The sequence below is a fragment of the Nuphar pumila genome, chromosome 7 (genome assembly GCF_984573655.1).
Source record: "Nuphar pumila chromosome 7, dmNupPumi1.hap1.1, whole genome shotgun sequence".
Taxonomy (NCBI): domain Eukaryota; kingdom Viridiplantae; phylum Streptophyta; class Magnoliopsida; order Nymphaeales; family Nymphaeaceae; genus Nuphar; species Nuphar pumila.
The window spans coordinates 84,313,584-84,385,672 of NC_143255.1; positions in this window are offsets into that span (position 1 = coordinate 84,313,584).

Sequence of the window (72,089 nt, forward strand, 5' to 3'; positions counted from 1 at the left end):
GCAGATTCGTGTCAACACTTGCTTCCCGGTGGGCCACATGCCAGAATTCGATCTGCAGTCGGATCAGTGGTCTGGGGCATACCATGTAACCAACTACACTTGGGACTCTTTCATTCCTTTGTCTGTATTTCCTGAACCTAATATATCTTCTGAATATCGAGAATGGTGGCAAACTGTCTGCCCACCTTTTCTTTGTATTTGAATTTGTCATCAATAAAATGCAACTTTTGTTTTGTTAAAAAGCTCTTTTTGGCCAAAATTTTATTCTTTTATTTTTTTATGGTCATAATTCCCGTGACGACCTCATCCCTGGTGATGAGATTTTTCCTTATATTCTTCTTCAATTATCTCTTATCATGATGGACGACCTCGCCTAGGTAACAAGGCACATTTTCCGTTATCACAAAATGGTAACACAATTATCACAAAATTTGTGATGACCCGATCCCTGGTAATGGGATAACCTGTTTAATTGTCTATCAATTCCTCCATTCTCGTTTTTTTTCAAAAAGTTGTTGTTTTTCAAAAAAGTTCTTCTGTGCTCTAACCATTCCCTTATTCTGCAAAAATCATTGACATTGTCAAAATGGTTCAGACGAGAGCTGGAAAAGAAACGGCACCTCAGCATAGCGACAGCGAGATTGAAGCAATAGACTCTCCCAAGTCAGTCAGAGGGCAGGGTTAGAGCAAAGGCGATGACATTGATCCTACTATGTACAGTCTATTTCAGAAGATGATGGCCAGAATGATGTCAGAACAAGCTGAGTCGAGTCTGAAGAAGGTCGCTCCAAAGAGCAAACCAATGAAGAAAGCTGTGAAAAAGCCAGTCAGAATTATCAGAAAAAAGGTCCAGTCTGACACCACTTCTGAAGAAACAGAATCAGCCGAGGAAGAGTCAGAGGAAGAAGAGCAGTTTGTGTATGGTCAGAATCCTTCGCGGCAGTTTGTGAAGATCGCTGCAGAACCCGAATCAATAAACAAACCCATTCTGGTCGAGGATCCAATGCACGAGCAGATGAGAGAAATGAATCAGGCAATTAAGGACAACCAGGCCAAAAGCAATGGCAAGCAGACCTACTCTGGTGAAGATTTCTATAATGGCCTAGACGAGGATGACAATATGGAGAATCTCCCTCGAAAGTTCCTCAAGTTTGACGGAACAGGTAATCCCAAGGCTCATTGGCCACATTCTACGCAGAGTGTGGTCATTTAAGAAAGAACAACAAAGCTCTGTTCATTTGCTTTCCTCGCAGCCTAGAGGGTACAGCGGCCAGGTGGTATGCAGACCACATCAACCCTATCGAACTACGAGAGTTTGATAAAGTCGTAAATCTTTTTATCGAGTGCTTCATGTTCAACATTGAGGCCTCACCAACTCTCAATCATCTATACAATTTAAAGCAGAATGAGAACGAGAGAGCTGGCGAATTCATCCACAGGTGGAGAAGCACCTGTAACAGAATGAAGGTTCCCATCCCAGAGGAGCACGCCCTGCAAATCATTTTGAAGAACTTTGCTCAGCCTCTGAGGAATCTCATTTCCACATCTCCGGCCAAGTCGTTTATCAAGCTTATTGAGAGAGCCGAGTGGCTCAAGACGGGACTGGATAATGGCCTATATGAGGGTTACCCTTTCGGCAACAGCAGTAGTTCTGACAACAAGAAGAGCAAGAAAAATCGCAGCAAGAATGTCGGACACTTCAAGGCCGAAATAACAAACTCTATAGCCCAGAAAGGAAAGTTTGTTAAGTCACAGCCCGTCCAGTCAGCGCCACGACCAGAGGCAAAACAGCAAGAAAAGCCAAAGCATGAGGGATGAAGTTATGATCGGGAATTCACCGCTCTAGAGCAGTCCCGTAAAGACATCTTGGAATATATGATGTGGAAAGGATTGATCAAACTCCCCAAGGTGGCAGATCTTCCAATTGCTATGGGTAAGTGGACTGATAAGTTCTGCAAGTTTCACCGGACTGTTGGACATGACACGAAACACTGTTTTGTCCTCAAAAACATTATCCAAGACTGAATCGACAAGAATTTGTTGATCGAGGATAAGGATGAGCAACAGCCCAAAATTTTGTCCAAGCCTTTTTCTAAGCATTCAGCTTCAGTGATTTCAGAGCAGGAAGTTCTTTTCCAGAGCAGTATCCATCCATGTTCCAGTCAGGACATCCAGGATCAACATCAGGTCCTAGTCCTTCGTCAAGCGCAGTCTTCTGCCAAGAGGGTGGATATTACTGCATTTTCTAGCAGCAAGAAACCAACTAAGGAGCCAACAACGGTGATGACAGAGATTGCTAAGCCAATTCCCAGGATTCTGAAGCGCTTTATCAAGGCAGCTTCAAAGAAAGATGAGACTATAGGGTCAGTATAGAAGTCAATCACTGCTCTATCGAACATTTCTATCCTGGACTTGACCCACGCTTCGCCTGAACACCAGCAAGTGCTAGAAGATCTGCTAAGAAAGATCAAGGTCAAGCCTAGCACAACATCGTAATATATGGCTCAAATTGTCAATCAGGCTTTGACGAATGCACCAATCACATTTTCTGATGAGGATTTGCCGAAGCCTCACTCATTCCACAATAATGCTTTATACATAGTGGTGCAAACCAAGGACATGACAGTCCCTCATGTGCTTGTTGATGGAGGCAACAACCTCAACATCTGTCCCGAGATGACAGCCAGGGCCTTGGGCCTGAAGGAAGAAGAATACACCCCAGATCCAATCACGATCTATGGTTTTGACAACCACAGATAGACAGCCAAGAGAAATATTTTTCTCGAGATTTTCATTAATTATTTAGTGCATACCGTGCTTTTCCACGTAGTGAATGTGCCGCCTACGTACAACCTTCTGCTGAGACATACTTGGATCAACAATGCCAATGTCGTTCCTTCAACCCTGCATCAGTGCATCAAGTGGTCGAAAGGGGGCATGATTACCACGATCCTAGGAGAGGATTCAGAAGAAAGACTCCCACAGCCGATGATCCCCCGTCCTACTTTCATTGTCGACATCCCAAGCATTCGGGAGGTCGACGAGATTAAGTTGAGTGAAAGCCTGGACATGCTGAAACTGAAGGAAGTCCAGCCAACCGAGAATGTCACGGCGATAGTCCAATGGCAGGGACCTTATTTTTACAAGATTGGAGGACGCCTCAATTGCGCTTCTTTCAAGGACCATCCTCTTTTCCCTCAGTTCTCAAAAACAAAGAAGGGATTTGATCTACTGATGAAGCACGACTATCAGCCCTTCAAAGGCCTTGGTAAAAATGAGGACGGTGTGATGGAGCCGATTATCCCCGCTAGGCATGTCACGGGTACAGGTCTGGGTTTCACCGGTCAGTCGTCAGGTAGAAACACCATCTTCGTCAAAGGGGCAGAATGAAGACAATGCCTTTGTTTTCTATTTTCTTTCCCTGTTTTCCTTATGTCGTCTTGTAGGGGGAAGTCCACCCCAGTTTTTCCTTTCTTCATCAACAACTATTTATAAATATCAAAATTACTCTATCAATAAAATTTTGATTTCCTACTCACATCTTGGCATATGCAAATTGCTTATATCTTTGTTTATGTTGTCATTCTTTGTTTCTGTACAAAAGGCTATTTTCGAACATTTTACCTTTTTCTCAAACCTTCGTTGCACTTTCCAGATTGCCGGAATCATGGCTCCTAAATCGCTCAAAAGGCTCATTATCAATACCAATTTTTCTCAAAATAAATCCAAACCGGCCAGAATCTGTAAGGCAAAGGCAGGGGCAGAGGTCAGAAAAGTGGCAGGGCAGATCAAAGAATTAGCAGAGTTCGATTCAATGATTCAAGAATTGCCAGTATTCAGAAGCAGGATGAATCATCACCGTTGGTTCAGGATCCGACAGAGGATGTCAACATCGGCTCAGAAGATGATCCGAAAGTCCTCAAAATTGGTTCCAGCTTAAGCTCAGATGAGAAAGAGAGGCTCATCCATTTCCTCAAACAACACCAAGAAGTCTTTGCTTGGACTTATGAGGATATGCCAGGCTTAGACCCCAAGTTAGTCGAGCATCGTCTCGTACTAAAGCCGGACTGTAAACCAGTCAAGCAAAAATTGAGAAAAATGGATTCCCGCATGGTGCCACAAGTTAAATAAAGACTTGAGGAGTTGTTAAAGGCAGGATTCATCCGGACTATTGACTATCCTGACTGGTTGGTGAACGTCGTAGCAGTTCCCAAAAAGAATGGCAAAGTCCGCATCTGTATCGATTTCAGGGATCTGAACAAAGCCACCCCAAAGGATGATTATCCACTTCCTAACATTGATCTTTTGATCGATAGCACGGTGGGCCACACCATGTTTTCTTTTATGGATGGATACTCATGCTACAACCAGATCAAATTGGCCGCTTGTGACCAAGCAAAAACCTCTTTTACGATGCCTTGGGGCACATTTTGCTACACAGTCATGTCATTCGGACTCAAGAAAGCTGGGGCAACCTATCAGAGAGCGATGGCAGTTATTTTCCATGACCAGATGCACAAGAACATGAATGCCTATGTGGATGACATCCTAGTCAAATCGAAAGAAGGAGAGGATCATCTCGATGCTCTTGGGCAAGTCTTGGGCAAATCGAAAGAAGGAGATTGAGACTCAATCCGCAGAAGTGTGTCTTCGGGGTAGAGTCAGGCAAGCTGCTCGGATATATGATCAACAAGAAGGGCATAGAGGTGGATCCCGCCAAGGCAAAGGCGATTATTGATATGCCGCCTCCCACCAATCTTAAAGAACTGAGAAGCCTTCAAGGTCGCGTTCAGTCGATTCGGCATTTTATCTCCAATCTGGCCATGAGATGCGAGCCCTTCAATCAATTGTTGAGGAAAGAAGTAAAATTTGAGTGGGTACCAGAATGCCAACTCTCATTTGAGCGCATCAAGTAGTATCTCCTCAATCCACCTGTTCTGAAGCCACCAGAACTTGGAAAGCCACTTCTCTTATACATTTCTGTCAACTAGAATGCTTGTGGTGGATTTCTTGCCCAGTATGAGGAAGGCAGCCGGATAGAGCATGCCATCTACTACATAAGCAAGACTATCATCGACTATGAAAAAAGATATTCTTAGATGGAAAAGACATGTCTAGCCTAAGTGTGGATGTGTCAGAAGCTGAGACATTATCTTTTGGTGTTAGAAATCAAAATTTTGTCGAGACTCAATCCTCTCAAGTACATCCTTCAGCAGCCTTTCTGTGAACACCCCAAATTTTTCAAAATCTTTTAAATATTCCCTTCTTGCCCCTAAATTCATTTTTTTGAGCAAATGTGTCATTTTTAAATATAAATTCCAGTTCATTTCTCAAGTTTTATTGAAATTAAATTCATTTCATATGTTTAAATTGATTTCGGATCTGGATCCAATGTCCAGATCCAAATCTGAGTTTCCTTGTTCAAATTTTAAATTAAAAATTATAGAAAATACCAAAAATAGCCTTTAAATAGCTCGGACAGTCCATCTAACATCCGTTTGGATCCGTTACGTTGTATTCCTTGATTCGAGTTCCAAAACTCGAACATTTTCTCAAAACCTGGGTCCAAACCCACTTTCTGAAGAAATTTCTCTAAAATGGTATGAAATTCTCAGAGAAAAACTTTGTAAATATTTCTCAGAAAAATACAAAAATTTAGTGTTTAAACTTTGTTTTGTTTAAAATTTTAGTTTTTCTACTACAAAAATACAAAAAAAAATAGTTTAAATCCTTGTTTTTTCTGTAAATTTTAGGATTTTATAAATAGTTTTTATAAGGAAACACCTTTTTCAGAAAAACTCGTAAAGGAGCCCCCTTTGTAAAATCTCAAAAAACAGGGGGGGTTCTCTACGAAACTTTTTTTTAGGGTTTGAAAAACCCTTCGTAAACAAGGAAAGAGGCCAGCCGGCTGGCGCCTCCTCCCCTTTTTTTTCTTCTCCACCTCTCCCAAACCCTCTCTCCAGAGCCTTCTTCCCCTCTTGCTCACAATCAGCCGCCCGATCACCATCAAGCTCCTCCATCTCCCATCCGATCCTCCATCGCCCTTCATCTTCAACCGATTTCACCTCTCAAAAACTCCTTCTTCCTCTTTAAAAAGAGACACACAGAGAACCCTAAGGTCACCGCTTCTTCACCTCCCCATTGGCATCTTCTTCTTCAATCCACCCGTTTTCACCCCCGCACCCTTCTTCATGCATCATCGTGTTTCACCCCCTTCATTTTCTTCACACTCCTTCTGTGATTCTCCTCAAGTAGCAGTGAGAGACCGATTACTGCAGCCATCGCAGGTAAGTAACTGTGCTTCTCCTTCTTTTGATCCCCTGCAAAGAACCCCCTCTCCTTTTCATTCTTGTATCCATGGATTTCTCTAAGCTTCAACTAATATCCAGACTTTGATCTCCTCTCTCACCATCTATTTATACATCATCCTCCGTTTGCTCTTTTAATTTCTAGAGTTTATTTACGTTTAAAGTTTGCAGGGGATTTTTAGATTTCATCTAATATCTTTTCCTATTGATGACCGGCGATGCCTCGCAATGACATCGCTGATTCATCTGTTTTAAAATTAAAATTCGTTTATATTTTTACCTTACCTTTTTCTCCTTTGATTTTCCTCTGATTTACTATAACTTTTTTTTTTCATGTCTTCACCCCTAGGAAAGCACTACCAGTGGCGTTGAGTTGCCTGTGCAACGTCAACCCACCCTATGCAACAACAAAAGAATTCCCCAATTCTCACAATCTTGTTCTTTTTCTTTCCTTACTATTGAGTTCCAGAAGTTTATGTACATTATCATCCTGCGTATTATAATTTCGATAAGTGTTCTTCTTTTTTTTTTTCTCTTTCTCCCCTTTCTTTTCATTTCTTGTGATATCCTATTCTATGATTCCTATCTCCAAGAGGCCATTCATGGAGTGGCCTGCATCTTAGAAGATCATTAGTCATGTAGCTTATGTTTAGAAAATGATCAATTATTCACAGGAGGTCGACTTGACTCCCAGTTTTTAACACCTTCCTTATTAATTTGGTTCTGTGTGGGGGGGGAAGAGTCATCATGAAATCAAAAGTTGATTGTCTCATACTGGAGTAAATAATCTTATCTGAGTAGAAGTGTACATACTGACTACTTGAAATATCATGGATAGTCTTTAGATTGAGACCGCATGTTAATAGATACATTTCCAGCTCCAGACATGGCATTTTCAATATACCTGAATGGATCAAACTCCATTAGTGAATATAAAGCTTCTCGATTTCAATATGGTGCTGCTAGTTCGTTGCTGATGGTATGTCTCTAAACCAAGCCACTTATTTCTTTCTCTTGCTTATACTTTATTAACAGATCGCCCATCATCTGTCTCTTTTGGGGCCTTGTTTTTGTCAAAAAAAAAATTCCATGTGTTCTGTTCTAACATGATCCATTATAATGGAGTGAATGTTTGATATTTTTTTTTTTGTATATGAAATCCTCCATCTGAGGCACTTAATGATCATTATATATGTTTGGTATTTTGTCTCCTTTCATATTCATTTACTTCATTGCATTGTCACTTACTCCCCTTTACCTCACCATAACACCGTCCATCAAATATCACCATCTGTCACTTATGTCTGTATGCACATTCACTTCTCTAAATTTCACTTGCCTGTAGTATGCCTGCAAACAGTGCTATTCAAGTCGTTGCTTATCATTTTTTTTACACACTTACACTTTAGCACTTTAGATAAATACTGTCACACAGCTAGTGTCTCAGACGAGTTCTGGAGCACCATCTGCAACTCAAAATCCGGTCTTCCAAGGATCACAATCAGCAAGTATTCTGAGCTACCAGTTCGCACCGTTCCTTGATTATGGGATTTTCAGCTACGCAGGTATCTCTATTTCACATATAAGAAAATAATTCGGGGAACTCCTCCAGGTAACATGATGAGACTATGCTTTCCAAAATTCAAATGTATTAGCTGATTATCTTGGTAATGGGACAATCAATGCATTAACATGAGTTGGTTTACAGGTGCTTAATAGGAGATGTAAAGCTTCCAGCTGTCACCAAAGACTCTAAAGCAAGACCAGGGTGGAAAATCACCGGTGGGATATGTCTTAGTTGGAGGTGTCCCAGAGATATGGTTACATGTAGACCAGACAAGTCCCCTAGGTGGTCCGGGGTTTTGAAATATTCTGAAGCTTACAACGATGGTATAAAGCAAAAGAAAATCAACACCAGACATAATGGAGGCAGCTCTGATAAATCCAGCCGCATGCCATTCATTTGTCCTCCAAACGCACCCACCTGTCATCACGCCACATACAACAGTTACATACTGCCATTGATCACTTAGTGTTCCCCTTATTTTCCTTTCTTATTTCATTAATACCATATGTCAATTAATGTCAATCTTACATGTTTTGAAATTGAGCTATGGTGTTTAAATTCTTTATCTGGTCTGATTTATGTTTGTTGTTTTACAGGTTTTCTTCCCTTCGATATCATATAATATCATTATCGTGTAATTGCTCTTGAGTGGACTATGCATATTTTGAATTTTCACTGTATTTTTTAGGTTCAACACCATTCATCTAACCAAATCTTGTTTGTACATACAGTGGAAATACAGTCTATTAAATTCAATTGGCAGAGATCATTCCTCTGCAATGGAAGGTGCTGTAAATGTCTGCTAACTCTATGTCCTATCATGTCTTTTTACGACAATCCTCTCACCCTCGGGGTCTTGAGAAGGAATTCGTTCAAGAAGGAAATAGAGTTATTGCAAAAATTAGTGTTAATCATGATCCGTTCCAGCTACTTCATCCTACGTCAAGGTTTTATACTACAATAATAAAGATGAAAGTACTCTGTCATTGTTGCTAAGTTACATGATGATTCAAAGTCGTTCAGTCTGAGCTTTGAATCCACAGCATAGCTCATTTCCTGGGGTGTTGTCATCAGACGTGTCACTGTCACTATCAGAATTGCTCGTCACTATCATCAGAGGAGTGGAGAAGCTCGGACCTTCCTGGCCCATTAAAAGCATATCTGCATTTGGCATCACTTGTTAAGAAATATATATATATTTCTTCTCTCAATGATGCCATTGTTACTACCTGCATATCAAGGTAAAATATCACGTTGGTGTACTTGTTCTGTCAGAAATTTCATAACATACCACTGAAAGTGATACATTATTCATATTTGCATCATGTGTTTTTTTTTTTTTTCTTTTCTTTTTCTCTCTTTCTATCCCATTATATATTTATCTATTTATGTTAGGTTTCATCTAGATGCCACCAAGTATGTCACATATTAGCATTCATAATCATCCACTGCCTTTTTACTTTCATCACACTTATCATAAGCATTTTGTGGAACACTATGATGCATCCACCTACACAGCATATCATCATCATCCCCTCACACTTTATCGTCTGATTTCTATGCACTTAATTCTTAACCGAACTTTGCTGCCACCACATCCCATTATCTGTTGTAGGTGTCTCAAAAAAAAAAAGAAAAAGAAAAACATCCTGTTGTTGCCAGCAAGCAACCCATATGTCATTCCCCCAACAATATCCCTGTATAATGCCTTTTTCCATTTATGCGTGGTTCACTGTTAGCACTGCTGCACAATACCTATATTTCCTGTGCATTGTCACTAGTATATATATCTATTCCCCGCAAATTGCAATATATCTCGCTAGGCGATTAGGTGTTTTGTTTCTTGTGTTTCATACACATTATATGATCGTTTACTGTTTGAACCTCCAGTCACCATAGTAGCCCTTTGGTGAAGGCAGTTTTACTATAACTGAATTGATATTATCAAGGAAAAGGTTTGGTGATTCATTGCTGTCAAGAAAGGAAGATCACTGATTTAATTTTACAAAAAGTTTGCTTTATTGTGCACAATCACCTTGATTCGCTGGATAAATTGTTAGATTTCATCAAATCAGCAAAGGAAATACAACTAGGCAGTATCACTGAATTCATTTGAGTGATATGGATGAAAAATGTTCAGTTACTATTGGAGACGGCCTGCCAGGCTGTTGTATTATGGCATATCAGTTTGAGAAGTCGAATTGCTAAGATATTTCAATTCATTGAAGTCGATATACATTCAAAACTGAGAAGTCAGTTTGTCCACATATTTCAGATATAGGTCAGTGGTCATTCATAAGTATTGCATGCTCTCATATAAGTCATCACCTTTTATATATCCATCTCATTCAAGGTTCATTTCCTTCACATTCACTACCCCACCTAATATATCTATAAATATATATTCATATATGTATATACGTATATACAGATCTACATGCATGTACATATGCACATAGATATATATATTCCTTTCATCTTTCATTGGCATCTTTGGAATCGATGCAATGTATGTAAATTCTCTTCATACTAACTAAGTATTTTTGCAGGGGAGCATGTGGAAAAGGTCATTACTCGGAAATAAAATTCAAATTCTATGTGTTGTAATAGTTAGATCTTAAATGAGAATTTACGTTTCCTGTTTTAGATAGAATGAATGAATATTGTAAATATCATAAATTACTTATTCTTCATACTTTTTTCTTAAATCCTCACAAATGGGAACACGAATGGCACGTGCACCATTTCATAAGAGGTAATTAATCCTAAGTTGATGATTTGCATCAATGGCCATAGTCAGTTCGCCCCAGTCTACTAGCACAGGATCTAGAGACCCACCCCAGATCTCCAACAGGTAGCTTGTCTTTGGACACTTTGTGCTTTGGTGCTTTGGTGAAAGGTAAACAAAACTTAGGATTTTTATCTTTTATAAAATAACACTGGATCCTCTTCAAAAATCATCATATCTTCAAATATTTCCTTCTTTTATTAGAGTTTAACTTAGAATTGACTCAAAATATATACCAATGGCCATAGTCAGGGTATATTGAGAGTTAATTCCATTTTAAACTCTATAAAAGCACAAAAATATGTTTTATTCTTCACCTGAATTTAAATATAGATTATTATATAATACATTCAATGACCATAGTCAAGGATGTATTATATTTTTCAATCTTATCTTAAATTTATTTAAAAAATGAAATAAATTTTCAAAATCCAATTTTAAAATTCTTTAAATTCATTCATCATTTAGGATAGAATTGCATCATATCTTCAAAATTCTTCTTCATAAATCCAAGTGATTCTTTCCCTCATTTCTCAGATCAAATCCTATTCATAAATTCAAATTCAACTCTATTTTCTCAAAAGGATTCAAGAATTCAATTTCAAGGTCCCATTTGACTTTGAAACTTCAGAATCATCTTGTATTTCAAATTCCAAATTCTATCTCAAATTCAAAGTCCAATTTGACTTTGAAATTCCAAGATCATTTTTGTATTTAAACTTTAAAAATTCTAATTTAAATTCAAAATTCAATTCAAAGGTCAGATTAAACTTTGAAATTTCTGATTCATCTTCTGGTTCCAAATTCAAAGTCTAAATTGACTTTGAAATTCATTTGTATATTCAAAGATTCAAGTTCTAAATTTCATTTTCCAAGTTCAATTCAAACTTGGAAGTTCTTGATTCATCTTCTGAATTTAACTCCAAATCCATTTTAGGATCCAGGATTCAACACTCATATTGGATCTTAGACTTCAGATCCAATTCCTCTTTAGGATCCAGACTCCAATTTCACTTTGGATCTTAGATCCAATTTTCTTATAGGATCCAGAATCCAATTTCACCTTGGATCTCAAAATTACGGATTCAATTCCATCTTAGGATCCAGAACTCAAGACTACATCGGATCTCAAACTTCAGATCCACAATCCATCTTAGGGTCTAGAGTCCAACTCTACATTGGATCTCAGACTTCAGATCCAATTTCACTTTGGATCTCAAACTTCAGATCCAAATCCATCTTAGGATCCAGAACCCAATTCTACATTTGGGTCTCAGACTTCAGATCTAAATCCATCTTAGGATCCAGAACCCAATTTTATCTCGGATCTCAGATCTCAGATCTTAAATCCATCTTTAGATCCAATTCCATTCTTAATTCTAGATTTCAAATCCAATTCCACTTTCAGATCTCATCCAAAACTCCCTAAATCCATTTCTATTCTTAAATACCATTTGATTATTTCAGATCCATTCCAAACTTAAATTCAATTCCATCTCAAGTATTCATTTCCTTTTCTAAAATTAAATTCAAATTCAAAGTCGATTTTGACTTTGAAACTTCATTCCCTTTCATTTTCAAAGCTTGAAGTCATTCTCTCTCATTTATTCTTCCAAATCCTGATTTACTTCAAAAACTTAGAACTTCTTTGGTCTATCTCAAACTCTAAAGTTAGATTCAATCATTTCTTCACTCCTTTATCAAGTTCATCTCGGAATACTTGGAAATTTTCAAAAAAATATCTTTTAAAAAGAGCATACATCCTTGCATTGCACAAGTATGATTCTTTGTGCATTTAGAGTTCGAATAAATTCTTAGATTATATTTAGGCAAAGCAAAAGGCATAGATTCGATCCCTGGTTCGATTACCCCTGGTAAAGGCGCCAGGAATGGTCGAACCTCATACCGACAAGCGAATCCCGTCTCTCCATTTTTCCCGCAAATTTTCAAAACGGAGGCGAGTTATTTTTTAAATATTTTTCAAATAAAGGTCAAGTGAAAACCCGCAAAATAGTTCATCTTCTCTCTCTCTTTCTTTCTTTTTTTTCTCTTCTCTTTTTCTTTTCTTTCTTTTATCCTTCTCCCTTCAAAAAGGAGGAGAATAGAGGTTAGAAAAGGAAAAGAGAAGGAAGAGAGAGGAAAAACTTTTGCGATGAACACAGATTTGGCGACCGAGATGGGACCTCGTCTTCGTCCAGTTGAATCTATGCCTTTGCTTTGCTTTCATATAATCTGAATCTTTATTCTAATATATGTCAGCTACATTTCCATGCAAACCTTAGGGGCCTAGATTTTGTCCTAAGCTGACGTCATTGCATATAGGATCTAAGTATGGTTTGGTAGGACCTTATTGAGGAGATTATATCCATGTTCACATTAGATTTAGGTTGAAATACAACTCTCCTCAATTCTAGGGATTGAATGCAAAACAATGTATGCAAGTGTATGCTTCTTCTCATTTAAATTCTATCTCTTTAGGACTTGCATTAGAGCCTTCTGGTTTTATTGCATGTTGATCATATTTTGAAAACATCCCTACCTATATTGTCCCGGTCTTCACGTTGCTGGGCTGTCTCACTGAACCATAGTTCGGGAGAGAGCCTCACAACTGAACCACTTATTTGGGTTTGCGCCCCCCTACCACATACCTAAGGGCCATAGTCCGAGGTATATCGGTAGGTGCTCAAGGATGTTGGGAAGCCTTTTACCTTAGAACCGAAGAGATATCTTATATGCCACGTACTTCGAGCTTCGGCTTGAGTATATCGGCGTACCTTGATTGGAATCAGATGATCTAAATCATAGAGTTAGGATTAAGATCCTATTTGCCATTTCAAATATTGCATATAGAGTCAGCTTTAGGGAGTGCTGTTTGTACATTCTTGTTTGTATATCTGTGATTGTATGATATTTTCCCTATATTCTTCAAAACCCTGGGTATATATATTATTCAAAATTTTCTCCTTTTAAACCCAGGAGTACTTTCCCTTTATTCTTCTGATTTCTTCAAATTCTTTGATCCTGCCTGCAATTCTTCAAATTTTTCTTTAAATATCCTCTTTCAAATTCTTTTGTGATAAAATAAATTTTTTCAGGATATGTCCCCTTTCAAAATTAAATATTTATTCATTCTTTTTCAGAAAAACAATGTGGTTGTCACGAATTTTTTTTGGTGACAACCCGATCCCTCGTAATGGGATATTTTCATCATCAGACTTTGATTTCTTCCTTTATCATAATTTTCCTCAAAAAGATTTCCTAAATATCCCATTCTTACCTTCAGAGAGGACATTGACATTTCATCATGGTTCGGGCAAGGACTGGAAAGGAAACAGTGCCCCAGCAAAGCGACAGTGAAGGAGAGGAAATGAACTCCATCAGGTCATCCAAGCAGCAGAGCCAAGAAGCAGAAAGCAATATCGATACAGCTACATACAAGTTATTTAAGAAAGTGATGGCCAAAATGATGTCTGAACAGGCTGAGGAAAACCCTGAGAAAATATATTCTAAAAGCAAAGCCAAGGGAAAAGTCAGCAAGAAGCAAGTTCAGTATGACAGCACTTCAGAATCAGCAAAGGAGGACTCAGAGGAAGAGCAGCCGACATATTTTCACAACCCCTTGTATCGACCTAAGAAAGTCAATGAGGGACACCAGTCAGCAAGCAAAGCCAAAAGTCAGATCTCAGCAGAAGATCCGATGCAGGAGAAAATGAGAGAAATGACTCGTGCGATCAAAGACTTACAAGCCCAAGACAAAGGCAAAAAGAGCTACACCGGTGCATATTTTTATGACGGCCTAAAAGGGGATGACAACTGGGAAGATCTTCCTCGTAAATTCATAAAGTTTGATGGGACCGGCAACCCCAAGGCTCATCTGGCTACATTTTTCGCCGAGTGCAACCGATTCAGAAAGAACAATAGGGCTTTATTCTTATGCTTTCCACGCAGTCTGGAGGGAATTGCAGCAAGATGGTATGCCGACCACATCAACCCGATTGAACTGCGAGAATTTGACAAAGTCATCAACTTGTTCATTGAAAGGTTTCTCTTCAATACTGAGGCTCCGCCTACCCTCAACCATCTTTTCAATCTAAAGCAAAATGACAATGAGAGGGCAAAAGATTTCATTCATAGATGGAGATCCACTTGCAACCGGATGAAAGATCCGATATCAGAGGGGCATGCACTCTCAATAATCTTGAACAATTTCTCTCAACCTCTGAAGGGTCTGATCTCTACTTCTCCGTCTAAATCCTTCATCAAGTTAATAGAGCGAGTCGAATGGCTCGAAATGGGATTAGAGAATGGAACCTATCATGGCATCACCTTGGCAGGAGGCAGTCAGGATGTGAAAAAGAAAACCAACTTTACCTTTTCTACCAGTTCCTCCAACAACAATGGCAAAAACAAAAGAGGTGGCAGAAAGAACCACACTGGCGGGTCAGGCAGAGATGATTGTTTCAATCAAAAAAGTGAGATCAGCAGGCAGAATGGCAGCCCTCCCTCGAGCATCCAGTTAGAGTCAAAGCCTCAAGGAAAACCGAAGCATGATGGTTGGGGATATGACCGCGAGTTTACCCCCTTAGAGCAAACACTTGAGGAATTTCTTGAGTATATGACAACAAAAGAGATGGTTAAACTCCCCAAGGTAGCAGATCCTCTTGTGACTATGGGAAGGTTCAAGGATCAGTTCTACAAATTCCATCGAGCGATGGGGCACGACATCGAGCACTGCTTTGTTTTCAAAAACATCGTCCAAGACTGTATTGATAAACATCTTCTGGTGGAAGATTAAGAAGAAGAGTAGCTACCTGTCCTGGCTTAGCTTCCTGAACCATGTCAATGTTTCTTTTTCTGCTTTCTCTCTTTTTCAGTCACCTAATAGGGACAACTCAGTCCTAGTCTTTTGTGGCCTTTGGTCAACAAACTTGTAAATATTTCAGTCATTGTTATCAATGTTTTCCTATCAATGAAAATGTCAAAATTTTCTTCATACCTCTTGATATCAAATACCTCTATCCTTTGCCACGATGGGGCATTTATTTTAGAAAAAATTGTATTTCTCCTATTCTTTTTAAATTAGGGGACAATCCTAAAAACATCATTATGAGAGAAATGATATTACCTAGGAGGGATTTTCAAAATCATAAAAATCTTGAGAACTTCTGCAGAAACTCCTTCATGATCACCGAAAATTCAATATTTTGATCAAATCTTTTTCAAAGTAAACTATTACATTGATTTTTCTTAAAATGGGTTTTTCAAAATCATTATCTTCAAAATTAACCCTCATGATGATCTCTCATGATGATTCCTTTTAAAAAGGATCGGATCTCACACTGATCGTTCTTCTTACAAATGAATTTTCTTCCCAAAATGATTTCTCATTTATCTTTTAAATGATAAACCTTTTTCCTTTCAAAGATCCCATATGCAGGCAGGATCAGAAAAACTCCTTTTCCTCTTAAATCTTATAAATTTTCAGTTAAATTTAATATTTATATCAGTTTCATTCATTTTATTCATATTTTTATCAAGTTTATATCAATTTTATCAAGTTTTATCAAGTTTAGCAATATTTCCTCAATTCTATTAAAAAAATTCTATTCTTTACCCTTTCAGGTTAAGGGATAAACCTGATGCCTCTTTCCCATGAGGTATTGTCTTTATTCTTGTTTCCCCCTCAGGTTAAGGGATAAACCTGACACTCGTTGTCCGAGGTTTTCCCATTCAGGATAAGGGATAATCCTGAAACCCCTCGTAGGAGCAATAACGCTACCTATGAGGATTCTTTTGTAAATACAAGTTTTATCAATCTTTATTGATTTTCTAGATTTATATTAATTTTCCTTCGTTAAATTTTCTTAAATTCTATTATTTTCCCATTCAGGATAAGGGAAAATCCTGAAACCCCTCGTAGGAGCAATAATGCTACCTACGAGAATTCTTTTGTAAATACAAGTTTTGTCAACCTTTATTGATTTTCTAAATTTATATCAATTTCTCTTCATCTTCTTAAATTCTATTTCTTGTTCCCATTCAGGATAAGGGATAAATCCTGAAACCCCTCGTAGGAGCCACAACGCTACCTATGAGGATTCTTGTGTAAATACAAGTTTTTGTTGATTTTCTAGATTTATATCAATTTTCCTTCATTAAATCTCTTTAAAATTCTATTCTTTTTTCCACTCAGGATAAAGGATAATCCTGAGACCTCTCGTAGGGGCAATGATGTTACCTATGAGAATTCTTTTTGCAAATACAAGTCTCATGAAATTGATTTTCTAAATTTCTTTTCTTAAATTCTATTATTTTCCCTTTCAGGTTAAGGGATAAACCTGAACCTCGACATTCGAGGCATTCTTTCTCAGGACAAGGGATAATTGTGAGAACACTCATAAGAGCAATAATGCTACTCGTGGGAATTCTTTTTACAAAATAAAATTTTCATAAATTTTCTCAAATTTTCTCCATTTTTGTTAATCTTTCATTAAATTCTATCTCCTTCTATCTTCTTAAATTTTATTCCTTCTTTCCCCCGCTCGGGATAAGGGTTTAATCCTGGAAATTGGACAGCATACAACCAAAAGTGTTGGTCCATCTAAATCCTAAATCCTAAATCATAAATCTTGTCATATCTCTTTTAAATTCAAGTCTCAAGTATATCCTCAAAAATCTCTTTCCCTTTCAGGTTAAGGGATAAAACCTGAATCATTGTCTATTATATCTTAAATTCTCACCAAATGTCTATCAATTTCATCAAATGTCTTTTATTATCAGGCCTTCGGGTTACAATTACATCAAATGTATATCCTTTTTCAAAGCCTTCGGGTTACAATTTCATCAAATGTATATCCTTTTCAAAGCCTTCGGGTTACAATTTCATCAATGTATATCCTTTTCAAAGCCTTCAGGTTACAATTTCATCAATGTATATCCTTTTCAAGTCTTCGGGTTACAAATTCATCAATATATATCCTACTCAAACCTTCGGGTCACAACTCTATCAATGTCAATCATTCTTCAAAAAATCCTGCTTTCGAGCTGGTCGGGCAAACAAATCCTGCTTTCGAGCTGGTACTTCCAAAAATCCTGCTTTCGAGCTGGTCGGTCAAACAAATCCTGCTTTTGAGCTGGTCGGTCAATCAAATCCTGTTTTCGAGCTGGTCGGTCAAACAAATCCTGCTTTCGAGCTGGTCGGGCAATCAAATCCTGCTTTCGAGCTGGTCGGGCAACCAAAATCCTGCTTTCGAGCTGGTACTTCCATCAAAATCCTGCTTTCGAGCTGGTCGGGCAATCAAATCCTGCTTTCGAGCTGATACTTCCAAAAAATCCTACTTTCGAGCTAGTCGGGCAATCAAATCCTGCTTTCGAGCTGGTCGGGCAACCAAAATCCTGCTTTCGAGCTGGTCTGTCAAACAAATCCTGCTTTCGAGCTGGTCGGTCAATCAAATCCTGCTTTCGAGCTGGTCGGTCAAACAAATCCTGCTTTCGAGCTGGTACTTCCATCAAAATCCTGCTTTCGAGCTGGTCGGGCAATCAAATCCTGCTTTCGAGCTGGTCGGACGACCAAAATCCTGCTTTCGAGCTGGTACTTCCAAAAAATCCTGCTTTCGAGCTGGTCGGACAATCAAATCCTGCTTTCGAGCTGGTCGGGCAACCAAAATCCTGCTTTCGAGCTGGTCGGTCATTCAAATCCTGCTTTCGAGCTGGTCGGTCAAACAAATCCTGCTTTCGAGCTGGTCGGGCAATCAAATCCTGCTTTCGAGCTAGTCGGACAACCAAAATTCTGCTTTCGAGCTGGTACTTCCATCAAAATCTTGCTTTCGAGCTGGTCGGGCAACCAAAATCCTGCTTTTGAGCTGGTCGGGCAACCAAAATCCTGCTTTTGAGCTGGTGCTTTCAAAAAATCCTGCTTTCGAGCTGGTCGGGCAAACAAATCCTGCTTTCAAGCTGGTACTTCCAAAAAATCCTGCTTTCGAGCTGGTCGGTCAAACAAATCCTGCTTTCGAGCTGGTCGGGCAAACAAATCCTGCTTTCGAGCTGGTGCTTCCAAAAAAACATCCTCTTTCGAGCTGGTCGGTCAAAATAAAAACCTAAATATTCCTTCCCAAGTTTCAACTTAAGGTCGCATCAAAATCTATATTGAGTGATTATTTCACAAAAGATGCTCGAAAACCTTGCCAATTTGATAAAAATACTTGTTGATTCCAATATTCTTACTGCACAAAAGAATTACCTCGAATTACCTCTAGTATTTTCTTCATAAAAAGTAAAACTCTTTGCGAAAAAGAGGTAAAATTCAAATCTTTTTCCTGTTGATCAACCAAAAGGATGAAAGAAATATCCTTGGTATGATTAGTGAAATAAATATTTAATGATGTTGAAAAGCCAGAAACGAATTGATATTGATCATGGCTATGACACATGTTTAAAGACGGCTATCCGACAATCAGGCAGTGGAAATATCCCGAGCGATAAAAAAGAATCCACTCAATCCATATCTCCTTATCCATTTTTTGAGCTGCAATCTAATATCGGCAAAAGGGATCTCTCAATTATCGTCAAGATGAAGGCGAATTTAGCGAGTAGACCCCCGGGGCCAAAGAAGATTTGAAACATCTCCAAGATGACGGAGTTTGTGACGGATCCTTCCAGGGAAAGTTCAGATCACCGTCGAGATGAAGGCGAGTGTGATGGACCTACCGACAAACCCTAAAAGATATTTGATTTCTGCTATCATCTAAAGACCTTTTGAGCCAACATCATCAATAGAATCCCTGAGATATAAGAAGGATCGGGAACATCTCCAAGATGAAGGAGTTTGTGACGTACCCTTCCCCTGAAAAATAGAGAAAAGTCAGGAACATCCAAACGAAGGATGATGTAAAATGCTCGAAAAGCCCAATGACTCAAAAAGAGTGCAAAAAGATCATCATGAGAAAACACTCAGATATCAAACTGCCTAAATTGCCAGAAGTCATCATTTCTTATGCAAAATATCTGTTATCAATATCTTTTCTTTACTTGCTTTTATGAAATTGAGAATATTTTTTCTCTTCTCATGTCAAGGAAATGGATAGCTTCCTTGAAGAAAATCATCAGCGCTAAAATCCTGAGTCCAATTCAGGTTTCTCCATTCAGGTTATATCTTGATATATCTTCGTCCCATCCAGGTTAAGGGCAAAACCTGAGTCATTCCAAAAAGCTGATCTCGCCTCATTTATGAGACTTGATCAAAACCATTTCATCATTTCGGGATCTTCACCCAAAGTCCCATCACGATTTCCTCATTTTCTACTCAATCATATCATTTTTGAGGATTTCGTCTCCCCAAGTCATTCAGGACAAGGCTTTACGCCTGAAAAGCCATAATTTTTCCACACCCAGTTTAGATCTGCTGACTGGGGCATTTTTTAAAAAAATTTGGAGTGTTTTCTTTGCCACTAAGCTCGGCTTTCAACCGGCTTAGTAGCAAAGAGGGGCATCTGTGAACACCCCAAATTTTTCAAAATCTTTTAAATATTCCCTTCTTGCCCCTAAATTCATTTTTTTCGAGCAAATGTGTCATTTTTAAATATAAATTCCAGTTCATTTCTCAAGTTTTATTGAAATTAAATTCATTTCATATGTTTAAATTGATTTCGGATCTGGATCCAATGTCCAGATCCAAATCTGAGTTTCCTTGTTCAAATTTTAAATTAAAAATTATAGAAAATACCAAAAATAGCCTTTAAATAGCTCGGACAGTCCATCCGACATCCGGGGGTCTACTCGCCTAATTCGCCTTCATCTTGACGACACATGAGAGATCCCTTTTGCGGATACTTAATTGCATCTTAGGTGATTTTAAGGAGACAGGGCTTGGATGAATTCTCTCTTTTTCCAGCGCTCAGGATATTTCCACTGCCTCATTTTGCAAGAATAGTCTTTAAAAATGTGCCATTGACTGCGATCAATATCAATCATCTATGGCTTTACAAAACATTGAATTTTCTTTGCTAGCCATATCGAGGACTTATCCTTCATCCTTTTGGTTGGCCAATAGAAGGAATTTGAAGTTTGAATCTCTTTTCGCAAAAGCTTCACTCTTTCGAAAGTAATGTTGTAGGTAAATAGAGATAAAGATTTATGCAATAAAATTTTGAAATCAACAGGTAATTGATTGACACATTGACAAAATGTTCTTGAAATCCTTGGTGAAAGAGAGCATTTAACATTCGGCTTAACACATCCGTGACGAAAATTGAGTCTTGAAAAGACTCAGTAAAAGATCAATTCGACAGTTGAGTTTTGTTTTGACTTTCCAGCTCGAAAGCGGGATTTTATCGAAGTACCAGCTCGAAAGCAGGATTTTATTTGTTTGACCAGCTCGAAAGCAGGATTTTTGGAAGTACCAGCTTGAAAGCAGGATTTTGATAGAAGTACCTGCTTGAAAGCGAGATTTTTGGGAATACCAGCTCGAAAGCAAGATTTTGATTGAAGTACCAGCTCGAAAGCGAGATTTTTGGGAATACCAGCTCGAAAGCAGGATTTTGATTGTTCGACCAGCTCGAAAGCAGGATTTTGATTGAAGTACCAGCTCGAAAGCAGGATTTTTGGGACTACCAGCTCGAAAGCAAGATTTGGATTGAAGGACCGGCTCGAAAGCAGGATTTGGATTGTTCGACCAGCTCGAAAGCAGGATTTGGATTGTTCGACCAGCTCGAAAGCAGGATTTGTTGACCGACCAGCTCAAAAGCAGGATTTGGGTTGACCAACAAGCTCGAAAGCAGGATTTGTTGACCGACCAGCTCGAAAGCAGGATTTGGGTTGACAGACCAGCTCGAAAGCAGGATTTGTTGACCGACCAGCTCGAAAGCAGGATTTTGATTGTTCGACCAGCTAGAAAGCAGGATTTGGGTTAACCGACCAGCTCGAAAGCAGGATTTGATGACCGACCAGCTAGAAAGCAGGATTTTGATTGTTCGACCAGCTCGAAAGCAGGATTTGGGTTGACCGACCAGCTCGAAAGCAGGATTTGATGACCGACCAGCTCGAAAGCAGGATTTGATGACCGACCAGCTCGAAAGCAGGATTTTGATTGTTCGATGAGCTCGAAAGCAGGATTTTGATTGTTCAACCAGCTCGAAAGCAGAATTTGTTTGCCCGACCAGCTCGAAAGCAGGATTTTTTTTTGTTTGACCAGCTCGAAAGCAGGATTTAATATGGCAAGAGTGATTTGACATTGATGGAGTTGTGACCCGAAGGCTTGAAAATGATGGATATTTAATGAAATTGTAACCCGAAGGCTTGGAAAGTTGGAACCTGCAGGCGGGAAAATGACTGATGTTGGCAAGATTGTAACCCGAAGGCTTGAATTGAGAATCTGATAAAGTGGGTGGTCCAGAGGTTGAAATTGGAAATTGAGTGACCCGAAGGTCGAATAGAGAATTGGGTAACCCAAAGGTCAAAATTGGAAATTTAGAATTGGAAATTATAAATTATAAATTATAAATTGAAAATTGAAAATTGGCTGTTAGAAATTTGGAAATTGGGAATTTGGAAATTGAAAATTGGATGTTGGAAATTGGGTGCAGAATAAATGCAAATGGAATGCAAATGCACATGACAATGCAAATGAAGTGCAAATGAGTGCAAATGGGTGCATATATATGCAAAATGAGAGATTGGTTTATCCTGCCTGCATACAGGATGTTTTGAAGTAAAGATAAATTTTCACAAAAAAATGCCCCAGTGTAACTAGGGAGGAAAATTTTGAATAAAAGAAGGATAATTGGTGAATAAGGCAACAAGCTTCTTAACTGATAGGCGTCCTCAAGATCATTCCTCACAAGAGAGACATTGTGAAAAGGAAGAATAAGCAAATAAGATGGTGCCAAGCTATTGAAAAAAAATTTGATGACTTTATTGATGCTTAAAAATCAAGGAAAGAAAATGGGATTACATTATTCTTTTGAAAAGCAAGAGGAGAAATGGGAAAGTGTCGGCATGGTCATCTTCTGGAATGATTGTAAAAAAAATCTTAGTCGGGATGACTAGTCCTCCTTTTCATCTTCAACGAGGAGCTTCTTGTCAATGCAGTCTTGAACAATGTTCTTAAGGACGAAACAATGCTCGGTGTCATGACCCATTGTCCGATGAAACTTGCAGAATTGATTTTTAAACCTTCTCATGGTCACAGAAGGATCTGCTATCTTGGGGAGTCTAACCATCCCTTTGGCGATTATATATTCCAGAACTTGCTCGAGCGGTTGTTCTAAGGAGTAAAATTGTGGTCGTATCCCAAACCATCATGCTTTGGCCTCCCCTGGGGCCTTAATTCTAGTTGGATGCTCGCGGGAGAGCTGTCATTCTGCTTGTTGATTCTGTTTTCTTGTCCTGTATGATCATCTTTGTTGGAATTTAGACTCCCTGACCCGTCGGTGTGGTTCTTTCTGCCACCCCTTTTGCTTTTGCCATTGTTGTTGCCAGGGGCATTCACGGAGAAAGTGAAGATTGACTTCTTCTTGATATCTGAATTGCTCTTTGAGAGTGTGAGGCTCTCATATACTCCATTTTCTATTCCCATCTCGAGCCATTCAGCTCGTTCTATCAATTCAATAAAAGATCGTGCTGGGGAGGTAGAGATCAGGCCTCTCAAAGGTTGGGAGAAATTATTCAGGATGACCGACAACGCGTGTCCTTCTGATATTGGGTCCTTCATTTTATTGCAGGTCTCTCTCCATCTGCGAATGAAGTCTCTGGCTTTTTCACTATCTCCCTGCTTCAGATTACAGAGGTGATTTAACGTTAATAGCGCTTCAGCATTGAACATAAATCGCTCGATAAATAGATTAACCACCTTATCGAATTCTCGCAACTCGATTGGATTGATATGCTCGGAGTACCACTTGGCGGCAGTGCCTTCTAGGCTACGAGGAAAACAGAGAAATAGGGCCCTATTGTCTCTCTTGAATTTGGAGCTTCGGCGAAGAACATGGCGAGATGGGCTTTCGGGTCGCCGGACCATCGAACTTGATGAATTTATGGGGAAGGTTCTCTAGATCTTCATCTCCTTCTAAGCCATCATAAAAATCCTCGCTGGTGAAGACTTTCTTGCCCTTGTCGCGGGCTTGCAGATCTTTAACCACTTTGGCCATTTCCCTGAACTGTGTCTGCAAAAGCTTTTCTGCAACTTGACCTTTTGATTTGTGACTCCTCCTTTGTTCTCGGCTATGTTTCTGAAATGCTGGAGGCACTTCATATTCTTCATCGGTGTCTTCCTCTGATTCTGATTCATCTGAAATTTCTTCTGGCTGAACTTGCTTCTTGGAAGTCTTCTTATCCTTGTGCCCATGAAACTTCTCTCTGAATGGGTTCTTCTCTGCACTGGTCCCGGCCTGTTCACTCATCATTTTGGTCATCATTTTCTGGAACATGACATACATCTGCGGGTCTATGCCATCCTCCCCTTGCTGCTACTCTTGACTCCTCTCGGATCGCGGGGAGCCCATCTCTTCTTCTGAGGCTGAGGAGTACTTGTGATGATGTGGTTCTTCTTCCTGACCTTGTTCGAACCATCAAATGTTGTGGATGCTCTCTGCAGGATGAAGTCTTGATTAGACTCTGAGGGAATTTTGAATTGGGAGGAAAATGATTATTGACGATATGGTAGACAATTGGAAGAATATCCCATTGCTAGGGATGGAGTCGCCGCTGAAATTACGACAATTGTGTTGTCATTCTTTGTAAGAGAAATAACAACGGAAAATATGCCTTGTTACCTAGGCGAGGTCGTCAACCATGAGGAAAAACACCATTTTGAAGGAAAGAGATATCTCTTGAAAAAAAACAATCCGCAAACGGATTTAGAATAAGGAGAAGGCAAGTGGGTAAACAATTTCCACCGCAATAATCAAGGTATACACGAGGAAAATAAGGTGAAGAATTTTTTGCAAATAGACAAAAGAATTGAAAATCCAATGAGAGAAAACCTATGATTTTAAAAAATTGCAGGCAGGATGAAAATGCAGCTGGAAATTCGAGATCCAGTAGAGAGGGAAGAATGAAAAAAAATCACCTGGAGTTTTGAAAGAAATGGGATATTTGAGAAAATTATCCAGGGTTTGAGAAAAAGACCTTGTGGAAAATAAGGATATTTGGAAAAAGACCTAATGAGTTGAAAAACATTGGGAAACATAAAGAATTGAGAAAATCATACATACAATCACATCCTGCACAAACATTTATGCACATTCAGCACTCCCTAAAAGGCCGACTCTAGATGCATCAATTTGAAAACAGCTGTAGGACCTTAATCCTAACTCTAGGTTTAGATCATCTTTGTCCAATCCAGTTATGCCGATATACCCGAATCAAAATCCGAGGTACGTTGCATAGAGTTTCAACTCCGGTTCTAAGGTAAGGTTTTCCAACATCCTTGAGCGCCTACCGATATACTTCGGACTGTGGCCCGCGGTACGTGGTAGGGGGGTGTTAACCCAAATAATTGGCCCAGATGTGAGGCTCTGTCCCAAACTATGGTTCTGGAAGAGAGCCCAGCAACGTGAAGACCGGGTAATGATAGGTAATTGAGGTTTTGAAAAAATGATCACATGCAAGAAATAGAGGGCTCTAAATCCTAGAGAGATAGATTTTGAAAACTTTGAAGAAGCATACATTGTTTGCATTCAGATCCTAAATTGAGGAGGGTTGTATTTAGACCTAAGTCTATGTGAGCATGAAAATTTCTCCTCAATATGGTCCTACCAAACCATGCCTAAGCTATATGCAATCAATGTCAGCTAGGTCAGAATCTAGGCTCCTAGGTTCGCATGATAGCAAAAGTAAAGAGCTGACATTTTGTGAACATAATTTCGATGATTGAACTAAGTCAAGCACTACTTTGACCAGACGAGGACAGGTCCCATCACGGTCGCCAAACCTGTTATCGTCGCAAAATTTTTCCCGTCTTCCCCTTCCTTGCGGACGAGAGAGAGAGGGAAACACTTTCGCGCTTCAAACTTGACCGGATTTTGGAAATGTTTTGAAATACTCGCCTCCATTTTGAAAATTGCGGGAAAATCCATGGGATGGGGCTCGACCTGTCGGTACGAGGTTCGACCGTTCCTGCCGCCTTTAACAGGGGTAATCGAACCAAGGACCAAAATTGTGCTTGACTTAGTAAGATCATCGAAATTATGTTCTATCCTAAATGCACAAAGAATTCAGGCATGTGCTATGAGAATTTTGTAAAATGCATCTTGGAAAAACATGATGTATGCTTGGAAAATATTTGGAGTTGAAAAGAATCTCGCAGGAAAAAGATGAAAGTCAATTTCTTAGGAAACTCAGATGAAAAAGGGTTTTTTTGAAATCACGAGAAAGTTCATAAAGACTTGGGAAAATCATGAATGGTTGAAAATCCTGGGAAAATAGAAATGATTCTTGAGAGAAAGGTGAACATTTGAAAAAGGAAACACTTCTTAGGAGAACTTGGACTTTGAGAGTTTTCTTAGGAAAATGATGGAAATTCACTGAGAAGCCCTCTTGGAAAAGGAAAATTGAAACTTGGGAAGTTGAAAACCTGAGAATCTTGACCTTGAAATACTTGGAAATCGATTTTGACTTTGAGAAAGGTGAGAGACTTCTCTTGAAAATCTTGGGAAAATGACCTTTTCCCATGGAAAACTGTGGAAAAACTTGACTTGAGAAAACCGATTTTGAAAAATTCTCAGAGTTTCTTGAGAAATCGATTTTCTTGAGAATGAAGTTTTCTTAAGAAAATCATGGGAAAACCAAGGATTTCATGATGCAAATGAATGAATGAATGCACTTTGAAAAGATTTTCTAAGGAATTTGTTTGAAAAATGTGTATTAAGTCAAAATAAATTCTTCACATATTCTGACTGTGGCCATGAATATATTCAGAGTTTAATTGATTTAATGCACAATAGTTTGAAAATATTAGAAATATGATGTGCATTTTAAGATAGCCTAAGAGTGTAGGCTCAATGTGACTGGTAGAAAGATGATGGATCTGGGTCTCGTCCATATTATGACTAGGGCCGTAAATATGGACTCCACCGAGTTCGTCAACTCCCTAAGAGTTGGTGCACGTGCCATTCGTGAACATCCATAGTGCTTTTGGAATACAATGCATGAATCATATAAGCAGGATATTGCATAAATTTAAACTATATGATATGCATCCTAGTCTAAGCAGGAAATTAAATATCTTATTCCAAAATTTACATTATTACATCACTAAATAAATGAAATAAAAGGAAATTGCAGACTTCAGCTCCTTCTTTTGAATATCCCTGCCAAACTTGAAATAAGGTTAGCTCAAATATGTAGGTTTTTCCAAGATTTTCCCATAATATTATGAAATTATTGGATTTAATTGGATATAAACCCTGATCTCATGCTTCCTTGATATTTGAAATGATGTAAATGCAGGAAATTCGGTGGAAAATAGTTTGAAATTCGAAATGGTGGTCAAAATGACCAAAATACCCCTAATTATAAAGTTATACCTTTAAAATCAGGGTTTTTGAAGGAAATTTTGATAAAAATTGAGATTTTGAAATTCAAATTGAATCAAATGATGATGAAATGCAGTATGACATGCTGCTAAACACATTAGGATTGTAAAATAAGAATTTGACATTTTGCAATTTATCCAAAATAACGAATTTCGCTTGTTTTCACTTGGATTCGGGTCCTGCGGGACCCTGTTTTGGTATTATGGCTAATCCGAACCTCAAATGGATTCCAAATTGCACCAAATTCGGTATGAAGCATCTACTTACCTTGATAAACAGCCTAGAATGCTAAAAATTACGAAATGATATGATTTAAATGCTAAAATTTAAAGAAAGTCCTAAAATAGTGGATTTTGCCTATGGATCCGAACCAAATGCACTGATTAACATGATAATGTAAAATTTACACCATAAAAACTTTTGATATTTTTCAGACTGATAAATGACCCGAAATGGAACATTTTTGGTTTTTACAGCTATGGGATTTGAGCCATGGTGAGTTCGGCAACAGGGATTTAGTTCTGACAGAGGTAAAATCACCCTAATCTGATGTAAAATGGCAAACAAATAGAAAACAGCCATGGAAATTTATGAAATTAATCCGAGATACTCAAGACACCTACATGAACAACTTTCATGTTCATGACTTTGGCATTTGATTAACAGAGACACAGGTAAAAATATAACTTTTCATTCCTAAATTGACAAAACAGACAAATGTAGCAAAATAGAGAACTGAAAAGAAAAATCCGAAACAGGTATCACAACTATTCTAAAAATCACAATATTCCATATGCAAACATAGGACATATCGGACATAACTTTAACTTTTTACAATTTTGGATTTAGAGCAACACACAAAGAGAAACCATAGCCCTAAGTCGATCCAAAATCTCAGAGGCCCAAATCAGTCTCTGACACGTGTCCCGAACTCTCGGATTTTGGTCAGACATAAAAAAATCATAAAAATCTGCGAAAATCAGGTTAAAAACTAGACATTCTCTCGAGTTCACAACAGCTTTCGTATCGAAAATCGGATCTCCCATGAGGGAGATCTCGATTTTACAAGTTGGCAAACTATTTTCAAAACGCATCCCGGGTAACAAAACCCGACTTGCCATTTTGAATGTTTACCGCAGTAAACAAATTCAAATGCCTCCGAATTTTTGGCACAGCTCTAGGGACACCTAAGGGCGAATTCCGTGATTTTTTTGGGATTTCTAATAAAATATAAATGCATGAAATGACGTGTGGACTGACTAATAAAAACAGAGAACTACTGAAAATGAACAGAATTGAAATAAATGCTAAATTAATCCTAATTAATTCATGAAACGTGCTAAATTGATGAAATAAAATATAAATTAAATCTAGCTAAATGCATGAATGTTAAAAATCATCAAGGAAGCATGATTGAATATTTTTATATATGTTGTTTCATAAGAATAGCTCAATCCATCCCTCGGATGAGCTTTTTCTTCAAACGACGCGTGAACCGAATTATGAGAGGAAATCAAGAGGGAAAAGTGGTACACCTTGCTTCGTTACGCCGCTTTGAGACTCTTGAAAGGGACGGCTATCACGAGCTTTGTTCGTCCTCCGGTCCGGGCTTCGGATGATTCACCAAGATCGACCCATTGCACCTTCTTCACTGAGCCACAGGGGGCGTGAATTCCAAAGTGCAAAAATCGGATTTTCAGGAAGGCTAGGTCGAATTTCCAAGTTCACAAGAGCTAAAAAAAATGGTCTCCTTATGCTGGGCGTGGAGCCTTGTTTTTATAGATTTTCTAAAAAATTTCGAATTTCAAACAGGCTCAATCTGAGCCCTCCATGTGGTGCCATCTCAGGGGGTGCTATCTGGGGGTTTGAAATTCGAATTTGGCTTTTGCAGGGAGACCTCAGGTGGCGCCACCTCATGGGGCTATTTTTATAAAAAAATATATTAAATAAAAGAGAGGAAGCCAAGTGGGGCTCTGGATTGGTGTGACCTCAAAAGTGTTTGACACATGTCAGAAGAACAGAGCAGTGGGCTCAGAAGGTGCCACCTCAGAGGAGTTTGAATTCTACTTTTTCTGATGAAAGGAGATCTGGACATGTGGCAGTCCAGGATGGTTCCATACCTGACAAGTGTCAGCTTGCTGGAGGAGGTTCTTCAGATGGCGCCACCTCAGAGGGGGATTTGAATTTTAAATGGAGGTTGGCCCTGGAGGAATGGAGGGTGGACATGTGGCGCCACCTCAGGGTGGCTCCTATAATGCCATGTGGCAAGAGGGAGGAAAAGGAGGGAAAGGGACACGTGGCACCATCTCACACAAAATAGAAAAGGTGAAGTTCAGGATTTGCGCCACCTCAGCCTGGAGTTTGAATATTTGAATTCTAGCTTTCTCTGAAGGAGGCAGAAAGTGACATGTGTCACTTGCTTTTTCTGAAGAAAGCAGAGAGAGACACGTGTCTCTTGCTTTTTCTGAGAAGAGCAGAGGGTGACATGTGTCACTTGCTTTTTCTGAGAAAAGCAGGGAGTGACATGTGTCTTCTACTTTTTCTAAAGGAAGCTGGAGATGACATGTGTCATCTACTTTTCTGAGAAAAATAGGAGGGAGACATGTGTCCTCTGCTTTTTCTGAAAGGAGCAGAGATTGACACGTGTCGCTTGCTTTTCCTGAGGAAAGGAGAGAGTGACATGTGTCACTTGCAGGAGACATAAGTCAAATGGTGCCACCTCAGGGGAGACAAGTTCTACTTTTTCTGAACAGGACAACACATGACACGTGGCATCTCATTATGACCTTGGAATGACACATGGCACAGGGTGAAGATGGTAGACATTGACACGTGGCATAAAATGAAGAGGATGACTAATGACATGTGGCGGCATCTTAAGGTGGCTCCACACTGACACGTGTCAAAGGATGGCAGAAGAGAGAAGGTGACATGTGGCGCCAACTCTAGGTGAACCCTATGCTGACACATGGCAGGTAAATGGGAGGAGAGAGAAAAGACAAGTGGTGCCAATCCAGGGGACAAGGCTCCTATATTTTTGGGTTTTTCAAAATTCAAATTTTCAAAAGAAAAGCCTGTGTGACACCACCTCAATGTGGGTCCCACATTGCTTCTTTATTGAAATAAAGACAAGACAATAAGCCTCTTTTTGGAATTTTCATAAAATCCGGACTAATTGGTAAAACAGGAAATTTTGGAAAGAGTTGGCCCCTGTAGGGTGATTTTGTAAAAGGAAGATATTTGAAATTGTTTGACAAAAGGGCAAAGTCTGAGTTGAAATTTATTGAAATTTATCCAGATTGTTTTCCTAAGGAAATATTTTGAAATTCAGAGCCCTAGGGGTAAAATGGGAAGAATTGATAACTTTGAAGACCCAGGGTTTTGAAATCAATTTTGAAAAGAGTTAAAATTCTAATCTGGATTGAAAATTTTGAAATCAAGAGTTCTGGACCTCAAAATGACATGCTGTGCAGTGCAGTGATATGAGATGCTCATGTAATGATATGCAATGCCATGTCTTATGAAATGCAATCTTGAACCAAGACTTGGAGCTGTCTGTCTCCTGTCAGGAATAAATTTTTGAACATCTGAGTTAAAAATAGAGAAATTTTGAGAGTTCCAGATGAAATTTGGACTTTTGCAGGGTTCGGGCTCAGAAAATGACCATTTTGCTCTCCGGCGATTTCAAAGGTTGAATGATGATTTTTGGTGGAGATGTCGGGGAGGTGAGTGAAAATTTGGGGTGTTTACAAGGAAGCGCCTCTGTGTTGAACAAGAAGCGTTCAATAAACAAATTTACAACTTTATTGAACTCCTTAAGCTCGATGGGGTTGATATGCTCAGCATACCACTTAGCTGCAACTCCTTCCAAGCTACGGGGGAAGCATAGAAACAATGCTCGGTTATCCCTTTTGAACCTCGAGCATTCAGCAAAGAAAGTGGCGAGATGCGCTTTTGGGTCGCCAGAACCGTCGAACTTGATAAATTTACGGGGAAGATTTTCTAGATCATCATCCCCTTCTAAGCCGTCGTAGAAGTCTTCGCTGGTGAAGACTTTCCTGCCCTTGTCGCGGGCTTGGAGATCCTTAACAACTCGGGCCATTTCCTTGAACTGTACTTGCAAAGGTTCTTCTTTATCTCGGCTCTTTGATTTGTGGCTTTTTCTCTGCTCTCGGCCTCGCTTCTGAAATACCGGAGGCACTTTATATTCTTCATCTGTATCTTCAATTGAGTCTGTTCTGTCTGAGATCTCTTCAGGCTGAACTTGCTTTTTAGAAGCCTTCTTATCCCTGTGACCATGGAATTTCTCTCTGAAGGGATTTCTTTCTGAGCTGGTCCCGGGCTGCTCATTCATCATTTTATTCATCATTTTTCTGAACATGGCATACATTTCAGGGTCTATGCCATCGTCTTCTTGCTGCTGCTCTTGACTCCTCTCGGACCGGGGGGAGCCCATCTCTTCTTCTGAGGCTGAAGAGTACTGAGATGCCGTTGTTTTTTTGCCTGATCTTGTCCGAACCATCAAATGTTATGGATGCTCTCTGCAGGGCAAAGACCTGATTAGATTCTATAGGGATTTGCTTTTGGAAGAAATATTTGCTGAAAATATGGTAGACAATTTGAAAAAGATATCCCATTACTAGGGATTGAGTCGTCGCGGGAATCATGACAATTATGTTGTCATTCTTTTTGCAAGAGAAATAAACAACGAAAATATGCCTTGTTACCTAGGCGAGGTGTAACGCCCCAGAATTTCTACTCGGAAAATCCTTTGAATTTTTAGGATTTTTTTTTTTTTTTAAAACCAGAGAGCACAAGTGCGGAAAAACTGAAAGGGAAAGACAAGTGGAAACTCTGGGTGAGCTATAGAGAACTACAATAGTAAGGAAACAACTTTCATTAAATACATTTACAAGTTGTACAAATCATTTTTCCTTATACAAAACCAAACTGCCAAGATCTAGCAAGTATCAGAAGTGTAGGTTCAGAGTCCGCTGCAGCACATTGAGCTTTATCGCACGCCTAAGCAACCTGTATCCCCATAACACAGGGTCAGTACTCTTTCGAGATGGTGAGACAAACCAAACTCAAAATACCAAAGTGTGGAAAACGAAGCAGAGCTATACATGACAATACATAGCATGCTTATTTACAATAATTGAGCAGTTGCAGCATGAACAAGAATACAGAACTATAAGTGGAAGTAACTACCAGGAATTCATGAGCAGTAACTACGCTAATTCATCTCACAATCCATATCAACTCGTAAGGTATGCATCAAGGAACATAATAATCAAATGTGCTATGAAACGGTGTCAGGTAAGTTCAAGAGACAAGTACAAGGCAACTGAAAGATAACAAGCTGTAGTAATCGTAACAAGTGCTGGAAAAGAACAAGCAACTAGAGCAGCCGTACAACAAGTAGCTAAACATTAAATCTGAATGGTAACGAATACTAAGCAGCAAGCAACTATAGTAATAGATGAAATAACTATGAGGCAAACACTCACAGCAGTAACAAACTGTACCAAGTACTGAACAACAAGGCAACCAAGGTAACAGCTGAACAAGAAAGGCAACTGAAGCACAAACTACAGAACAAGTAAAGTACAAATATAGTAAGTCAGCTGATTGGTTAGTCTTTAAGTTCTTCTGTTTACTCCTTCGGGTACGCGAAGGAACCTCACATTCTATTAGACATGCACCCGGCGTCTGTTATTCAATTCTAGTGTGGTAACCGGGGAAGCTACAGACCGAGTCAACCTCATGCGAGTAGCACACGGATAGGAGAAATACTCGCATAGGCAAGGATTGCAATCCATACTACTGCAGTAGTGAGGTCCTAAAAATGTAACCTCGACCTCCCTGACTCTGAGTGACTGGAGACCAAAGGGCGCTACGGCTCCTGTCAAAACATGTGTCGTAGTAACGACAAGTCACTCAGGGCTGTACCATCCAACCTCTCCCAATGTGAACCATTTTGTGAATGGGGCGAAGCAGGTTGATCTTTCTTAGGCTCATGTTCATCCATACCTCACAATGAGGAATTTGCCTCGTGGTCCCCACGGGGTACACAAAACGAGGACTTGGCCTGCCCATCCACGTGCTCAGCCTCACGCGGCCAACGGAGCACACTGCTCATGAAAGCAGTCATAACACCATATTATTCATTTTTGTTTTAGGGTATATCACACAAGAGTCCACACAACAAGGGCCACTGCCCAAAGACTCCAGCTGAGCCCATATCAAGTCATATCAGTATTCATACCCTATGGTGTTATATTTTTATTTCATGAAGTAAGGGCACGTGGTGCGCTTACCAAAGCCTCAAGCAATGTACCTCCTTAGGGTACGTTCTACTCAATAACTGTGTCAGGATGTGCCAAGTGCAAAGTGTAAGAATACCACAAGTTCTATCTTTTGCACAAATATAACCACAAAGGCATTGCATATATCATTTCTGAGAGACAATTAAGTGTACAAGCAAACACACATTTATATGCATATGGTATTTCATCAATATTCTATTGCGTAAAGCATTGTCTCTAAAACATTACAATGGCACTCGCATATCCATGAACAAGGCAAAACAACACGAGTGTGTACTGAACAATCAAGTGTGAACAAGTATCATACTTCAATGAAATAGTACGAACTACACGAGTAAACCTCAGGTGCAAGTAGTCACGCATGTGCTGACTACAACAAGTACACATCAAGCTAATGCAACATTGCAGAACAACGTGCTTCGCGATGAGATAGTTAGAAACATTTGGCCATGGCAAGGCAACTCTCGAGCAGATTGAGGGGTGTGCACAAGCATACAAAACATGTATTCTTAATGTAAGCGAGCTCATCTCGCAAAGTGGGTCTACAACCCGAAAATGACTTGCTAAGGAAGTCTATGACATGGATACATAGAGTATTGTCGTACAAATACTTAAATCTCGTAAATCCCATAACTACACAACGAGGGACAAGTACCTCGAAAGGTGTGCAATAGCCAAGTGTCAAGAACACCTAGGAGAAGACACATTGTTCGAATCATCGAACCAAAGCATTCGGATGATCTAGTCTCACACGGTTTACACTGAATCACATCGTACACAAGCGTTCACATGCTTTACATATGACAAACCACACATAACGGAGAGGGCTAACTCCGATGCATTTAGCATAACATGGCATGTGTAACAAAATACATATTTAACTACTTATTATTGCTATCAAGGCGGCAAAAGAGACAGTTGTTGTGAAAGGGTAAGGTGGCAACTTAGTCAGGCAAAATGGAAAGCACGGCTAGACAACTAGCTATCTCATGCAAAGGGCTACGAAACTACAAGGACGAAGCCTGTACACTTGCTGCACCGAAACCGCAGCAGCAACAACCCAATCTGGTTGTAACAAGGCCAAACTCTTGCTGAACACCCGTACCACTATCCAACTAGAATGCAGCCAAAGTGCTGCGACGGCACGACTCGGGAAACGAAGATTCCAAAATACCATAAAGGTAATACTACTACGCGGTCCACTGGTCTAGACAACAGTACAGACCTAGGTAGCAGGTTCATCGAAACCTATCTCGCAGACACTACTACAACCCTATAGGCTGCAGTCTGGAGCTCTCTATGGAAACGAGACTAAAGGGAGGCAAATCCAACAACTGTGTTGGAACCGTTCCCAAAGAGGTCGACAACCTTACCAACCACACTGATGTAAAATACACTAAGCGCACACAGGCATGCCCGGTTTGGGCTGTGCTGTTGAGCTGCGGCAACACCCGCAATGAGGAGGTAACACCCCCATAAGGGTTCAACTGAAGAAGAGGATGGAGATGAACATCAAACTGTACTGTCCCATATCCCGCACACTACTGGGACCGAATCCCTTGGGCCAGGTAGGTTTGGCCCAGAAAGAGTCACCACTGACGGTCACGACAACAAGGGGAGGTATGCATCATAGAACATAAAGTTATTGATGTACTTTCGTGAGTTGTATACAGATACACATGGACACGTATGTGCACCATGTCACAAATGCGAGAACTAGTCAAGCGACAATGCCAACCATTGCATGCTATGATGAGACAGTTAGAAGCATTTGTCACGGTAAAGCGTGACTGAGAAGCTGTGCTGAGGTTCATAAACCATGCATCGCAACTACAAGCGAGCTCATCTTGCAAAGTTGGGCCATTGCCCACAACAGGACTCGCCAAGGAGTTCTATCAGTCGCATAAGTCTCATGAGACCGTGACTATATATAAGAGTGCCTCAAGAATCCCTACGTACTTAGGAAAAATGCATGTAATTGCCACTATGATAGTACACTCGAATATTACCCAGGCGAACAAGCGATAGCATACGTTAGAGCAAAGCTTACGTGCTCAAAGGTGTACAACTACATTATTTGACATCATCAAAATACATTTAAATCATTGAGTTAAGAAGTGCCAGGGTGTTGAATATATATATATATATATATATATATATATATATATATATATATATATATATATATATATATATATATAACAAGGGTGGTGCCATACTTGAATAATTCATTCAACAGAAGACCTATATTCTCAATTCCGCAACCCCCTTATTATAACAAGGCATTTAACAAGACATCGTTTGCGAGCACTTCCCGCACTATGCAAAGACGACCACACCCACAACGATGGTGAAACAATACTACAACAATTAATGGTTTTCACCATTCATTACATATACATAACTACGCATGCCTACCTATATCCAGGAAACTTGCAATGAATAACGACCACTCACACACATCACACAAGTTGTGATTAATCCACGTACTTATGGACTCATTGGGATATTGGATCCCGCACCAACACGCTTGCAGCCCCTTTGGCTGCAGCTCGGGGGTTCTCTATCAAGGCTTAAAAGTACGACGGTAAGATGGAAAAAAAAATGCCTACAATGTAGCTGCTGTGACCACCGGCCGCCCGCTGCCATATGGCACTAAGCACACACACGCCGGCTCGATTCGAGCAAGGCTGTAGAACCAAGAGGAGGACTGTGTATCATGCTATCACAAGGTGCCTAAATGACCGATGGTAAGGCCGAAACAAGAAGGACCCAGTGTGCCGGGTTCAGGAAGATAGTCCACACACGTGTGCTTACCAGCTGTAGTCACAAAAGGGACAAGCCCAGGTCTGGACCGACTGGTCCAGACCCACATGCGGGCTGTTCTAAATAGGTGCAGGGTCTGGACCAATGTCCAGACCCAACTGTGGCTCAGCTGCCACCAGGGAAGAGGTGCTGGCACACGGCCTACCCAGCCGTAGGACTAAAAATTGATGCAGCCAAGCTGCAGCAACCCCAAGCGGCACCAGCACTATGCTGGGCTCAAGGACGTGAAGCCCTTAACCGAAACCTAGTTCGGTTAGGGTCCTCTAACAGATCTGGACCATAACCGGTCCAAACCATGCTAGGCTCACCGAACAACCCAGCCACTCGAGAAGGGGTGCTGGCATAAGCTGCGTCATGACGAAAAATGGAGGTAGAGTAGGAGACATCCCATCGACAAACACGTGGCAGGCCTATGACAGGTCTGGACCGGTCGGTCCAGACCATGTCAGGTCAGGCCAAGGCTACACCCTTTCAGCCAATCAAGTATTCGGCTATGGGTCGGTTCAGACCTCTAAGAGAGAGGCAAACCGCACGGACATGGGGAACATGTCTAGGGTCAACCACTACTAGACATGTCCAGCAGTCTGGACCAGTCCAGCTGAAACAAAATGATAAAAAGAAAGACCGAAAGTTTAAGGGGCACATGGCCAACGAAACTGGAAACTAAAATTTGGAGCTGGGGAAAACCGATGGCGCGCCCCATTATGGCTCGACCCGTCCAACCTAGGCCAACAGCAACCCCACCCAACGATGTTGGTTCAAAGGGGGTTGGCTGCACGGCGTGGGGCTGGTCCAAGGCGTCCTAGCCAACCAATCAGGAGTAGAAAACCCATATCATTAGACAATAGCGTGGAAACATGGCTGCCATGCTTTAATCAACAAAGGAAAAGAGTGCAGCAACCAAAGAAAACGTAGAAAAATAATGAACAACATCCAAACGTTGCAGCCACTATCTTAATGGAGGAAAACACTTCACAAGGGCATGCTCATCCAACTAGCAAGTATGAAATAAAGGCAAGCAATGACTTATGATAATTGCAAGAGCATGAGTACATTTACTCGTCCTAAATCCACAACCAAATAGGAAAAATGGAAACTCACGAAATGGTATCACATTTATAACCTAATCCACAACATCTCCACGCATTTCATAGAATGCGCAACATGGAGTTTGGTTTCATGTCGTGCGTGGGAAAGAAAGAATGTATAGTTCATTTAATCAAGACAAGAAAATCGTGTAAATAGAAAGAGGTTGGAAACCTCACTAGAAAGGGATGCAAGCTTGCTCAACCCGAACGACAAGCGTGGTACCAAAACAAATGCATTGTATACATGCTCAACAAACCACAATTCTAAGGTAAAGACATGTAATAGCAGCTCGTGAAACATGTATGAACATGTAAAGGTTTGTTCAAATCCAAAACCCACAAGGGTAGAAGAAAGGAAACCCACGATTTTCACAACACTTGGAAGAGATGGAAAGTCTCACCTTCGAGGCTTTGAGGCAACAATGGAGAAGAACGAGATGGTGTACACGGTTGGAGTTGCAGCAATGTTCACTCTACACTCACTCACGTTGGAGAAGAAAAGGGGAGGAGGAGAGAGACGCTCCTCAAAAAAATCGTCTATAGCATACCTCTTTCTCTCTCTTCACAACATTAAATAGTTAGGGTAAGGCATTGGACGGCTGGGATTAACCCAGCTAGGATGAAGGGCTGGGGTGCTCCACGCCCCCCTCCTAGGAGTCTACGCCCAATGCATGTAGGTCTTTTGAAATCATTCCAAATTCTTTCAAAAATGCCACTTTGAAAAACCATTAAAACTTGAAAGAATTACATGGGTGTAAACACCCCAAATTTTCACTCACCTTCTTGACATCGCCCTCAATCGGCACATTTCAATTCTCCGGAAGCAATGAAGGGCAAAATAGTCATTTTTAAAGTTTGAACCTGGCAGAAAGTCCTAAATTTCACTCTTGAGCCTCAAAATTTCTATATTTAGGTTCAGAGACATCTTCAAATTGCAAAATTTCAAAATCCTCTTTCTGGACAAAAAGTTAGAATTTCCAAGTCCGAGCTCGGAATGACATTTCACTGAAACATGTCTTTGCATCGCATTGCATGAACACTTTGCATCATTTCATTGCATAGCATGTCAGTTTGAGATCCAGAACTCCTGATTTTCAAAATTGTCAATCCAGATTTGATTTTTAAACTTTTCAAAACAATTTTTAAAACCCTGGGTATTCAAAATTACCAAATTTTCCCATTTTACCCCCAGGACTTTGAATTACAAAAAAAAAAATTCTCAAGAAAACAATCTGGATATTTGGATATTGATTTTATCTCAAAACTGTTTTTGCAAAAGATTTTAAATCTCTTTACAAATTTTATTTTTACATTTATCCATATTATTGCCCTGAAAAACCCAATTTTTCCAAATTCTTGAAAAACAAATAAGGTTTTATCTCGTATCTTCAAATAAATGGAGCGGGACCCGCCTTTGAGCTAGCATCGTCCTAAAACTCTCAGGTGAGGTGTTTTATTCTCAAGCGGGACCCACCCGAAGTCATACCAATTTGCAAAATTTTCTTTTTTTAAATTTCTTATTTATTTATTTATTTATTTTAGTGGGTCCACACACATGTGGCACCCTATTTGAAAATAAAAAGATTTTACAAAACAAAATAAAGCTTTATTTTCAAAAGGATTTTAAAAGTGGATTGAGATGGCATTTCCATAAAAGCCTCTCATTTATTTCAATATTCATTTTTTTTATTTTTATTTTTTTTTATTTTTTGTTTTGTTTAAATAATTTTGTTTTAAGAAGGAGGCAGCCTTAAATGGCACAGCCGAACTTCCAAAATAAAAAAAAAAAGTAAGTAATAAATTTGATTTCTATCTAAACTTAGGAAATAAAACAAGGTTTTGGAAAAACCAAAGAGGCGCCTCTTTTAAAAATAGCAAGCTTTCAAAGCAATGAGGCATCGGTTTCACGCCTTTGCAAAATTTTCAACAAAAATTTTCAAAAAAGTTTTAACGGAACCTCATTAAGGGGGAAGGGGATGCGTTTCTTTTGGGGGAGGAAGGAAGGTTTTAAAAGAGGCAAGCACTCACGAAGGAAAGGATTTGGAAATTGCTCTTTTGGGTTTTGAAAAAGGGGGCTGGGCCGATTGATTTGAGGGGGTCATTTTTCCTTCAGCGCTAGATCCAAAGTTCTTCTCTGCCGTGAGGGAGTCCAGCAAGCTTGTTGTCCCTCTTCTTCAACCCACCATCTCCAGCCGTTCCTGCATCTCTCTTCAGCCCATCAGCCGGAAGAACCAGCTCCTTCACATCTTCTTCAGTCCAGTAGAAGAACCAGCCACCAACGTCTTCCTCTTCTTCAGTCCAGCCACAACAGAGAACGCCCCTTCTTGCTGTCTACCGTGTCAAGCTGGTGCAGAGGATCCAAGCAGCCGTTGTCCGTTGTTTTCAGTCCAGCAGGCCTGTTCCCCAACATCCTTCAACCCAGCACCAGAGGAACGACTCTCACTGGCTGCTTACATGTCTGGTGTTGCTGCTTCTTTTTCTTCCGATTCGTTATCTGTTTCTTCTCCTTTGCAATATTAATCGATCCTGTTTTGCTGCTGTTGATACAATCTGAAACTCCCTATTGCAACAGCTAAGTTTGCATCCAGGCACTACTTCACTAAATGAACTGTTCGTTTGACCCACAAGGCAATTAAATGGCTCGCCCCCAATGGTTTGAACAGGCCACGAAAATATTTCGTACAAGGTGTCAATCCTTGGAAAATATTTTGCAGGAAAATAACACTTGTTTGATGTTCTGCGTTTCCATGGATTCATGTCTATGGCATGTTTCCAGCTATTTTCTGTTTCACAGTGTCTTTTAATTTTGTGTTTTTAGTTCTGGTGTAATGCATCGTTTAAATGCATCAATGAATAGTCGGATGTTGCTTTAAGTTTCTATTATGTTTCAACTTACAAATGATACATTTTTTTTTTTTTTAGGTTCGTAAGTTTTGAAATTTCTTGTTTTGATCGCTTTAATTTCCTATTAGATTTGATTTTCTGATTATTCACATTCTGATTATTCATAATCTTTTGTGTGAAATTCTGTTTCTACATAAGTTATTGCATGCTATTCTTTTCCTGCAAACAAAAAAAAAAAAATTTCTGTCATTCATTCATTACATTTCCTGCGTTAGTTCAATGTCTTTTCCAGTTTCTGTTTTCCCATTCCTGCATGTTTTGTATGTGTGTTTCGTTACTGCATATCCATCACCATCTTTACCCTCAGCCGTATTTTCATGTACCTTACCTATCGATTGCCAAGTTGAGTAAACACAAGGGAGCATATTGTTGTTGACACTATGACCTTCCGAGGGCTAAAATCTAATTCTTAACAGTGGGTCTAAAATCTGATTCAGTCCAACAAAGCTCATGCATTATCTGTATATTACCTACCTTGCTGCCAGACTTCGGCATTTGATTACCCCAGCACATCTGCCTTTACGAAATCACGTTGCCATCAACCCCTTGTAAACAATTTGTTAAGCTGTCCATTTTCTGCTGCAGGTGTGCAGTCTTAATAATTAGTCACCTTCATGAACGGATATATCCATATCCGTTCATGGTCTATATACCATCTTTGGCAGGCTTCGTTATTGATATATAGGGAAGCTCTATACCCATTTTTATTGAAAAATATGTTATAATTTGAGAATTACAGCTGTGTAAAATCCCCTACAGAAACTGTATATACCTGTATTTTCTGGTTTTACCCATTATATGGAATTTCCATTAAACATATATATTTTCTCATTATATGTATGTATATATCTATGTATATGTATATCTATTGTATATCTACCTATATGTATACGTATATATGTATATATATATATGTATATATATATATGTATATATATATATATATATATGTATATATATGTATATATATATGTATATATATATATATATCCTTTCCTGTGCACTTGTTATCACACATATTTTCTTTTCTTTTTACTTTTCTGTGAATATACCTTCATTACCATATATTATCCATCATAAATTCAAGTATTTCTACATTTACTTGCATATCCTTGTTACATATAGTATATATGTCCATTTCCTTGGTTATTTTGTACTCTCATGTTTGCAGGAAATTCTAGAAGATGTTGATTCCTTGGCTCCATTTCAATTTTCTTTTGCTTTATGTTATGCAATGTAACAATCCAATGTAAACCTTGGAATAAGATTTACTTTTACTGCTTAGATTAGGCCGCACCTCATATAGTTTGATTTCAGTAATATCCTGATTCTATGATGCATAAATCTCAAATTTTCAAAATTCACCGTGGATGAACACGAATGGCACGTGCACCAACTCTTAGAGAGTTGATGAACTCGGTGGAGTTCATATTTACGACCCTAGTCGGAATATGGACAAAACCCAGATCCATCATCTCTCTACCAGTCACATTGAGCCTACACTCTTAGGCTATCTTGAAAATGCACCTCATAGTTCCAATGTTTTCCAAATATTGTGAATTAACTCAAATAAACCCTGAATATATTCATGGCCACAGTCAGAATGTATGAAGGATTTACTTTGGCTTAATCCACATTTTTCCAATAAAATTTTCAGAAATCTTTTCAAAAGTGCATTCATTCATTCACATGATCTGCATCATTTGTTTTTCTCATGATTTTCTCAAAAGATTTTCACTTCATGGAATCGATTTTCTCAAGAAACTATGATGATTTCCGAAGTTGGATTTTCCCAAATCAAATATTTTTCTATGATTTTCCTTAAAATATTATTTTCTTAAGATTCTTTTCAAAGGAATTTCTCATGTTCTCAAGAATCCAAGTTGATTTTCAGATATTTCAAAAAAACCAGATTCTCAGGATTTCAATTTCCTAAGTTTTGAATTTACTTCTCCAATGAATCTTTCCTATAAATTTTCTATCCTTTTCTTAAGAAAATTCTCAAAATCTAAGTTTTTCTGATAAGTGTTTTTCTTTTCAAATGATGATCTTTTCTCAAGAATTCCTTCATTTTCCTGAGATTCTTATTTTTTATAGTTTTCTAAGTCTTTCTAAGCTTTCTCAAGATTTTTCTAAGATTCTCATTTCTTCATGATTTTCCAGATTTTTATAAACTTTCTCAAGATTTTCTCGAGATTCTCATTTCTTCAAGATTTTTTAAGTTTTTATAAACTTTCTCAAGATTTTCTCGCGATTCTCACTTCTTTAAGATTTTTCAACTCTTTATAAACTTTCTCGAGATTTCAAACCTTCTTCGTCTTAGTTTTCCTGAGAGATTGAGTTCCATCTTTTCCCTGAGAAACGCTTTTCAACTTCAAATATTTTCTAAGCATACATCATATTTTCCAATTTACATTTTCCAAAATTCTCCTAGCACATGCCTGAATTCTCTGTGCATTTAGGATAGAACACGATTTCGGTCATTTCACTAAGTCAAGCATAATTTTGGTCCTTGGTTCGATTACCCCTATTAAAGGCGGCAGGAACGGTCGAACCTCGTACCGACAGGTCGAGCCCCATCCCATGGATTTTCCCGCAATTTTCAAAACGGAGGCGAGTGTATTTCAAAAACCATTTCCAAAATCCGGTCAAGTTTGAATCGCGAAAGCATTTCCCTCTCCTTGGAAAAAAATTATCAAAATTATCAAAAACGAAGATGAAAAAAATTTTGCGACGATAACAGGTTTGGCGACCGTGATGGGACCTGTCCTTGTCTGATCAAAGTAGTGCTTGACTTAGTTCAATTATCAAAATTATGTTCACAAAATGTCAGCTCTTTTACTTTCAATATCATGTGAGCCTAGGAGCCTAGATTCTGACCTAGCTGACATTGACTGCATATAGCTTAGGCATGGTTTGGTAGGACCAGATTGAGGAGAAATTTTCATGTTCACATAGACTTAGGTCTAAATACAACTCTCCTCAATTTAGGATCTGAATAAAAACAATGTATGCTTCTTCAAAGATTTTCAAAAGTCTATCTCTCTAGGACTTAGAGCCATCTATTTCTTGCATGTGATCATTTTTTCAAAACCTCAATTACCTATTATTACCCGGTCTTCACGTTGCTGGGCTTTCTTCCAGAACCCTAGTTCGGGACAGAGCCTCACAACTGGGCCAACTATTTGGGTTAACACCCCCTTACCACGTACCGCGGGCCACAGTCCGAAGTATATCGGTAGGCGCTCAAGGATGTTGGAAAACCTTACCTTAGAACTAGAGTTGAAATTCTATGCCACGTACCTTGGATTTCGGTTCGAGTATATCGACATAACTGGATTGGACAAAGATGATCTGAACTTAGAGTTAGGATTAGGGTCCTACAGCTGTTTTCAAATTGATGCATCTAGAGTCAGCCTTTTAGGGAATGATGAATGTGCATAAATGTTTGTGCAGGATGTGATTGTATGTATGATTTTTTCCATTCTTTATATTTCCCAATGTTTTTTTTTTTAACTCATTAGGTCTTTTTCAAAATATCCTTATTTTCCACAAGATCTTTGTCTCAAACCCTGGATGATTTTTCCAAATATCCCATTTCTTCCAAAACTCTAGGCGATTTTACATTCTACCTTTCTACTGGATCTCGAATTTCTAGTTGCATTTTTATCCTGCCTGCAAAATTTTTCAAAATTTCTCACATTTTCCTAAGTCTTATTTTGAGTATGTCTCTGTTTTCAGTTCGATGGCATCCAGTCAAGTCGATCCTATCTTTCCTGAAGGTCACATCTCCTATGAGGTGCGACAAGGTCGTCCTGAACATCGAGCCCTTAGCACCGAAACTTTCATTCCCCGGTGGTACTATTCCTGGCTAAAAAGCTTTTCCCGAATGTTCCTGGACCATTTGAGCGAGTGCGGATTAGAACTGGCATCAGCAGTCGGAAAGCAGACCATCAATGGCAACCTGATCCATGCAATGGCAGAGCGATGGAATCCTCGAACGTGCACATTCTGGTTCCCGTGGGGAGAGATGACCGTTTTAATGGATGAATTTTCAGAAATCATGGGATTACCAGAACCAGCCGGTCAGCCAAGCGATCCATTAGAACATCAATTCCTGATCAATGTCAAGGGTTTGGACCCCCGAGACTCCTTAGCTCGTATGACAGGCCGCCGATCCTGGCCTTTGATCCAGTTGGAAGGGAATGAATATGTCGATCTGCTCGAGTTGTATCGTCAATACAGGACCTTCGTTGAAATCAGTTCGCTATCTAGGACAGCTAAAGAAAGGATTCAGAATGCAATGGTTTTATGCACTGTAGGATTATCCCTCTTCCCAGACGGACAAAACTATATGGACATCAGAATAATCCAGCTTATGAGAAGATGGGGAAGTCGGCAAACCAATCGCCTCTCCATAGCCATGGCAGCGCTCGCTTTCCTATATCGAGGTCTGACTCGATTCTCATTTGAAGAATCCATCTTAGTCGAAGGATCCATCTACGCACTTCAATCCTGGTTCTTTCAGCATGTTCCAGCCCGAGCAAGCTCTTTCAGATATAATGGTCAAGAACTTCTTCCAGTGGTACAGTACCGGTCTATGATCAACAACATTCAAGAAGATGATGTAGTCTGGGACTATTTTGATCGGCAACTATCTCCTCCCAGATACACCTATGCTTATGGCAAGAGGTTCAAGTTACTGGGCCCATTCTTCTGCACTTACTACCAACCAGAGAGATGTGTCCGGCAGTTCTCCCAGAGACAACAGTACGTCGAAGCCCGATTGTTATCAGGAGTTATGACAGAGTTTGATCTCACTTCCGCGCAATGGTCCGGGGCATATCATTCTGCCCGCTACGGCTGAGATTCCTTTGTCTCCCTTAAAATCTTTTCTGGTCCTAGAGTGTCTGCTGATTATCGTGAATGGTGGCAAATTGTTTGTCCTCCACCTCTTTGTCAAGATCAATAAAATCATGTTTTCTCATTTTAATAAAATTCTCTCTTTTTCTATTGTGGTTTGACGACCTCGCCTAGGTAACGAGGCATATTTTCGTTGTTTGTTTCTCGTGCTAAAGAATTGACAACACAATTGGCGTGATTCTAACGACGACTCAGTCCCTAGTAATGGGACATCTTCTTCAAAGTGTCTACCATATTTTCAATAAATATTTCTTCCAAAAGCCAATTCCTTCATAATCTAATCAGGTCTTTGCCCTACAGAGAGCATCCATATCATTTGATGGTTGATACAAGATCAGGCAAAAGAACAACAGTATCGCAGTACTCGTCAGCCTCAAAAGAAGAGATGGGCTCCCCCTGATCCGAGAAGAGTCAAGAGCAGCAACAAGAGGATGACGGCATAGACCCTCAAATGTATGCCATGTTCCGAAAGATGATGAATAAAATGATGAGTGAACAGGCTGGGACTAGTGCAGAAAAAAATCAATTCAAAGAAAAGTTCTACGGGCACAAGAATAAGAAGGCTCCCAAGAAGCAGATTCAGTAAGAAGAAATCTCAGATGAATCTGAATCAACTGAAGACACTGAGGAAGAATATGAGGTGCCTCCGGCATTTCAGAAACGTGGCCAAGAACAAAGGAGGAGCCGCAAAGCAAAGAATCAAGTTACAAAGGAACCCCTGCAGTCGCAATTCAGGGAAATGGCCCGAGTTGTTAAGGATCTCCAAGCTCACGACAAGGGCAAGAAAGTCTTCCCCGAAAATTCATTAAGTTCGATGGTTCTGGCGATCCGAAAGCCCATCTCGCCACTTTTTTCGCAGAGTGTTCAAGATTCAAGAGAGATAACAGAGCATTGTTCTTGTGTTTCCCTCGTAGCTTGGAAGGAGTTGCAGCTAAATGGTATACTAAGCATATCAATCCCATCGAGCTCAAGGAGTTCGATAAAGTGGTGAATTTATTTATTGAACGTTTTTTGTTCAATATAGAAGCGCTCCCGACATTAAGTCATCTCTGCAGTCTGAGGCAGAATGAGAATGAAAAAGCACGGGACTTCATTCACAAGTGGAGGTCAGCCTGTAATAAGATGAGAGATCCTATCTGAGAAAGGCACGCCTGTTATCGTCGCGAAATTTTTCCCCGTCTTCCCTTCCTTGCGGAAGAGAGAGAGGGAAACGCTTTCGCGCTTCAAACTTGACCGGATTTTGAAAATGGTTTTGAAATACTCGCCTCTGTTTTGAAAATTGCGGGAAAATCCATGGGATGGGGCTCGACCTGTCGGTACAAGGTTCGACCGTTCCTGCCGCCTTTAACAAGGGTAATCGAACCAAGGACCAAAATTGTGCTTGACTTAGTTAAATCATCAAAATCGTGTTCTACCCTATATGCACAAAGAATTCAGGCATGTGCTATGAGATTTTGGAAATTGCAGCTTGGGAAAACATGATGTATGCTTGGAAAATATTTGGAGTTGAAAAGATTCTCTCAGGAAAAAGATGAAAGTCAATTTCTCAGGAAACTCAAATGAAAAGGGATTTTTGGAAATCACGAGAAAATTCATAAAGATGTAGGAAAATCACGAATGGTTTGAAAATCCTGGGAAAATGGAAGTGATTCTTGAGAAAACGGTGAACATTTGAAAAGGGAAACACTTCTTAGGAAAACTTGGACTTTGAGAGTTTTCTTAGGAAAATGATGGAAATTCATTGGAAATCCCTTGTGGAAAAGGAAAATTGAAACTTGAGAAGTTAAAAACCTGAGAATCTTAACCTTGAAATACTTGGAAATCGATTTTGACTTTGAGAAAGGTGAGAGAGTTCTCTTGAAAATCTTGGGAAAATGACCTTTTCCTATGGAAAACTGTGAAAAAACTTGACTTTTGAAAATCGATTTTGAAAAATTCTCAGAGTTTCTCGAGAAATTGATTTCTTGAGAATGAAGTTTTCTTAAGAAAATCATGGGAAAACCAAGGATTTCATGATGCAAATGAATGAATGAATGAATGCACTTTGAAAAGATTTTCTAAGGAATTTGTTTGAAAAATGTGTATTAAGTCAAAATAAATTCTTCACATATTATGACTGTGGCCATGAATATATTCAGAGTTTAATTGATTTAATGCACAATACTTTGAAAATATTAGAAATATGATGTGCATTTTAAGATAGCCTAAGAGTGTAGGCTCAATGTGACTGGTAGAAAGATGATGGATCTAGGTCTTATCCATATTCCGACTAGGGCCGTAAATATGGATTCCACCGAGTTCATCAACAACCTAAGAGTTGGTGCATGTGTCATTCGTGTACATCCATAGTGCTTTTGAAATAAAATGCATGAAGCATATAAGCAGGATATTGTATAAATTTAAACTATATGATATGCATCCTAGTCTAAGCAGGAAATTAACTCTCTTATTCCAAAATTTACATTATTACATCACTAAATAAAGAAAATAAAATAAATTTGTAGATTTCAGCTCCTTCTTTTGATTGTTCCTGCCAAACTTGAAATAGGGTTAGCTCAAATATGTGGGCTTTTCCAAGATTTTCCAATAATATTATGAAATTATTGGATTTAATTGGATATAAACCCTATTCTCATGCTTCCTTGATATTTGAAATGATGTAAATGCAGGGAATTCAGTGGAAAACAGTTTGAAATTCGGAATTGGGGTCAAAATGACCAAAATACCACTAAAATTAAAGTTACATCTTTAAAATCCAATGATGATGAAATGAGATTTCGAAATTCAAATTGAATCCAATGATGATGAAATGTAGTATGAGGCATGATGACATGCTGCTAAACACATTAGGACTGTAAAATCGGAATTTGACATTTTGCAATTTATCCAAAATAACGAATTTCGCTTATTTTTCACTTGGATCCGGGTCCTGCGGGACCCTGTTTTGATATTATGGCTAATCCGAACCTCAAATGGATTCCAAATTGCACCAAATTCGGTATGAAGCATCTACTTACTCTGATAAACAGCCTAGAATGCTAAAAATCACGAAATGATATGATTTAAATGCTAAAATTTAAAGAAAGTCCTAAAATGGTAGATTTTGCCTATGGATCCGAACCAAATTCAATGCTTAATATGATAATGCAAGATTTACACCATGAAAGCTTCTGATATTTTGCAGACTGTTAAAGGACCCTAAATGAAACATTTTTGGTTTTTGCAGCCTCGGGATTTGAGCCATGGTGAGTTCAATAACAGAGATTTAGTTCTGACAGAGGTAAAAATCACCCTAATCTGATGTAAAACGCTAACAAAATATAAAAAAGCCATGGAAATTTATGAAATTAATCAGAGCTATTCACGACATCTAGATGAACAACTTTTATGTTCATGACTTCGGCATTGGATCAACATAAACATGGATAAAAATATAACTTTGTGTTCCTAAATTGACAGAACAGACCAATGTGACCAAACAGGAAACTGACAAGAAAAATCCAAAGCAGGTATCAACACTGTTCTAAAAATCACAGGCTTTCAGATTCAAATAGAGGACACCTCGTACATAACTTTCACTTTTTACAGTTTTTGGATTTGGAGAAACACACAAAGAGAAACCATAGCCCTAATTCGATCCAAGATCTCAGAGGCCCAAATCAGGCTCTGACACATGTCCCGAACTCTCGGATTTTTTTCAGACATAAAAAACATTAGAAAAATCTGATAAAATCCGGTTAAAAACTAGACCTTTTCTTGAGTTCATAACATCTTTCGGATTGAAAATTGAATATCCCATGAGGAAGATCTCGATTTTACAAATTGGAAAATGAGTTTCAAAACGCCTCCCGGGTAACAAAACCCGGCTTGCCATTTTGAATGTTTTCCGTAGTACACAAATTCAAATGCTTTCGAATTTTTGGCACAAATTTAGGAACACCTAAGGTCGCATTCCGTGATTTTTTGGGGATTTTTAATAAAACATAAATGCATGAAATAACGTGTAGACTGACTGACAAAAACAGAGACCTACTGAAAATGAGCAGAATTGAAATAAATGCTAAATTAATCCTAATTAATTCATGAAATGTGCTAAATGAATGAAATAAAATGCAAATTAAACCTAGCTAAATGCATGAATGTTAAAAATCATCAAAGAAGCATAATTGAGTATTTTTATGTATGTCGTTTTATGAGAATAGCTCAATCCATCTCTCGGATGAGCTCTTTCTTCAAACGACTCTCGAATCGAACTATGACATCAAATCAAGCGAAAAAGAGGTGCACCTTGTTTCGTTAGGCAGCGTAGGAGCTCTTGAAAGGGGCGGCTATCACGAGCTTCATTCGTCCTTCGCTCCGGGCATCGGATGGTTCACCAAAATCAACCCACCGTCTTCTTCACTGAGCCACAGTGGGCGTGAATTCCAAAGTGCAAAAATCGGATTCTCAAGAGGATAGGTCGAATTTTCAAGTCCAACAAGAGTTCTCAAAAGATGGTCTTCTCTCAAAAAAATGGTCTCCCCCAGGCTGGGCGTGGAGCCTTGTTTTTATAAACTTTCTGAAAAAAAATCGAATTTCAAACAGGCTCAATCTGAGCCCTCCATGTGGCGCCATCTCAGGGGTGCTATTTTGATTTTTGAGAAAATAAAAAATGAGAATTTTGTGGGTGAGACACCTCAGCAGGATTTGAAATTTTTCAAAATTTGGTTTGCTTGATTTTCTCTGCAGGAAGCTCCCAGATGGCGCCACCTCAGAGGGTGCTCTCTTGGAGTTTGAATTTCAAAATCACCTTTTGTAGGGAGTCCTCAGGTGGCGCCACCTCATGTTGGGCTGCTCTTATTAAAATTAAAAATAAAAATAAAAATGAAGCCAAGTGGGAGCTCACGAATGGCGCCACCTCAAAAGGTGTTTGACACCTGTTAGAAGAGCAGAGCAGTGGGCTCAGAAGGTGCCACCTCAGAGGAGTTTGAATTCTACTTTTTCTGATTAAAGGAGATCTGGACATGTGGCAGTCCAGGATGGTTCCATACCTGACAAGTGTCAGCTTGCTGGAGGAGGTTCTTCAGATGGTGCCACCTCATGGGGGATTTGAATTTTAAATGGAGGATGGCCCTGGAGGAATGGGGGGTGGACATGTGGCGCCACCTCAGGGTGGCTTCTACCATGCCATGTGGCAGGAGGGATAGGCAAGGGACATGTGGCGCCCTCATAGGCCATCTAGAAAAATCAGAGCTCAGGATTTGCGCCACCTAGGCCTTGTTTGAATTTTTGAATGGTTTGCTTTTTCTGAAGAAAGCCAGGAGTGACATGTGTCTCCTACTTTTCTGAGAAAAGTAGGGAGAAGACATGTGTCCTCTACTTTTTCTGAAGGAGGTAGAAGGAGACATGTGTCACCTGCTTTTTCTGAAAGAAGCAGAGAATGACACATGGCATAGGGGAGAGAAGGAGGGCCAAGCCATGTGGCGCCATCTCAGGCAACATGGAAAAGGTGAAGTTCAGGATCTGCGCCACCTATGAGGAGATTTGAATATTTGAATTCTAGCTTTTCTGAAGAGAGCAGGAAATGACACGTGGCATCTACTTTTTCTGAGAAGAGCAGAGAATGACACATGTCACCTGCTTTTTCTGAAAAGAGTAGAGGATGACACATGGCATTTGCTTTTTTTGAGGAAATGAGAGTTTGACACGTGTCCTCTGCAGGAGACACATTTCAAATGGCGCCACCTCAGAGGAGACAAGCCTACCTTTTCTGGAGGAATTTAGGAGTGACACGTGTCTCCTACTTTTCGAGAGACATGTGTCAGACTACTTTTCTAGAAGGAGGGAGAGGTTGACACGTGTCCCCTGCAGGAGACACACTTCAAGTGGCGCCACCACAGAGGAGACAAGCTCCACTTTTTCTAGACAGGACAACCTATGACACTTGGCATCTCCTGGTAATCTTGGAATGACACATGGCACAGGATAGGATACTAACACATGGCAGATAAATGGGATGACATGTGGCGGCTTCTTAGGGTAGCCCCACACTGACACTTGGCATGGAAATGGGAGGAGAGAGAAAAGACAAGTGGCACCAATCCAAGGGACAAGGCTCCTATATTTTTGGGTTTTTCAAAATTCAAATTTTCAAAAGAAAAGCTTGTGTGACACCACCTCAGTGTGGGTCCCACATTGCTTCTTTACTGAAATAAGGATAAAACAACAACTTCTTTTTGGAATTTTCATAAAATCTGGACTAATTGGTAAAGCAGAAGTTTTTGGAAAGAGTTGGCCCCTGTAGCGCGATTTTGTAAAAGGAGGACAGTTGAAATAGCTGACAAAAGGCAAAATCTGAGTTAAACTTTATTGAAAATTATCCAGATTGTTTTCCTGAGGAAATATTTTGAAATTCAGAGTCCTGGGGGTAAAATGGGAAGAATTGATAATTTTAAAGACCCAGGGTTTTGAAATCAATTTTGAAAAGAGTTGAAATTCTAATCTGGATTGAAAATTTTGAAATCGAGAGTTCTGGACCTCGAAATGACATGGTGTGCAGTGCAGTGATATGAAATGCTCATGGAATGATATGCAATGTCATGTCTTATGCAGTAGAATCTTGAACCAAGACTTGGAGATTCATGTCTTCTGTCAGGAATAAAATTTTGAACATCTGAGCTAAAATAGGGAAATTTTGAGAGTTCCAGATGAAATTTGGACTTTTGCAAGGTCTGGGTTCAGAAAATGACCATTTTGCCCTCCGGCGATTTCAAAAGGTTGAATGATGATGCTTGGTGAAAATGTCGGGGAGGTGAGTGAAAATTTGGGGTGTTTACAACGCCCTGTCCCTAATCCTCAATAACTTTTCGCAGCCGTTAAGAGGATTAATCTCTACTGCACCGTCCCGGACTTTCATTGAATTAACTGAGTGAGCAGAATGGCTCGAGCTAAGCATAGAGAATGGAGTCTATGAGGGCTTCACTTTTTCCAAGAGTAACCCCCAAGGTGAGCAGAAGAAGAAAGCTCACTTCACCTTCTCTGCCAACAATAACAACAACAATAGCCGAAATCAGTACAAAGGGCAGAAGAAAGATTACTGCTACGGTACACGCAATCCCAGCAATAAAGGAGATCAGAAAACAAAGCCTGCTCCTCAATACAGCAAGCCTTCTCAGCAAGACCAAGGGCCGAAATTGCGTAAAAAAGTTAAACATGAAGGATGGAGCTATGACCGAAAATTTACTCCTCTCGACCAATCACTCGAAGATGTGCTCGAGTATATGCTGTCGAAAGAGATGGTCAAGTTGCCTAGACTGGCCGATCCCCCTGTGCCTATGGGGAAATGGAAGGATCAATTCTGCAAGTTTCACAGAACAGTGGGACACAGCACTGAGAACTGTTTCGTTCTCAAGAACATTGTGCAGGATCTTATCGATAAAAATCTATTGATAGAAGGAGAAGAAGAAGAAAAAATGGACATTCTTAAGCAGCCTTTTCCTTCACACACCGCAGCAGTAGTATCTGCCCAACCATTCCTGCCGCATGAGCACATCAAGCCATGTTCTGCACAAGATCTCCAGGTTCAGCACCAGGTGACAGTACTACGACAAGCAACTCCCGATTCTAAGAAGATGGATCTAATCTCAGTATTGGGCAAGATGAAAATTTCTGAAGCATCTGTAAAGTCAGCCTCCAAGACAAAGGGACTTCCTGATTTTCTCAATCAAATCATCAAGCCCAAGCCGGAGAATTCAAGTCAGAAGCCTCTGACCGCTCTGTCCAATGTTTCCATTCTTGGCTTGGCCAAGAGTTCCTGCAAGCATCAGCAAGTACTGGACGATCTGCTCAGAAAAATCATAGTTAAGCCCAGTACCACTCCTGAAGACATGGCACAAATTGTGAATTCAGCTATGACTAATGCGCCGATTACTTTCTTGGATGAGGACCTTCCAAAGCCTCATTCCTTTCACAATAATGCTCTTTACATCGTCGTTCGGGTAAGGGGAATGACAGTACCCCATGTGCTAATAGATGGAGGCAGCAACCTCAATATATGTCCTGAAATGATCGCAAAGGCGCTCGGCATTAAGGAAGAAGAATACATTCCAGATCCTATTACCATCTATGGGTTTGACAATCATGGTCAGACGGCCAAAGGCAAGATATTCCTGGAAGTGTTCATCAACTATTTTGTGCATTCAGTGCTTTTTCATGTGGTCAATGTGCCACCCACTTACAATCTCTTGCTCGGAAGGACATGGATTCGTAATGCTAATGTAGTACCTTCCACCTTACATCAATGCGTAAAATGGTCAAAAGGTGGAATGATTACAACTGTGCTCGGAGAAGACCCGGAAGAAAGGCTCCCACAGCCTATGATACCTCGACCATCATTCACTGCAGATATTCCTAGCATCAGAGAGAATGAAGAAATCAGTCTCAAAGAAAGTCAGGAGATACTCCAGACAACATCAGAATTATCCCTGCACACTGTAGCTATGACCCGATGGAAAGGTCCCAAGTTCTTCAAGATTGGAGGTCGTGTCAGCTACGACACTGTCAAAGATCATCCATTGTTTCCACAATTCATGAAAGTAAGAAAGGGATTCGATTTACTTCTGAAGCATGGTTATCAACCCTTTAAAGGACTGGGCAAAAATGAAGATGGTCGTGTCGAGCCAATGATCCAAAAGCATCGTCCCCACAGGGCAGGATTAGGGTTTTCCGGCGGGAGCTCACCAAAGAAGACTGTTTTTGTTAAAGGGGCACATTGAGAATCGTTGTTGCATTTCCTTTCTATTCCTTTCAAAATAAATGTCTCAATGTCTTTTATCAATTGAAATCAATAAAATGTCAAGTTTCTTTGTCTATCTGAATGCCATCTGCCTCTTTTGTCTCTACATCCTCATTTTATAACTCAATGTCATTTTATGCATAATTCTTTTTAAATGATGGTTTGTTGTATGATGGATGATTTTTCCTGAATCCCATTTCTTATCCAAAATTACAGAAATGTCTTCCCGAGCAATCAAGAAACTCGTTGTCAATCCAAAGGCTTTCCAGAAATCGGCAGCAATTCACCGAGTCAAAGCAAGCACAGGAGATGACAAGATTGCAAAACAGTTAGATGATTATGCAGAATTTGATCTGTCTCTTCAGGAATTACCAGAGTTCGCCTCAGCTCAGAAGCAAGATGAACCATCCGCTCTAGTACAAGATCCTACTGAAGATGTCAATATCGGCTCGGAGGAAGATCCCAAGATTCTCAAGATCGGTACCAGTTTAAGTCCGGAAGAGAAAGAAAGGCTTACAAAGTTCCTCAAGCAACATGAAGAAGTGTTCGCATAGACATATGAAGATATGCCGGGTTTAGATCCCAAATTGGTCGAACACCGACTCGTTTTGAAGCCAGATGTAAAGTCAGTTAAGCAAAAGCTGAGAAAAATGGATCCTAGAATAGAGCAACAAGTCAAAGAAGGACTTGAAGATCTGCTCAAAGCAGGATTTATTCGAACTATTGACTACCCAGACTGGTTAGCCAATATCGTCGTTGTCCCAAAGAAAAGTGGCAAAGTCAGGATTTGCATAGACTTCAGAGACCTCAACAAGGCAACTCCGAAGGATGACTATCCACTGCCAAGCATTGATCTTCTGATTGACAGCACAGCAGGACATGCCATGTTCTCCTTCATGGATGGATATTCCGGCTACAACCAGATTAAGTTGGCCGCTCGCGACCAATCTAAAACTTCCTTTACTACGCCTTGGGGCACTTTTTGCTATACAGTTCTGCCTTTTAGGCTCAAGAATGCTGGAGCAACATATCAACGGGCGATGGCCGTTATCTTTCATGATCAAATGCGCAAAATCATGGATGCGTATGTTGACGATATTCTCGTGAAATCTAAAGAGGGAGAAGATCACCTTGAAGCCCTTGATCAAGTCTTTAAGCGACTCATTCTGTACAAGTTAAGACTTAACCCGCAAAAGTGTGTTTTTGGAGTCGAATCAGACAAACTTTTGGGTTTTCTGGTCAGTAAAAAGGGAATTGAAGTTGACCCAGCCAAAGCCAAGGCTATCATTGATATGCCACCCCCAAAAATATCAAAGAGTAGCGTAGCCTTCAGGGACATATGCAATCAATCCGGCGATTTATTTCCAACTTGGCGATGAGATGTGAACCTTTCAACCACTTGCTTAGAAAAGGAGTGAAGTTCGAATGGGGACCAGAGTGTCAGCTATCGTTCGATCGGATCAAGAAGTATCTTCTCAATCCTCCAATCCTGAAGCCGCCAGAATTGGGAAAACCTCTTCTGTTATACATCTCAGTCAATCAAGTCGCATGTGGCGGATTCTTGGCACAATACAAAGAAGGCAGCCTGATAGAGCACACCATCTATTATGTGAGTAAGACTTTCATAGACTATGAAAAGAAATACTCTCACATAGAGAAGACCTGCCTAGCTCTGGTATGGATGTGTCAGAAGCTAAGACACTACCTGCTGGCATCTGAAGTCAAAATTTTATCTAAACTCAATCCTCTCAAGTATATTTTAGAGCAGCCTTTCCTCAGCGGACGAGTCGCAAAATGGCAAGTCTTACTGATGTAGTATGACTTAGAATATGTCTCGCAGCAATTAATCAAAGGTCAAGCAATTGCAGATCAATTGGCAGATTTTCCTCTAGCAGAAGAGGTGAAAGCCGAAGATGACTTCCCTGATGAGCAAATTTGCAATATCCAGCAATCTCCAGTCTGGAATTTATTTTTTGATGGTTCTAAGAACATGGCCGGAATAGGCATTGGGATCTTATTAATCACTCCTGAGAAGGAGATGATTCCATTTTCTCTCAAGTTGGATTTTCAATGTACCCACAATATGGCTGAATATGAAGCCCTGATTCAAGGTTTAAAGATTCTACTAGACTTCAATGTTAAGAGAGTGCATGCCTATGGTGACTCATTACTCGTTGTCAATCAAGTTCGAGCCGAATGGCAAGTGAAAGATCAAAAGTTATTCCCCTATCAGAAAATTGTTTCAGCTCTTGTTAGCAAGTTTGAAGAATTTCAGTTATTCCACATCAAGAGAGATTTTAATCAAGTGGCCGATAGTCTAGCCAGTTTAGGCTCCATTATGGCATTCAGAAATGGAGAATCTTGTCGCTCTTTTGAAATTGGCAGACTTGACCAACCTGCTTTCCTTCCAGCGGAACAAGTAAACCAGACTGAGCAAAGGAAGAAACCTTGGTATTACAACATCAAAACTTTCATAGAAACCGGCGAATTTCCTCCAGAACTCTCAAAAAAGGAGCAGCGAGCAATCCAGCGCATGTCCACTCGATATTTCATTTTGGCCAATGTCCTTTATCGTCGTGGATTCAGCTCAGAGTATTCCAGATGTTTAGATGAAGAAGAATCCAAAGAAGTCGTACAAGAAGCACATGAAGGCATTTGTGGTGGCCACGTCGGCTACCAAACCCTTGTCAAGCAAATCATAAGAGCAGGGTACTACTGGAAGACTATGCAACAAGACTGTTATCATTATGTGAAGAAGTGTGTGCAATGTCAAATACATGCACCTTCTATTCATGCTCTGGCAACTTATTTACAGTCTGTTGTCTCTCCATGGCCGTTCTCTATGTGGGCCTTCGATGTTGTAGGTCCCATCACTCCTTCAGCTTCAAATGGCCACAAATACTTCCTTGCTGCAACAGAATATTTTACCAAGTGGGTAGAAGCTATCACTCTTCGTACAGTAGAAGGCCGGCACGTGGTCTCTTTTATTCACAAGAGCATCCTTTGTCGTTTCGGCATCCCACATGACATTGTATCAGATAATGGTAGTCATTTCAAGAATTAAAGAATGAAGACATTCTGCTCAAAGTTCAAGATCTATCATCATTTCTCTGCTCCATATTATCCTCAAGGGAATGGTCAGGCAGAGGCCACCAACAAGATCTTAATTCGTATCTTGGAGCAAACTGTGGAAACAGGTCGTGATTGGCATGAGAAGATCCACGATGCACTATGGGCCTACCGGACCACTATTCGCACTCCAACGAATGCTACTCCGTCAGAACTGGTCTATGGAACAGAAGTAGTGTTGCCGCTACATGTTCAGAAGCCCGCTTTGAAATTTGCGTCACTGCTAGAATTACCCCTTGATCGATATTAGCAGCAGCGACTGGTACAATTAGACTTACTCGACGAGAGAAGGCTAAAAGCAGCAGAACATGCTCAATCCTATCGCCAGAGAGTAGCCAGGCAGTATGCGAAGTCTGTCATCAAAAGAAGATTCAAAGTCAATGAGTTAGTGCTTCGATCCACAGCCTATCTCAAGCATCATCCTGGCGGTAAATGGTCGCTAAATTGGGAAGGCCCATATGTCGTCAAAGAAGCATTACCCCGCAACTCATATCGGCTCATCAACGCCGATGGGGTAGAATTGCCAAATCCCATTAATGCTCGACACTTGAAAAAGTTCTACACTTGAAACATTTAGTCTCCTCTTGTAATCTTCCCGTTTCCTTCAAATAATGATTCAACTTTCTTTCCTAGTTACACTGGGGCATTTTTAAAATTTTGTATTGTATGCAGGCAGGATAAACAAATTCCTCATTTCACGCACTTGTGCATTCATGTGCATCAATTCAAATTCATTTGCATTCAACTACATTAACAACAATCCAGTCAGTATTGGGATTTCAACAAACAGTCCCATCACAATTCCTAATGATTCAAAATTGGAAGGTAATCACCAATACTGAACCAAAACCCAGTGCTCGAACTGGTATTATTTCAAAATCCAATGTTTAAACTGGTACATTTTCAAAATCCCAAACTTTTCGAAAAACCGAGTTCCAACTCGGGTTTTATTTCACATCATTTTCTTTTGTTGATCCGGGTTCCGACTCGTGATGTCTATATTTTATTCGAGCTCTGACTCGAACTCATCATTCTCCTTTGATCAATCCAAGTCATTTCAACCATCACGGTCTGTCAATTACTCAAATTTGATATTTTGCCCACTAATTTCCAATTTCAATCTTTGGATCATGCAATTCTCCAATTCCGACCCCTGGGGTCACCCAATTTCCAATTTCAATTTCAATTTCAATTTCAATTCTCAATTCTCAATTTTGACCTCCAGGTCATTTAATTTCTAATTTTCGACCTTCGGGTCACTCAATTCTCAATTCCGACCTTCGGGTCACACAATTTTGACCTTTTGGTCTATCAATTCCGAATTTCGACCGTTAGGTCATTCAATTATCCAATTTCGACTTCCGGGTCATCCAATTTCCAAACAAGCAATTTTCCAATTTCCAATTTCGACCTTTGCGTCAATCAAATTTCAATATCCAATTTCGATCATTTTCTCTTGCGAGAGACCCGTTTAGGGAGAGTTTGAGGGAGCTCGTTCTTTTCGCATGCTATCAAATTTGTTCACTTAGCCCCTGTTTAGGGAGAGTTTGAAGGGACTCGTGTCTTTGTGAACCGTTTGTAAAACAATTCCCAATTTCACCAAGGAACCCTTTTTAAAGGGAGAGGATCGACGGAGACTCGCTTTTCTTGTAACCTCCCAATTTCATACTAGGCCATTTTCATCATGAAGGACCCTCTTTGCAGGGAGAGTGTGATGAACTTGTTCCTTTCATGACCTAATTTTCAGACCTCAGTATTATCGGCCCCCTTTCCATAAGAGAAGCCTAATATTAGGGAGCTTTGACGAAAGCTCAATTTCTCTTCAAAAGTTCGTTTTGCAAACACCTCCTCTTCAGGGAAGAGAGGAGTATTTCCCATTTCCCATTCAGGTAAGGGCTAAGCCTGAGTCTCTCTTTTTGGGGGAAAAGAGAGGAGAATTTTTGTCACAGATGTATTGAGCCGGACTTCAGATACTCACTTTCACCAAGGATTCAAGAAAATTTTGTCAATTTGTCACGGTATTTGTTGATTTCAGAATCTTTATTGCACAAATCTCTATCTCAATTTACCTTCAGCATTACTTCCAAAAGAGTAAAGCTTTTGCGAAAAGAGATTCAAACTTCAAATTCTTTCTATTGGCCAACCAAAAGGATGAAGGATAAGTCATCGATATGGCCAGCAAAGAAGATTCAGTGTTATTGCAAAGCCATAAATGATTGATATTGATCGCAGTCAATGGCACGTCTTTAAAGACTATTCTTGAAAAGACGAGGCAGTGAAAATATCTTGAGCGCTAGGAAAAGAGAGTATTCATCAAAACCTTGTCTCCTCAGAATCACCTAAGCTGCAATTAAGTATCCGCAAAAGGGATCTCTCACTTGTTGTCAAGATGAAGGCGAATTAAGCGAGTAGACCCCCGGGGCCAAAGAAGATTCGAAACATCTCCAAGATGACGGAGTTTGTGACGGGTCCTTCCAGGGAAAGTCCAGAGCACTGTCGAGATGAAGGCAGATGCGATGAACCTCTCGACAATCCCTAAAAGATATTTAATTTTAGCTATCATCCAAAGATCTCCAAACCCATCGCCCAAGAAGGATCAAAACATCTCCAAGTTGAAGGAGTTTGTGACGTACCCTTCCCAAAAGAGAGAAAGAGAGGAAAAAGTAAGAGAAAAAAAAGAAGTCAGAATACCTCCAAAATGAAGGGAATGTAGCAAAAGCCCAAAAGAGTACAGAAAGAGTATCAGGAGAGAAGCTCCCAGGATATCAAACTGCCAGATCTATCAAGAATTCTCTTTAAATTCGTGAATTTCTACTATCAATACTCTTTCATCAATTGCTTTCATAATATCAAATTTTCTTTCTTGTTCATATCAAGGAAATTGATAGCATCCTTGAAGAAGGTCAATCACAAGTAATTTGGATTTCTAATCTTGATTCTACAAAGTGGACCTTGTTTAGAGGAAATGCTTTGGGTAGAAAAGAAAAAATATCTCTGCAACCATGTGCAACATTTTCAAAAATTTTGACAATATTTTCTAGCTATCCTGATGTGAAGTGAGAGCTTGATGTCCGTTTTCGATGCATCCTGACACCAATTTTAAATCCCTCCTAAGGACTTGATTCCTTCCCTTCTTTGAGAGCACGAACTCTCAGATTGGCACACTTCCCTGTGTCCCCACTGTCCACCATAGACAGTCCCATGTCGGTTCGAGGTCGAACCACCAATCATTTCTCGCAAAAGGCAATTTCAAAAGCTGATTTCAGTCTCAGCAATGAGACATCCAAGATCAACCCCTTTTTCAAGCTTTAGGGACCCCATTTTCCTTCCTTTTGCAAAACCCCTGTTGAATTTATTGTGCAAAATTCGAAGGTTCCATCATACCAATTCATTTTCCGCCCGATCAGGATAAGGGTATAAACCTGAGCCTCATTCAAAGAGGTATTCCATTTTCCGCCCGATCAGGATAAGGGTATAAACCTGAGCCTCCTTCAATGAGGTATTCCATTTTCTGCCCGATCAGGTTAAGGGTCAAAACATGAGCTTCGTTCCTTACGGATCATTTTCTGTCCCATCCAGGTTAAGGGCAAAAACCTGAACTTCGCTCTCACTGAGCGAATTTATTTTCTCTTTATTCTCCATTTCATATCTACCATCTTCTTCGGGCTAACTTCTTCATACCCAGTCAGATCCTTCTAACTGGGGCATTTTTTTTTATATATAGCTCAAATTTGGTGTGTTTTCTTTGCCACTAAGTTCGACCATAAGCCGACTTAGTAGCAAAGAGGGGCATCTGTAAACACCCCAAATTTTCACTCACCTTCTTGACATCGCCCTCAATCGGCACATTTCAATTCTTCAGAAGCAATGAAGGGAAAAATAGTCATTTTTAAAGTTTGAACCTGGCAGAAAGTCCTAAATTTCACTCTTGAGCCTCAAAATTTCTATATTTAGGTTCAGAGACATCTTCAAATTGCAAAATTTCAAAATCCTCTTTCTAGACAAAAAGTTAGAATTTCTAAGTCCGAGCTCGGAATGACATTTCACTGAAACATGTCTTTGCATCGCATTGCATGAACACTTTGCATCATTTCATTGCATAGCATGTTAGTTTGAGATCCAGAACTCCTGATTTTCAAAATTGTCAATCCAGATTTGATTTTTAAACTTTTCAAAACCGATTTTTAAAACCCTGGGTATTCAAAATTACCAAATGTTCCCATTTTACCCCCGGGACTTTGAATTACAAAAAAAAAAATTCTCAAGAAAACAATCTGGATATTTGGATATTGATTTTAAATATTTTATCTCAAAACTGTTTTTGCAAAAGATTTAAAATCTCTTTACAAATTTTGTTTTTACATTTATCCATATTTTTGCCCTGAAAACCCAATTTTTCCAAATTCTTGAAAAATAAATAAGGTTTTATCTCGTATCTTCAAATAAATGGAGCGGGACCCGCCTTTGAGCTAGCATCGTCCTAAAACTCTCAGGTGAGGTGTTTTATTCTCAAGCGGGACCCACCCGAAGTCATACCAATTTGCAAAATTTCCTTTTTTTAAATTTCTTATTTATTTATTTATTTATTTATTTATTTATTTATTTATTTATTTATTTATTTATTTATTTTAGTGGGTCCACACACATGTGGCACCCTATTTGAAAATAAAAAGATTTTACAAAACAAAATAAAGCTTTATTTTCAAAAGGATTTTAAAAGTGGATTGAGATGGCATTTCCATAAAAGCCTCTCATTTATTTCAATATTCATTTTTTTTTTGTTTAAATAATTTTGTTTTAAGAAGGAGGCAGCCTTAAATGGCACAGCCGAACTTCCAAAAGAAAAAAAAAAGTAAGTAATAAATTTGATTTCTATCTAAACTTAGGAAATAAAACAAGGTTTTGGAAAAACCAAAGAGGCGCCTCTTTTAAAAATAGCAGCTTTCAAAGCAATGAGGCATCGGTTTCACGCCTTTGCAAAATTTTCAACAAAAAATTTCAAAAAAGTTTTAACGGAACCTCATTAAGGGGGAAGGGGATGCGTTTCTTTTGGGGGAGGAAGGAAGGTTTTAAAAGAGGCAAGCACTCACGAAGGAAAGGATTTGGAAATTGCTCTTTTGGGTTTTGAAAAAGGGGGATGGGCCGATTGATTTGAGGGGGTCATTTTTCCTTCAGCGCTAGATCCAAAGTTCTTCTTTGTCGTGAGGGAGTCCAGCAAGCTTGTTGTCCCTCTTCTTCAACCCACCATCTCCAGCCGTTCCTGCATCTCTCTTCAGCCCATCAGCCGGAAGAACCAGCTCCTTCCCATCTTCTTCAGTCCAGCAGAAGAACCAGCCACCAACGTCTTCCTCTTCTTCAGTCCAGCCACAACAGAGAACGCCCCTTCTTGCTGTCTACCGTGTCAAGCTGGTGCAGAGGATCCAAGCAGCCGTTCTCCGTTGTTTTCAGTCCAGCAGGCCTGTTCCCCAACATCCTTCAACCCAGCACCAGAGGAACGACTCTCACTGGCTGCCTACAGGTCTGGTGTTGTTGCTTCTTTTTCTTCGGATTCGTTATTTGTTTCTTCTCCTTTGCAATATTAATTGATCTTGTTTTGCTGCTGTTGATACAATCTGAAACTCCCTATTGCAACAGCTAAGTTTGCATCCAGGCACTACTTCACTAAATGAACTGTTCGTTTGACCCACAGGGTAATTAAATGGCTCGCCCCCAATGGTTTGAACAGGCCACGCAAATATTTCGTACAAGGTGTCAATCCTTGGAAAATATTTTGCAGGAAAATAACACTTGTTTGATGTTCTGCGTTTCCATGGATTCATGTCTATGGCATGTTTCCAGCTATTTTCTGTTTCACAGTGTCTTTTAATTTTGTGTTTTTAGTTCTGGTGTAATGCATTGTTTAAATGCATCAATGAATAGTCGGATGTTGCTTTAAGTTCATATTATGTTTCAACCTACAAATGATACATTTTTTTTTTTTTTAGGTTCGTAAGTTTTGAAATTTCTTGTTTTGATCGCTTTAATTTCCTATTAGATTTGATTTGATTTTCTGATTATTCACATTCTGATTATTCATAATCTTTTGTGTGAAATTCTGTTTCTACATAAGTCATTGCATGCTATTCTTTTCCTGCAAACAAAAAAAAAATTATGTCATTCATTCATTACATTTCCTGTGTTAGTTCAATGTCTTTTCCAGTTTCTGTTTTCCCATTCCTGCATGTTTTGTATGTGTGTTTCGTTACTGCATATCCATCACCATCTTTACCCTCAGCCATATTTTCATGTACCTTACCTATCGATTGCCAAGTTGGGTAAACATAAGGGAGCATATTGTTGTTGACACTATGACCTTCCGAGGGCTAAAATCTAATTCTTAACAGTGGGTCTAAAATCTGATTCAATCCAACAAAGCTCATGCATTATCTGTATATTACCTACCTTGCTGCCAGACTTCGGCATTTGATTACCCCAGCACATCTGCCTTTACGAAATCACGTTGCCATCAACCCCTTGTAAACAATTTGTTAAGCTGTCCATTTTCTGCTGCAGGTGTGCAGTCTTAATAATTAGTCACCTTCATGAACGGATATATCCATATCCGTTCATGGTCTATATACCATCTTTGGCAGGCTTCGTTATTGATATATAGGGAAGCTCTATACCCATTTTTATTGAAAAATACGTTATAATTTGAGAATTAGAGCTGTGTAAAATCCCATACAGAAACTGTATATACCTGTATTTTCTGGTTTTACCCATTATATGGAATTTCCATTAAACATATATATTTTCTCATTATATGTATGTATATATCTATGTATATGTATATCTATTGTATATCTACCTATATGTATACGTATATATGTATATATATATATGTATATATATATATATATCCTTTCCTGTGCACTTGTTATCACACATATTTTCTTTTCTTTTTACTTTTCTGTGAATATACCTTCATTACCATATATTATCCATCATAAATTCAAGTATTTCTACATTTACTTGCATATCCTTGTTACATATAGTATATATGTCCATTTCCTTGGTTATTTTGTACTAACTCTCATGTTTGCAGGAAATTCTAGAAGATGTTGATTCCTTGGCTCCATTTCAATTTTCTTTTGCTTTATGTTATGCAATGTAACAATCCAATGTAAACCTTGGAATAAGCTTTACTTTTACTGCTTAGATTAGGCCGCACCTCATATAGTTTGATTTCAGTAATATCCTGATTCTATGATGCATAAATCTCAAATTTTCAAAATTCACCATGGATGAACACGAATGGCACGTGCACCAACTCTTAGAGAGTTGATGAACTCGGTGGAGTCCATATTTACGGCCCTAGTCGGAATATGGACAAAACCCAGATCCATCATCTCTCTACCAGTCACATTGAGCCTACACTCTAAGGCTATCTTGAAAATGCAGCTCATATTTCCAATGTTTTCCAAATAATGTGAATTAACTCAAATAAACCCTGAATATATTCATGGCCACAGTCAGAATATATGAAGGATTTACTTTGGCTTAATCCACATTTTTCCAATAAAATTTTCAGAAATCTTTTCAAAAGTGCATTCATTCATTCACATGATCTGCATCATTTGTTTTTCTCATGATTTTCTCAAAAGATTTTCACTTCATGGAATCGATTTTCTCAAGAAACTATGATGATTTCCGAAGTTGGATTTTCCCAAATCAAATATTTTTCTATGATTTTCCTTAAAATATTATTTTCTTAAGATTCTTTTCAAGGGAATTTCTCATGTTCTCAAGAATCCAAGTTGATTTTCAGATATTTCAAAAAAACCAGATTCTCAGGATTTCAATTTCCTAAGTTTTGAATTTACTTCTCCAATGAATCTTTCCTATAAATTTTCTATCCTTTTCTTAAGAAAATTCTCAAAATCCAAGTTTTCCTGATAAGTGTTTTTCTTTTCAAATGATCATCTTTTCTCAAGAATTCCTTCATTTTCCTGAGATTCTTATTTTTTATAGTTTTCTAAGTCTTTCTAAGCTTTCTCAAGATTTTTCTAAGATTCTCATTTCTTCATGATTTTCCAGATTTTTATAAACTTTCTCAAGATTTTCTCGAGATTCTCATTTCTTCAGGATTTTTTAAGTTTTTATAAACTTTCTCAAGATTTTCTTGCGATTCTCACTTCTTCAAGATTTTCCAACTCTTTATAAACTTTCTCGAGATTTCAAACCTTCTTCGTCTGAGTTTTCCTGAGAGATTGAGTTCCATCTTTTCCCTGAGAAACGCTTTTCAACTTCAAATATTTTCTAAGCATACATCATATTTTCCAATTTACATTTTCCAAAATTCTCCTAGCACATGCCTGAATTTTCTGTGCATTTAGGATAGAACACGATTTCGGTCATTTCACTAAGTCAAGCATAATTTTGGTCCTTGGTTCGATTACCCCTGTTAAAGGCGGCAGGAACGGTCGAACCTCGTACCGACAGGTCGAGCCCCATCCCATGGATTTTCCCGCAATTTTCAAAATGGAGGCGAGTGTATTTCAAAAACCATTTCCAAAATCCGGTCAAGTTTGAATCGCGAAAGCATTTCCCTCTCTCTTCCGCAAGGAAGGGAAGACAAAAAAAATTTTGCGACGATAACAATGGGCTGCCCTAAGGCTCAGCCAATGGGTTTCTAGCATTTGAAATCCTTCAAAAATATTGCAGAAATGCCATGGGGTGCCAGCCCCATGCTCTCTCTTTGAAAGGTGCGCCCCTCATAATGCTTCATTATGAGCCTTTTTGAAAAAAGCAATGGCCAATAGTGGCTTACTTTTCAAATGCCATGCAAAATGTTACAAAAGTACCACCCAGCTGGTCAAACCTTGACCATCTGGTCAAACCTTGACCATCTGGTCAACCAAGACTAAGGATGTCTACTAGAGAGGACGTCCAATGGATTTGGGTCCTCATCTAGTTGATCCGCTCCAAATCCAAAAATCGCCACTTGTTATATTTCAAAACTACGCTTAATTAAAACACTAAAATATTAATTAAATTCAAATAAATCATTTAGTTCTCTAAATAACCTCAATTAATACGAAATGGTCAAGGCCTTTCGATAAAATTGCCTCTCTCTTGCGAGAATTAAGTGTATTATGATTTCGGGTCTAACACTCGTAATTCACATGCACTGACGCGTTTTTACGTCGTATAAGTCCGGAATTCGGGGACAAACTATAAAAACATATTATAAATTAGAACTTAAATTCTCAAAGATTAATTCATCCAGAATTAGGCACTTCTTACTTACACAGTGATTTTTACACGATTTTCGGGTCACGCGTATAAAGCAGAAATACAAGGCACAACCAAAATTTACTTAATTATGCAATATGACCTCGTAATTATACAAAAGCACACATATCAACACTAAGTACGCAGTAAACTCCTCAAAAATATTCGCGGACCTTACATCTTACCCTCCTTAAAAAGGATTTCGTCCGTGAAATCACAAAACAAGGGGTAACAACAAAATGGTCAGATCTCGTCTGACAACGCCTAATCGGCTACAACTAAGTCTCCCATATACTTCTTGGGACAAAACTTGGCAACATGCCCGGGTTGTCCACACCTAAAACACTTGCCGTCGAAAAGAGGACAAGTTCCAAGACCGTGATTTACGTCACATCGCCGACATTTCCGCTGAACTATCGGTCGTTGTGGTTGCTTTCGCTGGACAATCGATCGCTGGGATCGCTTACACTGGCGGTTTTGAGATATTTTCTGACGCTTCTGCTCTCTCTCACGTATCAACGGCTCGGCAAATCTCAGGGTCGGTCTCGTTCTCAAAAGTAGGGAGATTCAAATCTATGGGTAGCTTATAGGTTTTTGCACTATTATTCTGCCTATCTTGGGTTACGAGCTGAAGATTCGCATCCAACTGCTGAATCGCTACCATTTGTCGTTGCACAACCTCTGCAAGGTTGTTCACAACACTCAAAATATTGTTGCATCTAGTCTTCTGAGTCATCTATCATGATGAAAAGACACAACAAATTCATCAAGAGATCTAACAACCCTGCTCGCTAAGCGATAATCGCCATAATCATACAGAAATCACGAGCACCCAACACACAAAATCAGGCAACATTCATCATAATTCAAACAAAAGTCACATTGCAACAAAATCGGGCAACAACACAACAAGCAAGTACGTTCCCTCAACAATCTCGAGCAACACCATATCAGGCCGCTACTGCTAGAAAGGTCAACTTATAGATCACAACTAGCTATATTCATCAATATCAGGAGATCAAAATCAGACAAGTTACCCGTCGGATCGCCAGATCTGGGAAACGTACAACCTCACACGGATTTACCGCCCTAGATGGTTTACCTGGTCTTGGATAGTGTTTCCTCATAGAGATTCACCAAGCTAGTCGGATTACCTGGTCTTGGTCATACCTATCTTCATAGATACTCTGTACACAGAGATACATCAATACAATCGATTGATCAAGACAATTGACCGCACTCAGGGTCAGAAACCACTAACAAGGGTTTAGGCACACTGACTAACAACACACATCGTATTACTACTTTTCCCAGGAAGTAGAATCACACATAAAACAACAACATGTATCACATTACTTCACATGGCACAACAGAACAAGGAATCACACATTCCTTCAACAAGGTTCCACGAACCAAAGTCATACATCGGATCTAAGCATCCGCCACATGCTCTCAATAATTCTATTCAGATAGCAACACGATCATATCATAAAGGAGATTCACACTATGCTACTTATCACTGCCACTATAAGCAATACAAAAAGCACACGTAAACAAGTCATCTCAAGCTTAACATGACTAGGATAATGGTTCGATCGTTGCTACGATAAATCAATCATCCCCACCATACAATGTGGAACGAGAAGGGCGAACCATGCAAGTAGTCCCCTCGATTTAACTCAAAAGCTTCAACTCTCGCAGGAGTCTACTCGAAACATCTTGGGAAACTAGGTCCACAAGCGCGAATGAACCTTTAGGTTCCAACAATCGATAACTTAAGCCCGATATACAAGGCTCAAACACGAAATGGGGTCTCACATCGAACGACACCCGAAAAACACACAAGATCCTCTAATCAAGCAGTACAAGTCATCAAACAACAGAAATACAATTCTACAAAATTAGAAATACTCACAGTGCGATGGTCGATGCTTGCAGAGACTTGAACCACACTTCTTCATCTCTTTTTAAAACATTGCTCTGATACCATAACTGTAACGCCCCAGAATTTCTACTCGGAAAATCCTTTGGATTTTTAGGATTTTTTTTTTTTTTTAAAAACCAGAGAGCACAAGTGCGGAAAAACTGAAAGGGAAAGACAAGTGGAAACTTTGGGCGAGCTACAGAGAACAACAATAGTAAGGAAACAACTTTCATTAAATACATTTACAAGTTGTACAAATCATTTTTCCTTATACAAAACCAAACTGCCAAGATCTAGCAAGTATCAGAAGTGTAGGTTCAGAGTCCGCTGCAGCACATCGAGCTTTATCGCACGCCTAAGCAACCTGTATCCCCATAACACGGGGTCAGTACTCTTTCGAGATGGTGAGACAAACCAAACTCAAAATACCAAAGTGTGGAAAACGAAGCAGGGCTATACATGACAATACATAGCATGCTTATTTACAATAATTGAGCAGTTGCAGCATGAGCAAGAATACAGAACTATAAGTGGAAGTAACTACCAGGAATTCATGAGCAGTAACTACGCTAATTCATCTCACAATCCATATCAACTGGTAAGGTATGCATCATGGAACATAATAATCAAATGTGCTGTGAAACAGTGTCAGGTAAGTTCAAGAGACAAGTACAAGGCAACTGAAAGATAACAAGCTGTAGTAATCGTAACAAGTGCTGGAAAAGAACAAGCAACTAGAGCAGCCGTACAACAAGTAGCTAAACATTAAATCTGAATGGTAACGAATACTAAGCAGCAAGCAACTATAGTAATAGCTGAAATAACTGTGAGGCAAACACTCACAGCAGTAACAAACTGTACCAAGTACTGAACAACAAGGCAACCAAGGTAACAGCTGAAAAAGAAAGGCAACTGAAGCACAGACTACAGAACAAGTAAAGTACCACTATAGTAAGTCAGCTGATTGGTTAGTCTTTAAGTTCTTCTGTTTACTCCTTTGGGTATGCGAAGGAACCTCGCATTCTGTTAGACATGCACCCGACGTCTGTTATTCAATTCTAGTGTGGTAACCGGGGAAGCTACAGACCGAGTCAACCTCATGCGAGCAGCACACGGCTAGGAGAAATACTCGCATAGGCAAGGATTACAATCCATACTACTGCAGTAGTGAGGTCCTAAAAAGGTAACCTTGACCTCCCTGACTCTGAGTGACTGGAGGCCAAAGGGCGCTACGGCTCCTGTCAAAACACGTGTTGTAGTAACGACAAGTCACTCAGGGCTGTACCATCCACCCTCTCCCAAGGTGAACCATTTTGTGAATGGGGCGAAGCAGGTTGATCTTTCTTAGGCTCATGTTCATCCATACCTCACAATGAGGAATTTGCCTCGTGGTCCCCGCGGGGTACACAAAACGAGGACTTGGCCTGCCCATCCACGTGCTCAGCCTCACGCGGCCAACGGAGCACACTGCTCGTGAAAGCAGTCATAACACCATATTATTCATTTCTGTTTTAGGGTATATCACACAAGAGTCCACACAAGGGCCACTGCCCAAAGACTCCAATTGAGCACATATCAAGTCATATCAGTATTCATACCCTATGGTGTTATATTTTCATTTCATGAAGTAAGGGCACGTGGTGCGCTTACCAAAGCCTCAAGCAATGTACCTCCTCAGGGTACGTTCTACTCAATAACTGTGTCAGGATGTGCCAAGTGCAAAGTGTAAGAATACCACAAGTTCTATCTTTTGCACAAATATAACCACAAAGGCATTGCATATATCATTTCTGAGAGACAATTAAGTGTACAAGCAAACACACATTTATATGCATATGGTATTTCATCAATATTCTATTGCGTAAAGCATTGTCTCTAAAACATTACAATGGCACTCGCATATCCACGAACAAGGCAAAACAACACGAGTGTGTACTGAACAATCAAGTGTGAACAAGTATCATACTTCAATGAAATAGTACGAACTACGCGAGTAAACCTCAGGTGCAAGTAGTCGCGCATGTGCTGACTACAACAAGTACACATCAAGCTAATGCAACATTGCAGAACAACGTGCTTCGCGATGAGATAGTTAGAAACATTTGGCCATGGCAAGGCAACTCTCAAGCAGATTGAGGGGTGTGCACAAGCATACAAAACATGTATTCTTAATGTAAGCGAGCTCATCTCGCAAAGTGGGTCTACAACCCGAAAATGACTTGCTAAGGAAGTCTATGACATGGATACATAGAGTATTGTCGTACAAATACTTAAATCTCGTAAATCCCATAACTACACAACGAGGGACAAGTACCTCGAAAGGTGTGCAATAGCCAAGTGTCAAGAACACCTAGGAGAAGACACATTGTTCGAATCATCGAACCAAAGCATTCAGATGATCTAGTCTCACACGGTTTACACTGAATCACATCGTACACAAGCGTTCACATGCTTTACATATGACAAACCACACATAACGGAGAGGGCTAACTCCGATGCATTTAGCATAACATGGCATGTGTAACAAAATACATATTTAACTACTTATTATTGCTATCAAGGCGGCAAAAGAGACAGTTGTTGTGAAAGGGTAAGGTGGCAACTTAGTCAGGCAAAATGGAAAGCATGGCTAGTGTGAACACCCCAAATTTTTCAAAATCTTTTAAATATTCCCCTTTTGCCCCTAAATTCATTTTTTGAGTAAATAAGTCATTTTAAATCTAAATTCTGGTTCATTTCTCAAGTTTTATTGAAATTAAATTCATTTTATATGTTGAAATTGATTTTGGATCTGGATCCATTGCCCAGATCCAAATCTGAATCTCCTTGTTCAAATTTTGAATTAAAATTATAGAAAATACCAAAAATAGCCTTTAAATAGCTCGGATAGTCCATTCGACATCCGTTTGAATCCATCACATTGTATTTCTCGATTCAAGTGTCAAAACTCGAACATTTTCTCAAAATTTGAGTCTGAATCCATTTTCTGAAGAAACTTCCTCAAAATAGCCTTGAAAACCTTCTTTTTGTAAATATTTCTCAAAAATACAAAAAAATTAGTTTAAATCCCTGCTTTGCCGTACATTTTAGGATTTTGTATTTCCCAAAATACAAAAAAAATAAAAATACTCGGAAAAGAACAAAAAAAAAATCAAAAATAAATGAAGAAAATTGCAAAATAGTTTTTAGAAACCTGTTTTAGAGAAAACTTTTTAAAAAAAGAGGCCCTTCTTTGGAAAAAGCATTATTTTCATTTTAAAGTCGAGTTAGGGTTTTTGAAAACCCTAACTCTCGCCATCTTCCTTCCTCAGCCGCCTCTCTCTCTCTCCTCCATGGCCGACCCCCCCCCCCCCCCCCCCATGTGCGACCTCCATCACAGCCTCCATCGCACCCTTCATCTTCAACAGTTTCTTCCTCTATTAGCCCTCCATCTTCAACAAACGGGCCAACGACTCTCTTTAAAGAAGAGGCATCCCAGCCTCTGGGTTGGGGGGGAGATCGCTTCTACAAGAGGGGGAAACGCCAACAGTCCATCCATTGATTCCATTGCCTCCCACTCGAAGCCCCTTTAGATTCCCCTGGTATCTCCCCTTTAGCAAGAGAAGAAGGCCCGAATACTTCTCCCAAATCAAGGTTTTACATCATTCGACGGCAAGCATCCGAAGGTCCCAGCATATCTCTGCGTTCATCTCGGCTGTGTAGGTATTCTCGCTCTTCATATTCTTATT